General features: G+C 32.9%; 2 protein-coding genes across 2 annotated transcripts; both read left to right on the top strand.

The window, feature by feature from the left end:
• Positions 1 to 27,115: 27,115 nt before the first annotated feature.
• On the top strand, positions 27,116 to 31,776 carry LOC112773052 (ABC transporter G family member 9). The gene is made up of 4 exons (XM_025818093.3): positions 27,116 to 27,401; positions 28,439 to 29,231; positions 29,530 to 29,855; positions 30,852 to 31,776. The coding sequence occupies exons 1-4, from the start codon at positions 27,306 to 27,308 to the stop codon at positions 31,527 to 31,529; spliced, it is 1,893 nt and encodes a 630-aa protein (XP_025673878.1). The 5' UTR covers positions 27,116 to 27,305; the 3' UTR covers positions 31,530 to 31,776.
• A 6,329-nt stretch (positions 31,777 to 38,105) lies between these two features.
• On the top strand, positions 38,106 to 58,793 carry LOC140181302 (uncharacterized). The gene is made up of 8 exons (XM_072224838.1): positions 38,106 to 38,243; positions 48,424 to 48,680; positions 48,946 to 48,984; positions 49,413 to 49,684; positions 57,469 to 58,059; positions 58,139 to 58,237; positions 58,311 to 58,421; positions 58,551 to 58,793. Exons 1-8 carry the CDS (start codon positions 38,106 to 38,108, stop codon positions 58,631 to 58,633), a joined length of 1,590 nt encoding a protein of 529 aa, XP_072080939.1. The 3' UTR covers positions 58,634 to 58,793.
• Positions 58,794 to 64,290: the final 5,497 nt, after the last annotated feature.

Genomic DNA, 64,290 nt, shown 5'->3' with positions numbered 1-64,290 from the left:
TATTTAATTTATTTATAACAATTATATATTTATTATTATTATTATTATTATTATTATTATTATTATTATTATTATTATATATTTTTTATGGCTCTTAAAATTTTTTTTACTGTTAATTATATAGTTATTATTAAAATTTTTTAATGACAAAGCATAAGACGATAAAATTTATTATGAAAAATTAAAAAATAAAAATAAAAATGACAAAATTTTCTACCAATTGATAGGTAATTAACAATGATGATGTCGAGTTAAACAGAGATGTAAGGGAATCCAAACAATGTGATGATCGTGGAGGAGGATTGAGGTCTATGATAAGTTCCAAATGATTAGACATAACACACCAACATGCAAGAAAGGAGAAATGAACTTGACCATAATGGTAGTTGAATTTTTGGTCTCTTTAAGCCCGAGAAAATTCATTCCATCTTCAGCTAGTAAGGATAATTTGACAAAATATAGAGGTCGCATAATGTTATTATTAAAGTGTTGTTGTATTTGGTAAATAAACATAAATGATTTTGAGGTCTAAATGTAATATTAAAACATCTCACCACCATCAGCCAAAAAAGATGTGAGGATGTAGCTAGATTTAATTAAAGTAATCAAGATATAATTATTTAGTTATAGGATCCCCAAAAAAATCAATGCAGTAACAAATAGGAATTTGACTCAACCAGTTACAGAAAAGAAGATTAAAACGGCAGTCATTTCAATAAATTTATTTTCAGCCTCGGGAGACGATGATTTCATAGCAAAATTTTTTCAATTCTTTTGGGAGATAATTAAAGGAGATGTGATACGGGCAGTCAGAAGTTTCTTTCAGGGAGATAAATTATTAAAGGCTTTTAACCATACGCACATGTCTTATTTCTAAAATTCCTAATGTTAGCTCTATGAAACAAATTCGGCCTATTAGTCTTAGTAGTGTATTTTATAAAATCATCTCTAAGATTTTAGTACATATAATGCAATTTGTTATGAACAGACTAATCAGTAACAATCAAAGCGCTTTTGTAAAAAGGAGGTTAATAAGTGACAATGTTCTTATAGCTCATGAGTTCATGCATTCTCTGAAAAATAAGAGTATGAAGAGTGGAATTTAGCTCTGAAGCTGGACATGAGCAAAGCATATGACGGGGTAGAATGGTCTTCGTTTGGAATGTCATGAAGAAGCTGGGTTTCTGTAAAAAATGGTTAGATTGGATTCAGGAATGTGTGATGACAGTTTCTTATTCTGTCACTGTGGATGGTCAACCTCATGGCTATTTTAAGCCATGTAGAGGGCTGCGACAAGGTGACTCTCTCTCTCCCTATCTATTTCTATTTTGTGCAGAGGGACTCTCCCATCTGCTCCACAGAGGAGAATAGAGACAGGATATTTCTGGATTGAGACTCAACCACAGATGCCCTAGAATCAGTCATTTATTTTTTGCAGATGACTCTATCCTATTCAGTCGGGCCTCGGAAGGAGATTGTTAGAACTTACTGAGTATTCTACAAGTATATGAAGAAGTCAGTGAATAGGTGATTAACTTAGATAAATCTTCAGTCTTTTTCAGCAACAACACTCCAATTCGGACTCGTGACCGGTTAGCAGAGATATTACAAGTTTCTCATGTCGGTAATCAGAACAAATACCTTGGCTTGCCTTCGGTTGTTTAGAGATCGAAAAGAGCAGCATTTAATTACATTAGAGACAAGGTAAATAAAAAACTACAACACTGGAAGAGAGCTCTCTTGTCTCCGAGTGGCAGAGAGGTTTTGATCAAGGCATTAGCCACAATGGTTCTATTGTACACTTTGAGTTGTTTCAAACTAACAGACACTCTAATGGAAGATATACAGTGTTCCATGCTCAATTTTTTGTGGGGCCAGAAAAGGGACGAAAGAAGAATACATTGGATTGGTTGGAAAATTACATGCAGACCGCAGGCTCAAGGAGGACTAAATTTCAAAGATTTAAAGGCCTTCAACCTTGCAATGTTAGCAAAGCAAGGGTGGAGACTTTTAAAGCGTTCAAACTCCCTGATATCAAAGGTGTATAAAAGTAAATACTACAAATACACTGATTTTCTAAGAGCAGAAGCAGGGAACAACCCATCATGGGGTTAGAAAAGTGTATTAGAAGGAAGAAAAGTCTTAGAAATAGGCCTACTGTGAAAAATTAGAAGAGGTATCTCAGTAAGGATCAGAAAAGATTCTTGGGTCAAGGATTTCACTACAATTACTCTTAATTCTAATGTAAGACCAGAACCAATACCAATTTGGGTTTTAGACCTCATATTACCAAACAGACAATGGAATCAAAGTAAAATCAGAGAATGGTTCAGTCCAGAAATTTCTCAAGCAATTATACAGACCAATATACACAATGGAAAAGATATTGTTACCTGGATGAAGGAAAAGAATGGCTACTACTCTGTATCCTCAGGTTACCATATAGCTTTTCAATTCAATTATCCTCCAATTGATTTTCTACCTGAATAGTGTAAAACCAAGAAGCTATGGTCAGAAATCTGGAATTTAAAGAGTCAACCAAAGACAAAAAATTTTATGTGGAAAGCCTTCCATGAAGGATTACCTGTGAAAGTGAAGCTCTACTCAAAAATCCCTTCAATCAGTCCAATTTGTCTTCGGTACAATGAGCAAGAAGAAACGGTGGTACATTGTTTATGGATGTGCCCGGACTCGAAGGAAGCATGGAGACTAGCTAGACTTCCATCACCGACTCGCGAAGTAGAAAACTAGAAATGGTGGCTTGAATTTCATAACAGGATCGCAGGAGGCAGTAACACGGTGGAGAAGCAGGAATTAGCAGTGAATCTTACCTGGCAGAACTGGAAAGCTAGGAATGAGTTGATATTCGAGTAGCGAAGGAAGACTCCATGGATATGTCTCGAAGAAGCTCGAAGAACAACAAGTGAGAGACCAAGAAAATGTTAAATCCCTAAAATTGAGTAACCTGTAATAGCACAGGTTTGTCTTTTAGTGGAACTTTTCCTTTTCTCCTCTTTTGTGTGTAGTCCAATTGGACCTTTCTCTTTCTTAATGAAAATTAACTACCATTGAGGAAAAAAAACTTTCTCCCCCTTCTGTCCTAAAACTCTATCCTAAAAAAAGTAAGCCCGTCATAAACCTTAAACAATTCATTATATTAGAGAACATTCTCTAATATATCTGCGGAAACTACAAAAAAATGAACTAAAAATAAATCTTAAAAAAATCACAGTCTTGCTAAAAAGACAACTTATTAAAAGAGTAATTACCCAAATTAGTCCTTGAGGATTTTAAAAGCGGACACTTTAATCCCCAAAGAAAATTAATACCAAAAACACCCCCAAAGATTTTCTCCGGCGGACAATTCAGTCCCTGGCTTGATTTCTCCATTTGTGACCGACGGAAAATGATGAAGTAGCACGTCTAAAGGCCATGTGGACTGCTACGTGTCAGGTGACGCGGCTGGACAAATTAGTCCCTATCCTCGTCAGCAGAACAGTGTCGTTTTTCGCGTTTGAGAGGAATATAAAATGTCTCTCTTCACTTCATATGAAGAACCCCCACCTTTGTTTAGTTTTTTACAGAGAAAACCATACCTTGTTGGAGTGTTCATCTTCTACATCATCTCCCACCTCATCTCCCACATCATTCTCGTTAGCAGAACGGCGTTGTTTGTTGGTGCATAATTTCTAACCACAAACTAACCGGCAAGTACACCGGATCGTACCAAGTAATACCTCAGGTGAGTGAGGATCGATCCCACGAGGATTGAAGGACTAAGCAACAATGGTTAAGTGATTTACTTAGTTATACAAACAGAAAATAGTGTTTGAGAGTTCAAAAAGCATTAAACAGAAGATAGGCAAATAAATAAGTTGGGAATAAAATATGGAGAAGGCAGTTAAGGCTTCAGAGTTATCTATTTTTCGGATTGACTTTTCTTACTAACTATTTTAATCATGCGAGATTTAATTCATGGAAAACTATATGTGACTAGACCCTAATTCCTTAGACCTTTCTAGTCTCCTCTAAAATTCATCAACCGCCAATTCCTTGGTCAATTAATTCCAATTAGGGGGTGAAGTTTAATTCTAGTTTATATGCCACAAAAATCCAAATTATCCAAATATAAGAGGATTATATATCACGTATCCCGTTAAGTCCAGATAATTAGAATTTAGGAGAAATTATTTTCAAGCTGTTGTTCAAGTAAATAGCTTTTCCAAGTTATACAAGAACTCAATTAGAAAGAGGGTCATACTTCCGTTCCACCCAAATTCATAAAATAAAGAACGAAAAAAATTCTTGAAATATAAATCAGTACATGAATTAAAATAGAAAAATAATAGTATCAATCCATACAATAGACAGAACTCATAACCTTAACAATGGAGGTTTAGTTACTCATGGTTCAGAGAGAAAAACTAGGATTGTAAATTGGGCTGAGGTGAAATCAAAAGTTTACTCCCTGGAATCCCCTCAGGGAGGTTTTTTTTATATCTAATCCTAATAAATTTAAAATCTAATTTTTAAAACTAAAATAATATCTTTTCCTAAAATTAAGATTTAAATTTAAATCAGAATTAATTAAATAATCAGCAAGTCTTCAATTGATGGATGGAGACCACTTGTTTCGTCCATTCTGTAGCTTCTAATCTGTGTTTTCTGGGCTGAAAACTGGGTCAAAACAGCCCAGAAATCGCCCCCAGCATTTTCTGCACGTGGCGCATGTCATGCGTACGCGTCAGGTACGCGCACGCGTCGATGTGCAACTTCGCTTTTCACGCGTACCCGTCAGGTACGCGCTCGCGTCGCCATGGAAAACTCCAAATCACGCGCACGCATCAGGTACGCGCATGCGTCGCTCCTCGCTATCATCTCCTTTAATTCTTGTGCTACAGAAACTCCATCAAATCTAGCTGAATACTACCTAAAATAAACAGAATTGAACAAGACTCAAAGTAGCATCCATAGTGGCTAAAAGATAATTAATTCTTGATTAAACTCAATGAATTGAATGCAAATTCACTAGGAAAAGATAGGAAAGATGCTCACACATCATTTGTAACTGTGGTCCCCCTCATATTTCTTCTCTACAAATCAAAAACCTACCGTGGCACCCTCCTCGTATTTTAAAATTGAGCGTGTCTGAGTGGCAAGTAGTACAGGAGGCTCAGCCGCTTCTAGCTGTTGCGGAGGGAGGTTTGTCCATGAGGGCGGTGAGAATATGAGTTTAAGTAAGGGATAACACCTGAAATGCTTATGTGGTCTCTATGCAATTATCTCCAAACCCGGCACCGTCGAGAATCCAGGAAGGTTGTTCTTCGGGTGTCCAAGGTATAAGGTAATTACCAATTTTGTTGTTGGACTCAAATCATTTGGATTTAGAATCTTGTTAACACATTGAAGGTTTGGACGTTGTAGGAAAAACTACCCTACTACAAATTCTTTGTATGGATTGACATGGTTTTTGACCTCAATGGAAAGAATGTTGGGTTGAAAGAAGTTGCTATTGCTGATGACTTGGTGGGTGGTTTCCGAGAGACTTTGTTGGAGCTACAAGACAGGATGGGTGCGTTAGAGAACAATCAAAATACAGTAGTAAAGAAAGACTGGAAAAATATTTGCTTTAATCTATATTTATCGGCTGGGTTTATTGTGTTAATTTATGTATTTGTGTTTAATTGCTCTGCAAAAGCTTAAATTTGTATGTTTATTCTGAATTTATGAATTAAATCAACGTATTATGCATATTATGTATTTTTTTGGTGAATTTTGAGGGCATTTGTGTTGAATTTCATAGGAGTAGCTGCATTATTATGTTCAGAAATAAATATAAATCAAAAGAGTATTTTCAAATTAGCTATCACAATTAACTAATTAATGAACGAACACATGAATTAAGGAAAGACACCCTGGAGTACCATAATTAAAAACATACTTAGTCACATACATTCAACTGCACAAATCCATGAAAAATAACAACATAACAATAGAAAAGACATATACCAATTTCATGGAAGGCATTAGCATGACTATGACACTGAATATTCAATTTTTATCCTAAATTCGAAGTTCATCCAAGAAAAAAACAGCCATGGTGCTATTTCTTAGCACAAAAGACTAGAGTTTTATCCTAAATTTCGAAATTCATCCAAAAAGAGAACAAGCATAGAGTTGTTTCTCAGCACAAAAGACTATAATTTTCTCCTAAATGTTAAAGTTCATCCAAAAAGAAAACAAGCATGGAGCAATTTCTCATCACTTCTTTCCGGGAGCTTTGAATCCTGGATTTGGGATGAATTGAAACATCCTTGACGATGTACCCTTACTAGTAGCTGCCATTGTTTCTGTCGAGACCCCATCACTGCTTCTAGGAGGTGAGATAGGTGGTGGAGTGCATGACTGCACTGGCACTGGTGGAGGATGATGTGGTCTAATAATAGGCTGCTTAGGTCTTGCATGAGGTGGAACATTGGATCCCAATGCAGAATTCTATAAATTATAGAAATCAAAAAAATATAATTATTGTATACTCTACTAAAATAAAGACATAACAGTATAAATTATAGAAACAAAAAATATATCTATTGCAATAAATCACTACATTTGGAACTGAGTTGATATTATGTATAATATTATTTATGAATGACTATGTGCACCTTATTAGAGATTCAATTTTTAAACAAAATAATGGTAAAAAAATGATTTCAACATGAACAGGATAGTAATTCGATAAAATTAGCTTCAAGAAAAACTGTTCTTCAAATTCAAGTATTATGATTCTAACTCTATATAACTACAAGCATCATGACCCATTCTAGCAGTTTCTTATCATGTCTAATTCAAACAACGAAATGAATTAAAATAAACACGAATCAGTCCTCAAGAAAAATAAAAATAATCATATAAGTCCCTAGAGAAATTTAAATAATCCTATTCAGTCCCTTCAATCAGTTTGGTCCATGTTATACCTAAGGTTGCGATGCTGATTGTGAAACATGGATCTCATCTGCCCCAATATTGGAGGATACAGAACTAGTTCCAGCACCACGTCCTCTATTCCTCCTAGATGTAGTAGCAGGCCTTCTCTTTGGAGATGGAGGGCCTTTACAAGTTTTTTGATTATGGTCAGTCTCGCCACATTTGCTACAATGCAACTCGAAATCTCTTTTCAGAAGGGTCCTTATTGGAACATCCTTTTCAGAAGGGTCCTTTCTTCTTCTATTCACTGGCCTTCCAACAGGCCTCTTCAGCTTAGGTAGGACTGGGTTTAATATGTCTGTCTTGTCCCAATACTCTTCAGAATTGACTGACTGGATGCAGTACTGGTATGTTGCTCTAGCTGTCCCAATTTTTAAAAGTGGATGTACATATGGCTCAGCTCTATCACCTCTTCTTGCAATTGCAGCTAGTGCATGAACATAAAGAAGACCTAAAGATAATACATATTTAGTAACAACTCCAATTAAGTTCAATATACATATGTTGAAGTAAATAAAAATTGAAATAATGCACCTGTCAACTGCCAAGCATTACAAGTGCACTTGTTATTGCCTAAGTGAACAGAAAGTTTTTTTGACCCGTGTTGGACCTCAAAACCATCCTCTCATCATCCCCAACCCATACTGGATGCCAATACCTAACCCCTTTTATAATGTCGTCAAGTCTCTTTTGCTGTACAAGGGCTAATTCAGTGCCAACATATGTCTCCAAAACTTGTTTATACTTTGTCATTCTTCGCATAATGTAGCACCTCAACTCTTCACACATTGTAAGGATAGGTTTGCCTCTATAGTTAACTATTTTTGCATTCCACACCTCACACATATTGTTCGTCAAGTTATCACACTTTGGCCCGTGACTGAATTGTGATTTGGTCCAACATGCAGGCTCAAATCTAGATAAGTAGTTCTATGCATCTTCATTCACCCTCCGAAGCTTCTGCATACTTTTCTCAAATTCTGTGAAAGTAGTACACTTGGCACACTCCTAGACAATGTTCTTCACCTGCTTATCTTTGAATTGGTTGGTAAAATTTTTTCATATGTGTCTAACACAATTTCTGTGATGCGCATGTAGCATCACTTCCTTTAATGCAAGTAGAAGACCCTAATTACAATAAGAAATGAAACTATATAACAAATTATAAAGTACAAAGGATGGTTATATAATAGTGATTGGTTCTCATCAAGATTATACTATTGAAAAAAATCAACTAATCATAACACTTGCCAAAGCATGTTAAGGTAATATAAATCAAACATTATTTTAGCAAGTCAACTGTGTATACAAGAAATTAAAAGATGAGTTACAAACTTTAACTTAATCAAAAGAATAATGTGGAACCTTAAAGAAAAGTAAAATTGAATAAGAATTGACAATAAACAATCTTGTAAACTGTGTATATTTGTTATAAGTTGCTTTAGATATTTAGGAATCTAAACCACTAATTATAGCTATAAATTGATGGTACTTCTATGCTTGTTAATACAAGTTCTATGAATGAAAAATTCTGAATTAGTATACTAAATATGACTAGATCCATTCACCTTATTCTATTTTTGCTTATAATTATATGAGTCTTGAACATGATTACAATTATTCCGCTGAAAATTAAGAAAACATTTTTCCAGAGTTCTGTAAAGAAAATAAGCTTTAAAGTAGTGTATTCTCTTTGTTTAATAAAAATCATGACAATAAATGTTAATCACAATGCATAACATGTAGTTCTCTAAATAAAGTATTTGGTGATCATCACTTCATTTATCAGCAAACAATGAACTTCTATAACATTCTGTAATGAGGAGAAAAGCCACCTTATCTTGGACTTGATAAAAGAAAAAGACTTACAAAAAATTCTTATATATATGTTGAAATTTAAATTTATATTAGCAATCCTCCAATAACAACAACGTAAATACAAATATATCTTCTATCTATTTGACTAACTTTCTTATGCTAACATTTAAATATTAGATTGAATGGTACCTTTTGTTGATCGAAAATGAAATTCCAACCATGGATATAATGGTCTACAAGATCTTCTTGAAGCAAAGTGAGAAACCACTTCCAACTCTCTTTTGTCTCACTACTAACCACAACAAACGCAATAACGTAAAAGTGATTGTTTGCGTCCTGGCCCACTGCTGAAAAGAGTTGCCTCCCGAAATAGCCCTTCAAAAAGCAACCATCTAATCCAATCAATTTCCTACAACCCAATTTAAACCCCCTTTTACATGCATCTAAACAAATACATAACTTGTCAAATAATGAAGGTGACTGGGGGATGGGAGTAAGATCCATCAATGCAGTGCTCCTGGGTTACTGCTTAACAACTTGATGATTGGATTCTTGACGGTTTAGAAATTCACTAATGAAATCTCGTTGTAAAGTATAGTTTCTAAACCAAGCAATAATCCTTTCATACAAAAAGTTGTTTGTCACTAGTACAAACCCCTAAAATTTACAAACCGAAGTATTGGACCTCGGGTCGTTCTCCCTAGGAATTACAATAAAGTGTCTTGTTATTGGTTATGAGTTATTTTGGGATTTTGGATAAGAAGCATGAAAAGTAAATGGCAATGAAAATAAACTAACAACTATAAAAGGCTCTTGGCAAGGTATGAAAATTAGAAGTCCTATCCTAGTTATCCTTCTCAATTGTGATGAGAATTATTCATTGCTACCACTTAGTTAACCCTTACTAATTAAAGGAAAGTCAAGTGGATGAATTGACTTGAGCCACAAGTCCTAGCCAACTCCCAAGGAAAGACTAGCTTTAGTGCACTCCAAACCAATTAGCAATCTCTCCAATTATCAATCAACAAAGGAATTAGATAACTCAAGTGTCACTAATTACTCTACCTAGGCTAAGAGGAACAAAATCTACACTATATCTAGAAGAGGCATTTCAACAAACACATAGAGTGCAATAGAAGTAAACATTATTAATTGCAAGAATTAAAGGAATCTACAACTACAAAGACAAGAGATCAACAATAGAAAAGCAAAGAAGAACAATTATTATGAATTACCTCTTATTGAATTGGAAGAATGTAGAAGGAACAATACTAGATCTACAACAAAGTATAAGAACAACATAAAGGAAATTACAACAAAGGAATAGAAGAAGATGAATGTAGCAACAAAGAATTGAAAAGTAGAAGTAGAAGAAAGCAAAGATTAAAATCTAGATCTAAGATTATTGAGCTAAACCTAATCCTAATTCTAGAGAGAAGTGAGAGCTTCTCTCTCTAGAAACTAATTCTCACTACTAAACTAAGCTAAAACTAAACTAATGATAACTAACTTCTAAAGTATGAAAATTATGTTAATTCTCCTTCAATCCTTGGCTTAAATAGCATCAGAAATGAGTTGGATTGGGCCCACAAGGCTTCTAAAATCGCTGGCCACGTTTGCATTAAGTGGGTCATGTGCCACCATCGGCGCGTCCGCGTACCATGCGCGTGCGCGCCCCTATGCGCGATGAAACTATGGCAAATCTTATATCGTTTCGAAGCCCCGGATGTTAGCTTTCCAACCCAACTGAAACCGCATCAATTGGACCTCTGTAGCTCAAGTTATGGTCGTTTAAGTGCGAAGAGGTCGGCTTGACAGCTTTTGCGATTCCCTCATTTCTTCATGAGTTCTCCATTTTTACATGCTTTTTCTTCATTCCCTTGATCCAATCTTTGCCTCCTAAATCTGAAATCACTTGGCAAACGCATCAAGGCATCTAATGGAATCAAAGGTAAATCAAGATTAAACAATTAAGGACCTAAAAAGCATGTTTTCACTCTTAAGCACAATTACGGGAGAGATAACAAAATCATGCTAATTCCTAGGCTAAATGTGACAAAAGGTTATCAAGATGCTCTAAATTCAATACAAAACAAACCGTCAAATTGGGGTTTGTCAACCTCCCCACACTTAAGCCTTAGCATGTCCTCATGCTAAAACCAAGAATGAAGTAAGGGTATGGCATTTATTCAATGGAAACTAACTAAATGCAATCTACCTATATGCAACTATCTAAATGAATGCAAGTGCTTGGTCAAAATAAATCAATTCCCAAGAAACATATATGCACAAGGGCTAAGGACTAGCAAGTCTAATCCACAATTGAATTGAGTTATTAAATATTTTTACAAACTTGCATGAAAATTATGATTGTAGGTGGAAACATGTAATTGAGCATCAAACCCTCACCGGTAGTGTTTGCACTCTATTTGCTCATGTGTTTAGGGTTGATTCTCTCAATTCTCTCATAATCATGCTTTCCAAAATTTGTTTTTCATCTAACAATCAACATATATCTTATGCATGCATACAATTATCATGAGGTCTATTCTTTAGGTTGTAATGGGGTTAGGGTCAAGGTAGGATACATATTTGGTCAAGTGAGCTTAAAATTTGATTCTTTGATAAGCTTAAACTTCCCACCTAGCCTATGACATCCTATACAATTAAGCTCTAACCTAACTACCCATTTTTTCCTTTTCCACATACTCATGCATTTCTTTTTCATTTCACAACATTTATGCATTGATCTTTATTGAGCTCCACTTTGCTTTGGGGCATTTTGTCCCCTTTTTATTTCTTTCTTTTTCTTCTTTTTCTTTCTTTTTCATATTATTTTTTTTCTTTTCTTTTTCTTTTATTTTTCTCATTTTTTTTATATATACAAGAGCATCAATGCATAAGGTCTATACATTTGATCAATACACGAACACATACCCAATTCCCAATATTTACAACAAAAATACAAAACTACTCTTTTATTCCCCCAATGTCCCAAGAGTTCCCACACTTGAATGGTACTCACGCACACTAGCCCAAGCTAATCAAAGATCCAAATTAAGGACATTTATTGTTTTTCACTTTAAGGCTTGTACTGTGCTAAATTAAAGAATAAGTGGGTTAAGCGTAGGCTCAAATTTGGCTAACAAAGGAAGATAAAAGGTAAGGCCATTTGGGTAAGTGAGCTAATGAAATGATGGCCTCAATCATATACATGTATGTATACACAAAATAATGGACATAAAGAATCAAACAAATCAAAGATTACAATCATAGAAAGAGACTAATGCACACAAGAAGGAAAATAAGTGGTTATAAGATGTAACCACACCATTAGGCTCAAATCTCACTTGCTTGTGTTCTTAGCTCAAAAACATGATCCATAATATATATAATTCAAGCAAGTTCTATGAAAAGTTTTCCACTCAAATCAATTGAGATGCCCTATAGATAGAAATCTTGAAAAATTTTCATTATTTTGACTAAGCTTATTGTGTATATATATGCAAAAATAAGAAAATGAAAGTAAAAATCCTAAAAACCTAAAATAAAATGCAAAAGTGTTGGGATTAGAAATTTGTCACCCAAAATCGCCGACCGGTCGGACGACCTCCCCACACTTAAAAGTTTGCACCGTCCTCGGTGCACTCAAAGATGAGCAAGGGGGTACGGCGAGTCTCTGGATTGTTGCGTGTTCTTAGTCTTGCTTCCATGTTTGCTTGTGGTGCATTTATCATGAAAAACAAAAATACAACACCGTAAGATGAGAAGATATAAAAGCAAGGAAGCATACATTGTTGGAATGAGGTAAATCACTAGAATTGAGTGAGTGAATTAGTGTGACATTAAGAAATATTAGGTGTGTGAATTCTAAATTGCGCGGTTTAGAATACACATTAGCGTAAAAGCTATGTCACAAAAGAAGCATGAACTTCACTTATCCTAGTGTGCTTGAGATGCTTTAAGTAAGCTTGTAAGGTAAGACAAGCATTAGAGAAGCATGAAAGCATTCAAGTCAAACATATGGATGGATATAATCATGAACACAATGCATTAAGGTAAATGCACAACATCATCCATCAAGAGGTTGCCTAATCGAGGGAAAAGGATCCAAATCACATGATGGCTAGCTACAACATGCAATTCAAAAGAGTTATAAGCTCGAAGATAATTCTCATCACTTGGTATTTTTCAAAAGGTAAGCATGAAAAACCCAAAACCAAGTAACAAAATATAACCTCAATCATAGAATCCAACAAAGATTATCTACAAACATTCATGCTAAAATAGCATTTAGGCAATAAGGGATATAGCAATGTATAGTAAACAAAGTCAATAATCCAACACTTATGATGAAAAGAGAGAAAATAAAATGAAAACTAAACTAAAACTAACTAATCAACTAACTAACTAACTAATTAACTAACTAACTAACTAACAACCAACTAAAATAAATGGTTATCGATGGTGTTTGAAAGTGTTGGATGAGGGGTAGTAGGAGGGAAGAAGAAAGGAGAAGGAAAGAAATAAAAAGAGGAAAAGAAAAGAAGTGGATGGAAGAAAGGGCATCCACGCGTACGCACGCATGGCGCGCGCGCGTCGTTGGCTTATTTCAAGAGTGGCGCGTACGCGTCATGTGCGCGTGTGCGCAAGTGCGGTTTGTGCCAGAGGCACAACGTTGGCGCGGCGCAGGCACAACTCTCTGGAAAATGTATGGAGGTTGGAACTTCTCAATCCACGCGTACGCACGCATGGCGCGCGCGCGTGGATGGTCGAAAATGCTGGAAGTGCGCGTACGCGCCATGTACGCGTACGCGTGGATGGTGCTCTGTTTTTTTTTTAAATAAATTTTCTATGTTTTTGCACCAATCCAAGCATTCCAAACCTCCAAACAGCTACCAAAACACCATAAAACCTTATTTAACATACTTAAACTACCAAACATACTCAACTAACTAAACAAAACATGAAATTAAACTAATTCTATCAATATATACAAAAGAGAAAATGAAAGAATTTTACCATGGTGGGGTGTCTCCCACCTAGCACTTTTGTTTATTGTCCTTAAGTTGGACTTATGGGGAGCTCCTCATCAAGGTGGCTTGTGCTTGTATTCATCTTGGAACTTCCACCAATGCTTGGTTCTCCATTGTGCCTCAAGATTCTTCATGGATTGAGCCAAGTCTTGATGGAGTTCTTCACAAGCTTGGGGCTCCCAAAGTTGATCCTCTTCTTGTAATCCGGGATCCCACACTTTGTTTTCACACACGTCTTGAGGTTGATAATCATTATTAGTCCATCCGGGTGGTGAACAAGATGAATTCTCTATGAAATACCCAACAATTCTCCTAGACCCATCTATTTGAGCACTATTCCCACCTTTGTATTCAACTCTTGAAGTATCAACCAAAATGAGCCTTGATTTGCAACGCCAACCACGAAACATCTTTCGCTTACGCTTCATCCCACAAAGCATCCTAAGTTGACCATCCGTTTCAAGCAAGCCATACTCAAGTGGGACAGTAAAGCTAATAGAAATGAATTTTACCCACTCAAGTGAAGGGGTAGATGACAACCTAGGCAAAGATGCTTCCAACGATCTTGACAGAGCGTATTCCACTCCCATCCTTCTATTTCTAAGGACTTCCACCTCTTCACAAGATCTCTCTAATTCAATCCTTTGATCATTAATACTATCTAAGCCTTTTCCCTTAATCAAACTATAATTGGGAGGGTGAAAGAAGTTTACCTCCGCAACATTTTCAAACGCACCGGGAGAAAGTTCTTCAAGTTCAAAGGATTCTCCACCACTAGGACTTGATGCTTGCTCTTCATTGCCATGGGAACTCAATTCTTGCTCTATCCCATCCAAGTCTTCATATGGAATATGCCTTGGAAGGTGTGCACTTTCCTCCCTAGCATCAATTTCAATCATCTTGGAGGGATTTTCTTCAACTCTATGTTCCCATGGAAGCTCCGCATCTCCTAAGTCTTCTACCACTTCTTCCTTGTCTTCAACAATTAAAGCTTCCTCCAATTGTTCCAATACAAAGCAACTTCCCTCATTTCCCACCGGAGTTCCCAATCTCTCCTTCATGCTATGTCCTTCATTTGATTCTCCACATGTAGCCATGGGAGTTCCTTGAGTGTTCAAGCATTGGGAGGCTAATTGATTTGTTACCGCATCCAAGGTGGCCATGAAATTTTGCACATCCCTTTTCATCTCTTCTTGCCCTTCAACAAGAACACCAAAGGTTTCATCCATTAGAGATTGGGGTGGGTGGAAGGGTTCATTAAATTGGGGGGAGGGTTCATAGTAGGAAGGTGGTTCTTCTTGGTAGGTTGATTCCTCTTGGTAGAGTTGTGGTGGTTCTATGTTTCCCACTCTTTCCACTTGTTGCACAACACACTCCATGGTTGCTTGAAATTGATCCAATGCTTCCTTGAGATGATCCCTTGACTCTTGTTCCTCTTGGATAATATGATTAGGATCATGTGGTTCTTGGATCAATGGATATGAGTATTCTTCCATGGAAGGTTGTGGTGGAAAGTAGTATTCATCTTGTGGTTGAAAGTTTTCATATATTGGAGGTGGTTCATCTTGGTAATAATGTGGAGGAGGTGGCTCTTGAAAATATTGATGTTGGAATGGTGGTGGCTCTATATGTGGTTCATATTGCTCATATGGTTGTTGGTAGGATGGATATGGATTAGGGTCATATGAAGGTGGTTGGTAAGAAAGGGCTTGTGAGTATGGTTGGAAGTTATGTTGAGGGTATGGATCATAGGCATATGGTGGTGGTTCTTGAAAGTCACAAGGTGATTCACCATAACCATTGGATTGATATGCATCATAGAATGGCTCTTCTTCATAGTGCATTGGTGGGGGTTGTTTCCATGAGGATTGATCATATGCATATGGCTCCTCCCACCTTTGGTCATCCCATTCTTGATACACATCTTCATTATAGTCCTCATTTCCTACAACATGTTGATAACCAAACTCATAGCCAAGGTGAGAATTCATGATAGCAAGAAGAAAATGAAAACAAAATCAAATAAGAAGCAAGAAAATTAAATCCTAAAACTAGCAAGAGCTAACAAAAGCAAACATATTCACACTATTCACATATATACAATAACCAATAACATAACACCATTGCAATCCCCGGCAACGGCGCCATTTTGATGATTGGATTCTTGACGGTTTAGAAATTCACTAATGAAATCTCGTTGTAAAGTATAGTTTCTAAACCAAGCAATAATCCTTTCATACAAAAAGTTGTTTGTCACTAGTACAAACCCCTAAAATTTATAAACCGAAGTATTGGACCTCGGGTCGTTCTCCCTAGGAATTACAATAAAGTGTCTTGTTATTGGTTATGAGTTATTTTGGGGTTTTGGATAAGAAGCATGAAAAGTAAATGGCAATGAAAATAAACTAACAACTATAAAAGGCTCTTGGCAAGGTATGAAAATTAGAAGTCCTATCCTAGTTATCCTTCTCAATTGTGATGAGAATTATTCATTGCTACCACTTAGTTAACCCTTACTAATTAAAGGAAAGTCAAGTGGATGAATTGACTTGAGCCACAAGTCCTAGCCAACTCCCAAGGAAAGACTAGCTTTAGTGCACTCCAAACCAATTAGCAATCTCTCCAATTATCAATCAACAAAGGAATTAGATAACTCAAGTGTCACTAATTACTCTACCTAGGCTAAGAGGAACAAAATCTACACTATATCTAGAAGAGGCATTTCAACAAACACATAGAGTGCAATAGAAGTAAACATTATTAATTGCAAGAATTAAAGGAATCTACAACTACAAAGGCAAGAGATCAACAATAGAAAAGCAAAGAAGAACAATTATTATGAATTACCTCTTATTGAATTGGAAGAATGTAGAAGGAACAATACTAGATCTACAACAAAGTATAAGAACAACATAAAGGAAATTACAACAAAGGAATAGAAGAAGATGAATGTAGCAACAAAGAATTGAAAAGTAGAAGTAGAAGAAAGCAAAGATTAAAATCTAGATCTAAGATTATTGAACTAAACCTAATCCTAATTCTAGAGAGAAGTGAGAGCTTCTCTCTCTAGAAACTAATTCTCACTACTAAACTAAGCTAAAACTAAACTAATGATAACTAACTTCTAAAGTATGAAAAGTATGTTGATTCCCCTTCAATCCTTGGCTTAAATAGCATCAGAAATGAGTTGGATTGGGCCCACAAGGCTTCTAAAATCGCTGGCCACGTTTGCATTAAGTGGGTCATGTGCCACCATCGGCGCGTCCGCGTACCGTGCGCGTGCGCGCCCCTATGCGCGATGCAACTATGGCAAATCTTATATCGTTTCGAAGCCCCGGATGTTAGCTTTCCAACCCAACTGAAACCGCATCAATTGGACCTCTGTAGCTCAAGTTATGGTCGTTTAAGTGCGAAGAGGTCGGCTTGACAGCTTTTGCGATTCCCTCATTTCTTCATGAGTTCTCCATTTTTACATGCTTTTCCTTCATTCCCTTGATCCAATCTTTGCCTCCTAAATCTGAAATCACTTGGCAAACTCATCAAGGCATCTAATGGAATCAAAGATAAATCAAGATTAAACAATTAAGGACCTAAAAAGCATGTTTTCACTCTTAAGCACAATTACGGGAGAGATAACAAAATCATGCTAATTCCTAGGCTAAATGTGACAAAAGGTTATCAAGATGCTCTAAATTCAATACAAAACAAACCGTCAAATTGGGGTTTGTCACAACTCCAAGAGATAATGCCTCAATTTGCTGTACTATTGTCTCTCATTTCCAATAACACGTTCTCTTGCTTCTTTAAATGCTCTATAGACCATTTTTCCATTGATAACGACATTGTAATCTATCTTGATGTGGTCATAAGCCTCACTTAAGGTTATGTGAGGTTGAGTGAGCAACCTCTTTTCTAGCTTGTTGGCCACCCACTTTTGATCTGCCATATTGCTTCCAAATTCCCTTCCGCAAGTGTGAGTGGGCACATATGTCTTAATTTTGTAACTCTTCAGTTGATTATTCGAGGCATAGTAAATTAGCCATGGACAAGGGTTAGTTCTACCACTCATAGCACATGCAGTCACAGCCCACCAAGCACAGTCCCACTAGTCCTAGACTCAGTATTCACAGCTTCTTCTCCCATGGTTCCAACATTGACACCTGCATCCTTTGTATTAATAGGATTCACATTCACACTTTGCACATTGTTTGCTTCATTACCTTGCACAGCTACCTCATCATTACTTTGGCACATTTTCACTTTCACTAGTAGATGCCTCCTTAGCCCCTTTTGGTTTTTTTTTTTATTTTTTTTTATCCTCTCCAACCCATGCTCACAATCACATCTCACTCTCATTTGATCATTCTTGATGTACCTAATCTTTCTCCCCTCATAGATGACATGATCCTTTAGAGCAGTCTTAAAGCTTTCAATTGTTGCAAATTCCATTCCCAATTCAAAGTACACTTCTCCAAAGCCAGCATTTTTATTAAACTGTGAAAACTCATACCTCTCTCTCTCATCTTCATAACTCTCTGGAGTTAGCAGTGTCTCTGACTCATACTCAAAAGTAGGTTCTTCCTCCTCCTCATTTTGTATACTTTTTTCATTATTTTCAGCACCATTGTTGCCAGTACCACCAAAATTTGGCACTAGAGCCTATGATGAAGTTGGACTAGTTTTCATGTGTCTAACATTTTCTGGGGACATAAAATTGGACCCAACACCAGCTGGCCTACTACCCTTTGGGCCACCAAATTTTGATCCAGAACCACTTGGTCTTTCAGTTTTTGTCCTTGCAGATTTTGGGCTCCTAACACTTGGACTAATTGAGCTAGGCCCACTTGTTTGTTTCTTTTCAACCTTTGACTTCTTCTTCTCCATACCACTCTCTGGTTTTTTCCCAATTTTACTACTCTTTTTCTTGACAATCACACAGTCGGAGTCACTACTTTCATCTTCAAATCCTGGAAGGGGTGGTTTATATGGTTCGTCCTCAGTGGTTTCATACCCATCATCATCACTAGATTCCTCCTCCACATCTGCATCACCCTCAAAGTCCAAGTCGGTATCCTCAAGTGGAGTAACTCATCAGTCCCCTTATTCTTTTGTATGTTCTCACGCAACTGATTAATCTCCAAATCTCTTTTTATTGGGTACAATCCATTCTCTAAGTCAGCAGCCGTAACATCATACCAATACATAGTAGTGTAGTTCAAATAGCCTAACTCTTTGAACAGGGTTTGTAAGTCAAAGAAACAGATAAGATCAACATCCATCTTAGAAAATTTCTCAACTTTTTCATCCAGATAAAGAAAAACTCCTTTGTTATTCCTAACAAAATGCCCACCATGGTGAAAAACAAAAACTACAAATTCTTCTATTTATCTGCAAGAACAACACGTTTAATGATTAACAAACATAATCATATAACCCTAAATTCTGACAAATGCCATAACAGAAAAATAAAAACAAAAACAAAAAATCTACCTTCAACACTGTAAAAACTAACAACATTGTATACTAATGAGCAATTGTGAAGGAACATACATGCAAAAACAAAATTAGAACTAGCAAACAATGCCATAGCACGTTTTGTGCTCTGTACCCCAACCCAAAAAATGAATCAGTAAATCTAAACTAGTTTTTCAGACAGAGAATAAGAATATAATACATTCTTACCTTCTTCAACGCAAGTCTTGAGTGGTCATTGTCACTCTTATACACGATTCCGTGCTTCTGGATTTGAGCATGAGGCGTTACGAATGGTAACAGAATGCAAAATTTTATCAACGTCATCACGATGGTGATGTGGGAGATGATGTGGGAGATGAGGTGGGAGATGATGTAGAAGATGAACGTTCCAACAAGGTATGGTTTTCTCTGTAAAAATCTAAACAAAGGTGGGGGTTAAGGTCTTTTACCTTCATATGAAGTGAAGAGAGACTTTTTATATTCCTCTCAAACGCGAAAAACGACACCGTTTTGCTGACGAGGATAGGGACTAATTTGTCCAGCCGCGTCACCTGACACGTAGCAGTCCACGTGGCCTTCAGACATGCCACTTCATCATTTTCCATCGGTCACAAACAGAGAAATCAAGCCAGGTACTGAATTGTCCGCCGGAGAAAATCTTTGGGAGTCTTTTTGTGTATTAATTTTTTTTGAGGACTAAAGTGTCCGCTTTTAAAATCTTCAGGGACTAATTTGGGTAATTACTCCTTATTAAAATTATTAGGTAAAACTAATTCAAAAACTCATTTAACTTAACTAACCTAACGAACATAGTTGATAAAAAAATATATTAATTTAAACTACAAAATCTAATTCACCTAAAATAATCTAATTACAGACAAAGTTAATACTAACAACCTAAATTGATTGAATTAACCTAATAAAACAGAAACTTTCAAAAAAAAATGCAACTTTCAAACAAACTTACATTTTAAAATAAAAAAACAAATACAAAATTAATAAAATAAATAAAAAATAAAAAATAAAAAATTAAACCTGATTGTTGAGTTGTGGTGGAGGTGCCGGTGTGGTGACACCATCAAATTTTTTCTACCTCTGTTATTAATGAGTAGTGTTAGAGTTTTTTTAACAAAAAATTAACAAATTGAAGTATGAGGAGGATTTACCTTAACCTGGATGAGAAACGACAGTGGACAATGACGATGGCAACGGATTTTGGCAGCGATGTTTGGGCCTTTGGTGGCTCAGCTAGAACAATGCAAGAGAGAGACTTGTTTGCTGCGAGGAGGAGGCACTGATGAAGAACGACGACGGCGATGAAAACGGCGAGAGAAAGAGAGAGGAGAGGGAGAGAAGTTGTAGAAGTGAGGGAGAGGATTTCTAATTTTAAATTTAGGGCAATTGTACTGTCGGATTTATCTGTCAGTAAACAGGTAAATCCGATGGTAAGATGTTGGTTGTTGCCTGAATACCGCATTTTACTAATTCATGCTACTGTCAGAAATTGTCGACGAAAAATCCGACACTAAATTTGACGCTAATATAATTAATTTTTGCGCCTCTATTTACCGTCGGATTTACTTGTGGAATTTTGAATCCGAAGATAAGTTATTCTAAGGATGAATTTTCACTAGTGACTGTTGAAAAATTTGTCGCCAAATCCGCCAGTAGCTTCTATCCTAATGGTATTAAGCGCATTTTTTGTAGTGGATCTTATAGGATCGGGTCTGAGCCTAATTAAATTTAGTCTAGTCTGTCCTATGAACATCTCTATTTCTTCTTATCAACTTAAATTTTTAGAAAAAAAAGTATCATGATCAAAATTCTACTTCTAAAAGGCCTAAATTTGATTCTTGGTAAATATTAAAAGAGGAAAAAAATAACATAAGATAAATAAAAAAATAAAAAGAAAAGTTATATAAAAAAATCAAATAAATTTAAAAGAACTTCTTAGTTAAAAGAAAGGGTAAAAAACTCAAATAAGCTAAAGAGAGCAAAATTTTACACAAATTCGCCAAACCAAAATCTGCTTCATGAATCCACCAATGCACATTTATATGTAGTTCGAACCAGCCTGATTCGAACTCCATTTCTACATAATTCGAACCAGCTTAGTTCGAATTATAGACAAACACACGCACACACTAATTCGAACCAGCTTGGTTCGAATTATACACTTATTAAAAAAATTAATAATTTAAAAATTAAATAAATATATATTTTATTTTATACATTAAAAAAAAGCTAACAAAATATTTAATTACGAGACTTCTTTAAAATATTAATGAGCTATCGATTCAAATTCCATACAATACTCTTTTGTCCATTTTTAATAACTCATGAATATTTTTTAATAAATTTTTTAATAAATTTATTTAAATTATACTACAAAAAATATTTGATCCTATGCAAAACAATTTTTAAAAAATGGCTTAAAAAATATTAGGAGTACTATAAAAATTTGTAACGTTCTAATAACTTAGGTAAATACATGCATGTACTCAAATTTTAAATAAAATACTCTACATAGTCAATAATAATTTAGAAATAAAAGAAAATATTTTATTCCATATAAAACAATTAAAAAAATATTTTATTCTATACAAAATAATTTTAAAAAAATGGCTTAAAATATGTTATGAGTATTATAAAAGTTTGTAATATTCTAGTGATTTAGGTAAATATATGATAAAAATATTTTTTTTAAATTTCTAAATTAGTATTGACTATGTAGAGTATTTCTTTAATGTCCTAAGTCATTAGAACGTTACAAATTTTTATAGTACTCTTAACATTTTTTAAGCCATTTTTTTAAATTGTTTTGCATAGGATCAAATATTTTTTGTAGTATAATTTAAATAAATTTATTAAAAAAATTTATTAAAAAATATTCATGAGCTATTAAAAATAGACAAAAGAGTATTGTATGGAATTCGAATTGATAGCTCATTAATATTTCAAAGAAGTCTCGTAATTAAATATTTTGTTAGTTTTTTTTAATGTATAAAATAAAATATATATTTTTTAATTTTTAAATTATTAATTTTTAAATTATTAATTTTTTTTAATAAGTGTATAATTCAAACCAAGCTGGTTCGAATTAGTGTGTGCGTGTGTTTGTATATAATTCGAACCAAGCTGATTCGAATTATGTAGAAATGAAGTTCGAATCAGGCTGGTTCGAACTACATATAAATGTGCATTAGTGGATTCATGAAGCAGATTTTAATTTGACGGATTTGTGTAAAATTTTGCTTCTCTTGATTTATTACTGTGATTTGCCTTAAAAGAAATGTTATCTAGAAATATAACCATTAATTTTTGGAAAAGTGATAATAAAAGTTGTTCTAGAATCCTATTTTTAGGAGAGACAATCCCAGACAAGAGTCAAAACCATTAATACTTAGTCTTAATACCCCGACCAAATTAAATAGCGAGTCTTGTGAGTTTGATGATTTTTGCTTTCAGTGCACCTTTCATTAAGGCATTGTTGAAATTCTTTTATGGTCATTGAATCTATCTGACCACGGTGTACTAGCAGTTAGGTGCCTTCAATGGAGATCTTTTTAGAAACATTTAGTTAGCCTAACTTTGGTTCATTTTAACACAATGCAAATGCAAATGCAAAGTTTGACATCATTTCATTTCTTGTGTAGAGTACCTTAATTAATTTGGTGCAGTCAGATAATGTAATATCGATTCCCATTGATTTCTAATAAACTGTAACATATTAAACAAACAAACAATATATATATAAAAGACCGTGTTTGATTTTGAAAATAGGATAAAATAAAATATTAAAAATAAAATATTAAATAAAAATATAAAAATTAATATTTTTATATTTTATTTAATAATAAATTAAAATATATTATAAAAATTTAATTTAATTTTATTTTTTTATACAAAAATTTTAAAAATAAAAATATAATTATAAAAATTTGATAAAAATAATAAAAAATAAAAAATAAATTATGTCTTTTATTAATATTTTAATATTTTTTCTGTTAAAAAATTATAAAATATATTAATTTTAGAGTCTGTAAATATAATCACATAATATTTTATTTATATTTTATCTGTTAAATATAATTTTGTATTTTTTTTATTTCAATATTTTATATCTATAAACAAACATAACTTAATAAAATATATAAATATGAGTATTCTGTAATTATTAGTTAAATTATTTATATAATTATCTTATGAAAAAAGTTTAATATTACATCACTCCATATATAAAATATGATGAGTCAATACGAAGGATCAAAAAAATGTATTTACATTTAATGCTAGTCAATTCTTATACTAAGCAAGTAAGCAAGACTTCGTTATCATGCATGTGTATGCGTGGTTAGACCATAGAGTTTTTTATTTATTTAAATTATTTAAATATTTTATTTACTAAAATGTGTAATATATAAAATATTTATGTTTTTATACTATCATTACATATTTCGAATATATACTATATAGTATAAAAGATAAATAAACATAAAAACTGAGTATTAAAACATATACCAAATGAATTCGGGATATGTTATCTAAGGTGCTGTAAATTTGGAATAAAGCAAAAAAAAAAAAATTAATCAAGTGTATTTAAAATACGTTACGATCTGATTTGTAATTTAAAATTAATTATATTCATTTGTATTGGATTAAATTGAGTCATTATTTTAAATTATATTCATCTAAAGTTCAGATTAAAAATTTTAAATTATTTAAATAAAATTAAAAATAAAAATCAAACCAACACAATACTATTCAAATCATTATCAAAGTATCAAATTCTGAGTTAGTTTTGCATATATTTTAGATGCATTTAACATTTTAAATTGTTAATTTTTAATTTAAAAAAATTAAGTCATTTTTTTAAATCAAATATATAAACATAACTAACCATACGAGTATAATAGTACAAATACATTTAGGTTTATTGAATTAAACTAAATTATTAATTTAAATTATATTAATTTAAATTTCAAACTTTTGAATAAAATTAGATGAAATAAAAAATAAAATCAAATCAAATCAAAATATATTTCGAATATACTAGGATGAATTTTTTTTTGTAACTTTATTTGAGTGCACAACGCCCTAAATATACGCAGATATAGCATATTACAGGTGCATCCAAAATATATATTTTTTTGGTGACTGATGAGCATCCAAAATATATATATTTTAAATTGTACAATACCTAGTGTTTAGTTGTTTTATCTTATTTACAGAAACTCAAAAAATTTTAAAAATAGGGATAAAAATATATATACTAAATAAATTTTATTGAATATTATCAATTATACTAAAAATATAATAGAAATATAACAATTAAAAAGAGTTAGTGAATATTTTTATTTGATCTTAAAATATTATTTATTATATCTAATTTATATAAAAAAATTATTTCTAAAACTTGAATTTAAAATATTTTAATTAAATTATAAATAATTTATTATTCTAACTAATTTAACTTTCATTTATTTTTATACACATTTAATAATAAATTAAAAGACTGAATCATTTGACACGTTAACGCCTAATAATTTACTAATATTTATAATTTAAAATTAAAACTATATATAAATACCAAAAAAATTAAACCTTTATATGAAAAGTATGTTTACATAAAATAATAGAAATTTAATTTATAATTTTTTTCTTTCTTTCTAAATAATTAAATATTTTATATATATTTTTAAATAATTTTGATATAATGTCAAATTAAAGATTTTATGTATCTATTTAATTATATATTATAATTAAAATTTTTTCTATTATTATCTTAAAAATACAAAAATATATTCTAAATTAATAAATTGATCAATTCACTTTAAAAATTTATATGCAACAACATAATTATATATGATAGAACGAAAGATAAAAAAATAATAAATATCCATAAGTTGAGAATAAAATATATAAAATCATAAAAAAAAATAAAAAATTAGATCAATACTTAAACTATAATTGATTAAATTAAAATTTATAATTAAAAATATTAAAAAAAGAAATAAAAAAATTAAAAGATACATAGACTCATGGAGAACTATATAATAAAAAAAAATATAGAGAATTTATAATTTACCTTTTGATGTAGAGAAGATAACCACTAGACAAGGAATAAAAAAAAGATTGAAAATATAAAACTAATAAATAATAAAAATTTGGTGTCTTACTATTTTATTTTCTTTTTACTTCAATATTGATAATAACTTAAAAGAAAACTAAGAAAATTTAAAGGAATATATAAAGAACGATTATGACTTAAAAATGAGAGAAGACTAAATTTAAATAAATTAACCAATAATCAAAATGCTGGAGAGATAAAAATTGAGTTTGAAACTTTAAATAATTGAGTTTAATTTATTTATAGTAAGATCATTTAAAATTTAGAATGAAGGCATATTATATATAAATATAATTAAAAAATTAAAATTTTAGTAGGAACAAGTGCCCCCATTTGTTATATAGATTCGTGCCTATCTGAGATGTATAATGACAGTATAAAAACATAAATATACTCAATAATATTTATTAAATAAAATATTTATTTTATTTATAAATAAAAAATCATTATTTTTAAGTAGAAACTTTTATTTGTAACAATTTTAATTATAAAAAATGTAAATTGATTTGAACTTATATAATATTAAAATAATTTGATAAAATTACACAAATCGTTCAATAAACTATTTTGGGTTTTAGTGAAATAATTTAAGTTCTTATAAATATTAAATTAATTTATATTTTATAGTTAAATTTATGATGTTTGAAACTTTTCGGTTAAAAATAATATAATTTACTCTTCGTTTAACTATAAGGACTAGTTTGGCTAAATTTTTTAAATAAGTTCTTTTGAAAAATGAATTTAAAATATAAGAATTTTTATTAATAAGAACTTTTAAATAAGTTATTTTGTATTTGAAAAATTATTATAAAAGTCCTTGTTTTAAAGTTGTGTATTGGAGTGATAAAATAGCTTTTGAAAATAGGAGAAGTCACATTTTTTAACTTCTTTAAAAGCTCTTAAATAACTTTTTGAAAAATTAAAAATTTACCTAAAAAATTGTACCAAATATTATTAATATAACTTTTTATAAGTCAAAAATTAAAAAAAATAATGTTTGGAGTTCCAAAACGGACCCTAAATATCCTACTATAGGATGAGTCAAATAGTAGAGTATAAGACTAAGATATATTCCTGGATGTTGGCATAAAATGTGGCTTTCTAGCCACCAGTATGATATAAACAAAGTAAAACAAGACAAAGTTAATTAAATCCCAATAATCTTAACCAAAAAAAGAAAATGTGTTTAGTTTTGTCTTTCTTCAAATTCAAAGCATCTCTTCCTTTTTAGATTCATGCATCCAATGTACGCAAAACCCTCGTTCTTTTATTTTGTTCACATTTTTTCAGCTGACCTTTTTTCATTTTGTTCATATTAAAATTTATTTAAGAAAAATATCTAAATAATTCTCAAATTGATTTTATATTTATTTATTAATTATAATGACTAAATTAATTTAACATTAAACTAAACAAATATAAAATTAATCTAAAATATATCTAAATACTATATTAATATATAATATCTTAAATATATTCTAATAATCCATATTAATACGATTGAGAAAAAAAATGGAAAGTCGTTTCGTTTTTTTTTTTTTTTTGGTAAATTGAAAATTTTTGGTAAATGGAAAGTTGTTTTGTTTGGAAATATATATTAGTTTTAGTATTATATTACAAATAAAGAATTATGCACCGCTTCTTTCCTTCATGATTATATATATAGCAAAACAGTAGCATTTAAGGGATATTCACATTCACAGTTGTAAACCACAAACACAAGAGCAAAAGAGAGAATACATCTTTCTCTTCTAATTTCTTGTGTTGTTGTTTGCACAAGCTAATAAGCATTTATTTATTTTAATTTTCTCTCAAAATTCACAGAAAAAGGAGTTTCTTCATCAAAGGCTTATTAGGTTGTAATGGAACGAGAGATGGTGGACATTGAATCTCAAACAAATCATCAAGAAGTGCCTAACAATGTCTTCCACAAGAGAAAAACTCCGGTGACTCTCAAGGTATGGTTGGTTGTTAGAAAAAGAAGACTTTAGGTTGTTATTCTTTCCATGCATTTCAAAAATGGACCTTTCCTTTTTCCTTTTCTCATTGCGAATTTTAAGTAAAGTATATCTGGAAGGAGCTTTTTTCTGTTTTGATTACTAGTCTTTAAACCACACACATCGAAAATCCATTGATAACTTATTTTAATAACTGATTTCTGTTTTGATTACAATGCTCAAATTAGTAATTGATTTTAATTTTAACTGAATTCACGTGATTTATAAGTTAATTTTTGAGTCTAATTAGACTTTTTTTTAATTGATTTTTTAATAGTAAACCTTATTTTCTTTTTAAATCATAGTGTATTTATATTTCTAACCAAATAAATATCTTTTTGTCAGTTAGGACGACTTAAGCTGATGTGTTTAGTAGTTATTTTATTTTTTTATAAGATAAAAAATTTGATCTAGAAATCAAAATTAGTTTTATTTTACTGAAAACCTTTTCAATATTATTATATCATGGCTAATTTTATTTGATCCAAATTTGGATATTAATTTTTTAATTACAATAATATTCACAAAAATTAATAACTATCACTATAAAATTATATTCCCAATGCAGTCAAATTTTGGTTTTCCACCAAATGTTTAAATTGATTTTCAAAAAATTTGAAGTTAAATACTTTAATGCTTAATAAATTTTTATTATTCAAATAATTTTGAAAACGGACTCGTCCTTCTAGAAGGAGACTATTTTTTTCTTATAATTACATTTATGGAATATATATAATTATGTTCTAATAAAAATTGTTAGACTAACTTTTTTTTATAAATTTTCTTTTTTCGGTTATTTAAAAACTATGTATGCCAATAAGGATCAACCAGTAATTATAACTTTTTTTTTAATTTTTTTTAAAGTTAAAACTCGGTAACTAAAAGTAGTTAAATAATTTGATTGATTTAATTAAATTTTTATCTGATGACTCTTAGTTTTTATGTGAAATTTACTGCATATGAGTTTTTATTTTTTTTTTAATATTGTTATTTTACAGTTTGAAGATGTCGTGTACAAAATCAAGATTGAGAATGTTGGAATATTGGAGAAGAAGAAAAAGGCATCAGAACGCAAAGTGATATTGAATGGAGTGTCAGGAATTGTTCAACCGGGTGAGATCCTTGCAATGTTAGGTCCGTCAGGAAGTGGCAAGACAACACTGCTGACTGCATTGGGCGGCCGGCTCGGCGGCCGCCTCAAAGGAAAGATAACATACAATGGAGACCCCTTCAGCAATGCCATGAAGAGGAACACCGGCTTCGTCACGCAAGACGATGTCCTACACCCTCATTTGACAGTAACTGAAACCCTTGTTTTCACCGCTCTCCTCCGGCTACCTAACACGGTAGCCAAAGAGGAGAAGGTGGCATTGGCAAAAGCCGTCATGAACCAACTTGGATTGGTCAAGTGTAAGGACAGTATTGTTGGAGGCCCCGGCCTTCGAGGGGTTTCCGGTGGAGAAAGAAAAAGGGTTAGTGTTGGTCAAGAATTGCTCATAAACCCTAGTTTGTTGTTCCTTGATGAACCAACCTCGGGTTTGGATTCAACTACCGCCTTAAGACTTGTATCAACTTTGTTTGATCTTGCAAGAGGAGGAAGAACTATTGTGATGACAATACACCAACCTTCTAGTAGGTTGTACTATATGTTCACTAAGGTGTTGCTCCTTTCAGAAGGGAACACTGTTTATTTTGGAAAGGGTTCGGAGGCATTGGATTATTTCTCTGGTGTTGGATTTTCTCCAGCATTAGCCATGAACCCTGCTGATTTCCTTTTGGATCTTGCTAATGGTACGTTTTTAATTCCTTAATTAATTCTTCATGTAATTGGATGCATTTCTTGTGATATTTTGTTAAATTAACCTTGGAAATACATGCTTTAGATGAATTCCTAATAAGGTAACTATGTTTTTAAATTTTAAAAAATATGACTTTAATTTTAATAATAATTATATAATTACAGTATCGAAAGGCACTAACCATAGAAGTCACCTCCAAATTAATATGAATTGTGTTAATCTTTGGCATGCTTTGAAATTCTCAAGTGTCAAAATTGACCAATTTAATGTTGTTGACAATGCAAATTCAGGGATATACACCAACGAATTGAACGAGGATGTTGTGGTGGACAAAAAACAATTGATTCAGGCATACAAGAGCTGTAACGCTGATTCCCAATTGAGGCAAATGGTTCAAGTAACGAATAGCAACTCATCAAGTAGAGTTGAGAACACAGCAGGGTTTGGAAAATGGCCTACAAATTGGTGGCAACAATTCACAGTGTTGTTGAGAAGAGACCTTAAAGAGAGAAAGCACGAGGCATTCGCTTCCTTCAATATTATTCAGGTCGTCTTGACTTCTTTCATTGTAGGACTATTGTGGTACAAGTCTGATACCGCACACATGCAAGATCAGGTAATATAATTAATAATTTAATTTTGATGCATTTTTTAGTATAAAATAATTTTTCATATACATTCAATTATGTAATATGAGATTAACAAAAATAATTATTTTTTATTTTAACTGTGTGAATAATCATAAAAAAAATATAATTATACAATTGTGTAAAATACTTTATACTGTCACTGCATTAAAATTAAACTCTACAATCAATTAAACTTTTCAAATATTTTACATAAATAATGATATATCTAACACGTCTTTTTCATGTACAAAAATAAATTCTAGAAATAACAATAAGCATTTTGAAATTTTTTGGTTTTATTTGTTCTTTTATACTTTATAATGGAATTTTACGTGTCATACAAAATTTATAAATTTAATTATTTTGTTGGTTTTTATAACTTTATTAAATTTATAATTAGGTTTTTATATTTTTTTAATTGAATCTTTACTTATTTTTAATTTTATAATTAGATTATTTTCGTGTCAAAAATGTTAAAATTAATGAAATATTTTTCTCAAAAAAATATGATCAAAGATCTAATTATATTTTTAATTGTGAATACTTTCAATTTTTAGATAATATTCTGTTAACTCTAATATTTTTTATACTGATAAGAACCTAATTACAATACAAAATTAAAAATAATGTAAAAATTAATCAAAAAAATATAAAAATTTAATTATAAATTTAATAAAATTAAATAAACCAACCAATGATTAAACCAAATTTATATTACTAAATAAAGTTATATAAGTTATTCTCAAATTAATGTATTTAGTCACAAAAGTGCTATACATACAAAAAATTAATTATTAAATTATTTATGATATATTTGTGCAATTTTTTTTATATATTTTTAATATATATTTTATACGAATAGTTAATTTTTGTATACATATTAATCATTTCTAAAGTATTGTATATGAATCATAAGATGTAGTCTTTAACGGGAACTAATTATTAATTAACGAGATTTGAAATGTTATATGATGTATTTGCAGCTTGGACTTCTATTCTTCTTATCAAGTTTCTGGGCATTTTATCCGCTGTACAGAGCAATCTTCGTGTTCCCAGATGAAAGAGTGATGTTGGAGAAAGAAAGATCTTCCGGAATGTACAGACTATCCTCATACTTCATGGCCAAGATGACGGTAGACCTTCCAATGGAACTCGTCCTCCCAACCGTTTCTATTCTCATAACCTACTGGATGGCAGGTCTGAAAGCTACCGCCGCCGCCTTCATCTTCATGCTCCTCACTATCCTCACCCTTGTGTTGGTCTCACAAGGCATAGGACTCGCTCTCGGCGCCTGTGTCCAGAACACCAAAGTGGCCACCACCTTCGCCTCCGTCATAGGGCTAACCTTCATGATAACAAGTGGATTCTTTGTCCAGAATGTTCCCAAATTCATAGCATGGTTGAAGTACATTTCTTTCATATATTACGCCAACGAACTCGTTATATTTTCTCAGTATCGTGAAGGTGAGACTTACAAATGTGGTACGGGTAAGTGCTTGATTTATGAGTACCCTGGAATCAAGGGTTTAGGGTTCGTTAATAATAGAGAGAGTCAATTAAGGGCTTCATTGATTTTGCTAGCAATGCTGTTTTTCTATAGGTTTATAGCTTATGTTGCTCTTATGAGAATTGGAGTCACAAAGAAATCAAAGTCTAGCTAGGTCAACATGATTATGAGAGATTATTAGCCATTCTATCTATATATAATATATAGAAATCAGTGAAAGGGGTGCATGTAGACAAAACTTTTAATTTATTATTGTGGTCATTAGATGAAATGATAGGGAAAAGTATGTGTCGTAGTAGTTAGGAAGTGGAGAGCGTTATCAATAAAATATATACTTGTACCCCATGACTTTAAAAATAAAAATGCATGAATAATATGCAGTGAAATTTCTTACTATGCTATTTCATTATTCTTTTCCCCCATATTGATAACTTATTTAAATTTTTGTAACATTTCATACAACTGAAAGTTTATTAATAGGACGATGAGTTGTGTTAGATTCCTGAATTCAGAGTTTGAAGTGGAGAGGAAAGAAAAAATAAATATTAAATATTAAATACCAAATGGAATTTGTATTTTGAACGAAGCTTCGATTCTTAGTAGTGAGCAAAAAATGATAAAATCATAAATCAAAGTGTTGTTTAAAGATGCTTTTGATCCAATTCCAAAATCATATTCTATACACACAAAAATTTTGTCAAGTTAAGTGAGCAGTGGATTGAGTGGACAATCTAAATTGTTTTCTATTATGCTAATAAAGGAGTTCGTTAGTTACTATATTCTAATTAGGGGTGACAAAACAGGTTGAATCTATCATATCCATATGCCAAATTCTCTAAAAAAGTGGGTCCGGTTAAAATTTGGAACCTGCTAAATTTGTGAGTTTTGGCAGGGCGGGTGGGTCAACTCAATCAGGATAAAGGCTTTTATTTTTTATTAATTTTATTTTTTTTTAAAAAGAATCAAGCGGGCTCGCCCGCCAATCCGCCATAAAGCAAGACGGGCTAGCATTTTGAACCCACCTTAATTGGTAGGGCGGGCCAGTTCGCCCCATTTATGGCGCGGGCCTAGGCGAGCAGGATGGGTTGGGACGGGCCAACCCGCTTTACCACCCCTAATTCTAGTATTGGATTATTTTTTTTAGTGTATTTAAAAATTTGAATGGTACACATCAAACATTATTAAATGTAATAATCAAACATTACTAAAGATAATAATTAAACATGTCCTAAATCATATTTTAAAATTCAATCATAATAACTAGCTATAAGAAAAATATTTAATACGGTTGAATTTATTGTCGAATTTGTCGTCGAACATTAACGGTAGGTTTATCAACAGATTTACCGACGAATTTGTCGGGTAAAAAAATTACCGTCGGATTTGAATTTCCGACTGTAAATTTGTCAGTAATAATTGGAAGGAAAAAAAAATTGGCGCAATCATTACCATCAGATTTATCCGCGGTAATCTGAATTAGTAGAACGCTGCGTTTTGGTCATTTGCAAAGCGTTACCATTAGATTTATCCGCCGATAAATACGACAGTAATCTTGTCCTAAATTCGAATTACGAACCTTCTTCCCTTTATTTCTGAACTACTCTTCTAACCTTCTCCTTTCTCTCTCCCCTCTCTCTCTCCCCCACAAACCAACTCTGACAGCCCCTCCACCAGCGTCGATCATTACCAACAACGTTTAAAGATGGCGACATAAAGTCAACGTCGATAAACGGCATGAAGATGTACACAATAGCTTCCTAGCAACCCTCACTCCTGACTCCCCACTAAGAAGCAAAAATCACATCACAAGGTCAAAAGTACTTCCCCTTTTTTATTTTCTCTATTCCTATTTTCCACTGTTGGGTTTGCATTGTTCTTTTTGTTCATCACTTTATTTATTCACTTGTTTGCTAGGTTACATGCAGAATGTGCAATTGATTGAGAATTTGAGGTTCACAACTACAACTACCAAAATTAAGGCAACTCCTGATGCGCGTATATCATAGTTTCAGGTACTTCAAATTCATGCTTATGTGTGTGCACGTTAATAATTAGTAATGATGATTAAGTAACAAGGAGAAAAATTTTGTGAAGTGTGATAAGAAAAAATTAGTCATTGATTATTCATGGATTATTGCACCAAGTACTATAAATAACAGTTTGAGCAAGTAAAACATGTCTAAAGACCATGGTTAGTTTTCTTTAGAGAGGATGTTGCGAAAAAGCACTTACAAATTCAGAACTAGCAACTTGGGGCTTGAGAAAAATTGGACAGCAGTTGCAACTTGCAATTGTTATCAATCGCGGGGGGAGGGGGGGGGGGAGATGATAGGATATTAGCATTTTAGTGAGATCTCTTGAGATTTTATAAATGACATGATGGTGTAGGAAAAGTGGCATGAAAAGATAGGTAATTAGATATTAATTTCAAAGTTTGGCACTCATGGTGATTCAATATTAGAGGTATATATCTACCACAAGTAAAAGTATGTGAGGTACCGGAGCTAGAGGCGTTTGGATTCAGAGATTATTAATTTTCAGGTACCGAAACCATCTTTAGTTTAAAGAAAAAAGTGGTTAGCAACTTTATTGTTTTTGTCTTAGTTTTTTATTATGTGTTTTAAACTGTCCTCTTTTGCATATTCATTTGTTGCTTGAGTTTACCTACATATTTTCTCAATTTGTTATTTTAGTAATTGAACAATTTTGTTTATGCATGTTCTAACAGATGACTATTTCAAACTAGCATTTTTATGTGCTGACTGCTCTGATTGTCTACATGCAAAATATGAAAATATTACAGTTTGCGAATACCAAAGTTTTATTCCCCTCCATACTAAAATATAATGATGAATTCTTTAGGTGCTTAGCATTTTGGATTATAAAAATGTAAACTTTTGGTGACTGAATGGTAATTTATCCTTCAATAAAGAAATGTGTATTGACAATTAAACTTGAATGTTAGTATTAGTTGATCAAAATTCATGAATCTGATTACATGCCTTGATGTTCTTGTTTGACAAAATGGGAAGGGATATTACATATGACAATTGATCTTGTGATTTGTTTGTGCTGCCTTTTTCTCAGAATTGTATAGAATTAACTTAAAGTAAGTATACAAGCTTTAATTTTTTGTTCAAAGGAATCACTAGTGTCATGAATATTGATTTTTTCTATTGGTTGAATTTTGTGAAAGAAATCTGAAGATTCAAATTTTAAATTATATTCTCATGACACTATGAAATTTGGAGTGGAATTCTTATATTTGGTATAAACATTATGTTTTGTTCTGTATTTTGTTTGGTGTATTTCTTGCAAAAAATAGGGACGACAATTGTTTTTACTTGTCTTACTTATAGATCTACCTATCTTTACATGTAGGGGAGATTTCTTTACTCCCTTGTTACACAATCCCCTGCATTAAATGTGATTTCAAGAAGGTATTTCAATACACAATCCCTTACATTGAATGTGGTTTCAAGAAGGTATTTAGTGGAACTCAAATATTGAGTGACTTTATTTTCTTTTGTTTATAAGAGTACTGTATCATATACTTTGTATGAATAAGTGTAACTATAATTGTATCTGAAATTCTGAATTTGTAAATTTAGCAAGCTTTATGGACTAGTTGTCTGTGGTGGTGAAGATAGTGCTGTCGAATGCTTTGACATGCGTGTGAGATCTTCAGTTGGCAGAATTGATGCAGTCGAACCTAGTGGCAATGTTGATCAGGTAGTAGAACATGTGGAGGCATTCAAATTTTCTGTGTATCTGAAAAGATGATATTTATTATTTACTATTTTGGATGTGCTAAAACCTTTGGTGCAAGGCAAATATCATTGACCAATTTTTTAAGTTTATTATTGTCAATTTTCTAAATTTATTATTATCTGAGTTAGTTTTTTGAGTTAATTATTGACTTATTATTTATTGTTGTTAATTTTTTAAATTTTTATTATTATCTGAGTTAATTATTTTCTGAGTTAATTAATATTGTATTTTCTGATTTATTAGTTTAGAAATGATTGAACTTAAATATTTAAAATTATATATTAAATTTTAAATAAATTTTTTAAAAAATTTAAAATTTAAGTTTACCGTTGGATTTATTGTCGGTTAAATCAGCTGGTAGTTATTAATTTAATTATTAATTAATAATATATTACCATCGGATTCATCAGGATAAAATCCGATGGTAAAATTTACCAGTAAAAATTTTTCGACGGTAATTAACAGCAGACGAAAAAATTCGATGGTAAATAGTTACCGGCGAAGTTTATACCGTCGAATTTATTCCGCAACTAAATCCGATGATAAATCCGACAATATTCAACATTTTTCTTGTAGTGAATTTGACATGCTCAAAGTTATAATTAATTTAAGAATCCAAATCAAAATTAAAATCATATTATAATCAAACATTATTAAAGACAATAATCAAATATGCTCAAAATTATACTTCAAAATCTAGTTACAATCACACGCATTCAAAATTATAAGCAAACTCAAAGTTCAAAAATCATATTATATGAAATACGCACTAAATCGTACTTTAAAATTCGGTTATAATCAGGATAATAATCAAACACAGAAACCTATAAAGATGAATTCAAGAAGCAAAAATTGATAAGAGCATAGTAATAGCAACTAGAACTGTCAAAATTGTCAAGTTCATTGGGCTAACCCGTTTAAGTTTGTTTAAATCTTAGGTTACACAGGCTAAGCCCGATTAACCCGAAAAAATGATAGGTTAAATGAGTTAACATGGGGACTAAACGGACGATCTATTCAAATTTTTTTTGCATTAAAAAATATTTTTAGCCAACATCTTTTTTGATCCATCCCAAAAATCCGACTCATCAACTAACAAAAACTGTCTATTTAAAATTTTTAACTAAAAGTGATTTTTTTGTCAAAATACTTTTCAAAAACTAAATTAAAAAGTTAAAAAGGCTAATCCGTTTAACTCATTGGACTCGTTATAAACAGTCCTAGCTGAAAAATTATGATTCATGAATAAAACGAACTTAAACGGGTTAGCCTACTTAACACACGGGGACAAACAGGTCCTAAACGAGTCAGGCTAACTTGTTTGACAGCTTTTGTAGCAATAAAAATTCAATTATAATCAAACACCAAAATCCAAATCAAAATTTAAATGTATTAATTAGCATATTTATAGTGATAAATAAATATATTTTAAAATATTGTTATAATCCAACATGCATATACTTAAGATAATAATCAACCATAAAAAACCTATTTATTTCTTTTTATAGGGAACAAATCCATATTAATAAGAAGATTTCACTAACGTAAATAAAACATAATTTTGTTCATCTGAAAACAAGTTCTATCTAAATTAACACAGAAAAAGCAAAAAATGCTACATTTTGGATCAAACAGCCTAAGGCACACATATAGGTGCTTGTGACTACACATAAATCCTCTTCAAAAAGCCAACTATTAGAGTATAATTAGAATTAATTTAGATCAATTAGTACCATTCATATTTATATAACATATCTATATATTAATTATAAGATTGTGTGTTTTTATTACTTTAATTCTTTTAGCACCTATATATACCTTTGTACATTGTATCTTTCGATACATATTTAATAATGCATTCTTCTTATTACTCTCTTGTTTCTAACATGGTATCAAGAGCATAGGTTCTTTTTTTCATGAAAATTCGTTCATAGCCCCTTTATTTTTTTCTTTCGGCAGTGTTCTTTGGCCTCTTTTTTTATCCTTTTTCCGATGCTTTGGTTTGTCAGCAGCCGCCGAACGCGCCCTCATGTGCCGCCTGAAGATCGGTGTCTGCTTCAAGTTCTCCTCCCTCCAGACGCTCCAGCACTGTTGGATCCACGTCCAAGATCAACGGCATCACAGAGTGCCACGTGTAAGCCAGAAACGACCCAGGACCCGCTTTCCACCTGCGTTCTTTCCGACCTGGCCCTGCTCCCAACCCGTGTGTCACCTCCCTCTCCACGTCAGCGCTAATGCGTTTTTCTTCTTCTATCACATGTTGCCATGTGGCCTTCCCTGCTGATGTGGCAGACAATGGAACCTTCCCTAAAATTTTTTGGTGAGCTCTTTCCGATTCTGCTCTCTGTTTCCTCATTTTCTATCTCGAATTTACAGTTTTTTCTCTTTTTCATCTTTGTTTCTGCTATTGTGAAAAAACCAGATATTTTTTAGCCTATTCCTGTTATCCTTAATGGCTCCAACAATACTCATTGGGTTGAAGCTATGCGAGGATTTCTTATAGGGTGAAAATTATGGCGCTATGTGACAGTTGATATTGTTTGTCATATTAAGCCAACTGTGACGGAAAAATCAAAAGATGGGACTTCCAAATCCAAGGAGGATGTTGAGAAGGACTTTGCAGAGAAATTGAAAGATTGGGATAATCAGATTATCACTTGGTTTCGCAACACTTCTAATCTCAGACATTCACTTACATTTTGGGCGTTTTGAAACTACTAAAGAGGTATAGGATTATTTGACAAAACATTACATTATTTCTGATCTCTCCCATCAATACCAACTACTACAGGAGCTTCATAGCCTTAAGCAAGAACGTGGCCAAGCGATCTTTTATTTTCTTGCTCAGATAGAAATTATTTGGGATCAACTGACCTTTTGTAAGCCTATTCTTAAAGATTCCACTAATGCTAAGGCATAAGAGGATTATCGGAACCGAACTAATCTCATATAGTTTCTTATGGCACTTACTAATGACTATGAGCCGGTTAGAGCTTCTCTTCTTCATCAGAATTCCTTGCCTAGTTTTGAAGATGCTCTTCCTTGTCTTAAGTCTGAAGAATCACGTTTGTGGTTGACTCGCTTTAAGAGTGAAACTGTATTTTCTGCCACAGAGAGTGATGAGCGGATAATTTATACGCTTTTTGGCATTGTTTTTAGTATGTTTTTAGTATATTTTAGTTAGTTTTTATTATATTTTTATTAGTTTTTAAATAAAAATCACATTTCTGGACTTTACTATGAGTTTGTGTATTTTTCTGTGATTTCAGGTATTTTCTGGCTGAAATTGAGGGACCTGAGCAAAAATCTGATTCAGAGGCTGAAAAAGGACTGCAGATGCTGTTGGATTCTGACCTCCCTGCACTCGAAGTGGATTTTATGGAGCTACAGAAGCCCAATTGGTGCGCTCTCAATTGCGTTGGAAAGTGGACATCCTGAGCTTTCCAGCAATATATAATAGTCTATACTTTACTCGAGATTTGATGGCCCAAACAGGCATTCCAAGTCAGCTTAAGAATTCTGGCGTCAAAACGCCAGAACTGGCACAAAAGCTGGCGTTTAACTCCAAGAAAAGTCTCTACATATGGAAGCTTCAATGCTCAGCCCAAGCACACACCAAGTGGGCCCGGAAGATGATTTCTGCATTAATTACCTATTTCTGTAACCCTAGGCTACTAGTTTTCTATAAATAGGACCTTTTGCTATTGTATTTTCATCGGTTGACCATACTTTCATAGACCTTTTCACGTTTGGGGGCTGGCCTCACGGCCATGCCTAGACCCTTTTGTTCTTATGTATTCTCAACGGTGGAGTTTCTACACACCATAGATTAAGGTGTGGAGCTCTGCTGTTCTTCATGAATTAATACAATTACTATTGTTCTTCTATTCAATTCACGCCTGCTTCTTCTCTAAGATATTCATTCGTTCTTCAACTTGATGAATGTGATGATCCGTGACACTCATCATCATTCTCACCTATGAACATGTGCCTGACAACCACCTCTGTTCTACTAGCAATGGCTTGAATGCGTATCTCTTGGGTTTCTAATCTAAGATTGGAACCTTCGTGGTATAGGCTAGAATCAATTGGCAGTCATTCTTGAGATCCGGAAAGTCTAAACCTTGTCTGTGGTATTCCGAGTAGGATCTGGGAAGGGATGACTGTGACGAGCTTCAAACTCGCGAGTGTTGGGCGTGTGACAGACGCAAAAAGATCAATGGATCCTATTCCAACATGATCGAGAACCGACAGATGATTAGTCGTGCGGTGACAGCGCATTTGGAACATTTTCACTGAGAGGACGGGAAGTAGCCATTGACAACGGTGATGCCCAACATAAAGCTTGCCATGGAAGGGAGTATGAATGATTGGATGAAGGCAATAGGAAAGCAGAGGTTCAAGAGGAACAAAGCATCTTCATACGCTTATCTGAGATTCCTACCAATGAATTACATAAGTATCTCTATCTTTATTCTATTTTATGTTTTATTCATCTTTTAATTATCAATCCTCCATAACCATTTGAATCCGCCTGATTGAGATTTACAAGATGACCATAGCTTGCTTCAAGCCGAAAGTCTCCGTGGGATTGACCCTTACTCACGTAAGGCATTACTTGGACGACCCAGTGCACTTGCTGGTTAGTTGTGCGGAATTGTGACAAAATGTGATTCACGTTTGAGAGCTCCAAGTCTTTGGTGCCATTGTTGATGATCACAATTTCGTGCACCAAGTTTTTGGCGCCGTTTCCGGGGATTGTTCGAGTATGGACAACTGACGGTTCATCTTGTTGCTTAGATTAGGTAATTTTATTTTATATTTAAGCTTTTTACTTTTTATTTTCGAAAAAAAAATTTCAAAAATACAAAAAAAATTTCTATTTTGTTCTTCAAAGTTTTTAAGAATGAATTCTAGAGTTTCATGATGATTTGTTGAAGTCTGGCTGGCTGTGAAGCCATGTCTAATCTTTTGGACCGAGGTTTCAACTTATCATCACAAGAGCTTGTTGATTTCTATCAATTTTGCTGTTGTGAGCAATGATCTGCTGAAGCTTGGCTGGCCATTGGCCATGTCTAGTGTTTTGGACCGGAGCTTTCATTGAAAGCTTGGCTGGCTAGTAAGCCATGTCTAATTCCTGGACCGGAGTCTTAGACTAGCATTGCAATGATTCCTGGAATTATCATTAAAAATTTTGAATCCCTTTATTTTCTTTTCCACTCAATTTTCGAAAAATCACAAAAAAATTTTTAAAACCATAAAAATAAAAAATATTTTATGTTTCTTGTCTAATATCAATTTTTAAGTTTGGTGTCAATTGCATGTCTTTATTCTTCTTGCATTTCTTGAATATATGCATTATGTTCTTCATTGATCTTCAAGTTGTTCTTGATGATTTCAGTGCTCTGATCTTTAATTTTTCTTATTCTGTGTCTTTTGTTGTTTCTTACATGCATTTTCAAATTGTTATAGTCCTTAGTATACAAACTTCTAAGTTTGGTGTCTTGCATGCATTGTTTATTTGATCTTAGTTGCATTTTTATTATTTCTCATCATTAAAAATTCAAAAATTTTCAAAATTGTGTCTTTTCAAGTCAATAACACAGAGAATTGAAGATTCAGAACATTCAGCAGAGGAATTACACAGAAAAAGCTGGGCATTCAAAATGCCCAGTGAAGAAGAAAAACTGGCATTTAAACGCCAGCCAGGTACCCTGGCTGGGCGTTAAACGCCCAAAAGGGTAGCATTTTGGGCGTTAAACGCCAGAATGGATACCATTCTGGGCATTTAATGCCAGGATGACATAAGAGGGAAGATTTTGTTTTTAATTCAAATTTTTTTCAAGTTTTCATAAGTTTTCAAAATCAAATCTTTTCAATCATATCTTTTCAAAATAAATTTCTTTCCATTCTTTTACTATTCTCGAAAATACTTGCTAACAATTAATGATTTGATTAAAAAATTTCAAGTATGTTGCTTTCTTGTTAAGAAAGGTTTAATATCTGAATCATATCTTTTAAATTTCTTGTTAGCCAAGTCATTAATTTTAAAATCAAATCTTTTTAAATTGTTTTTCAATTATATCCTTTCAATCATATCTTTTTAAAACCATATCTTTTCAATCATATCTTCTTAATCACATCTTTTTTAAAATAATTTTCAATCATATCTTTTTTATTTCTAATTTTAAAAATTTTTTTCAAAAATCACTTAATTTCTTTCCCAACTTTAATTCTCGAAAATCATCAATCAAATTTTCAAAAAATTTTTTAATTATTTCAAAATCTTTTACTTTAATTTTGAAAATTCTTCCCCTCTTCTCACATCCTTCTATTTAAAGGACTAACACTCCTCCACTATCAACAATTCGAACTCTATCCCTCTTGATAAGTTCGAATTCTTCTCTTTCTACCTTCTCCTTCTATTCTTCTTTTCTTCTGACACTTCAAGGAATCTCTATACTGTGACATAGAGGATTCCATACTTTCTTCTTCTCTTTTTATATGAGCAGAAGCAAGGACAAAGGCATTCTTGTTGAAGCTGATCCTGAACCTGAAAGGACCTTGAAGAGAAAGCTAAGAGAAGCTAAAGTACAACTCTCTATAGAGGACCTAACAGAACTTTTCAAACAAGAAGAAGCCATGGCAGCCGAAAACAACAACAATGCCAACAATGCAAGGAAGGTGCTTGGTGACTTTACTGCACCTACTCCCGACTTCTATGGGAGAAGCATCTCAATCCCTGCCATTGGAGCAAACAACTTTGAGCTTAAGCCACAATTAGTTTCTCTAATGCAACAGAATTGCAAGTTTTATGGACTTCCATTGGAAGATCCTCATCAGTTCTTGGCTGAATTCTTGCAAATCTGTGACACTGTTAAGACAAATGGGGTTGATCCTGAGGTCTACAGACTTATGCTTTTTCCTTTTGCTGTAAGAGACAGAGCTAGAACATGGTTGGATTCACAACCTAAGAAAAGCCTGAACTCTTGGGAAAAGCTAGTCAATGCATTCTTGGCAAAGTTCTTTCCACCTCAAAAATTGAGTAAGCTTTGAGTGGAAGTCCAAACCTTCAGACAGAAGGAAGGTGAATCCCTCTACGAAGCTTGGGAAAGATACAAGCAATTGATCAGAAGGTGTCCTTCTGACATGCTTTCAGAATGGAGCATCATAGGAATCTTCTATGATGGTCTATCTGAACTGTCCAAGATGTCATTGGACAACTTTGCTGGAGGATCTCTTCATTTGAAGAAGACGCCTGCAGAAGCTCAGGAACTCATTGAAATAGTTGCAAATAACCAATTCATGTACACTTCTGAAAGAAATCCTGTGAATAATGGGACAAATCAAAAGAAAGGAGTTCTTGAGATTGATACTCTGAATGCCATATTGGCTCAAAATAAAATATTGACCCAACAAGTCAATATGATTTTTCAGAGTCTGTCTGGAATACAAGCTGCATCAGTCAATACTAAGGAAGCTTCCTTTGAAGAAGAAGCTTATGATCCTGAGAACCCAGCAATGGAAGAGGTGCATTACATGGGAGAACCCTATGGAAACACCTATAGTCCTTCATGGAGAAATCATCCAAATCTCTCATAGAAGGATCAACAGAGACCTTAACAAGGTTTCAACAACAGTAATGTGGAAGAAACAGGTTTAGCAATAGCAAGCCTTTCCCATCATCTTCTCATCAACAGACAGAGAATTCTAAGCAGAGCCACTCTGACTTAGCAACCATTGTCTCTGATCTAACCAAAACCACTCAAAATTTTATGACTGAAACAAGGTCCTCCATTAGAGATTTAGTGGTATAAGTGGGTCAGCTGAGTAAGAAAATTACTGAACTCCCTCCTAGCACTCTCTTAAGCAATACAGAAGAGAACCCAAGGAGAGAGTGCAAGGCCATTACCACATCTCACATGGCCGAACTTGGAGAGGAGGAAGAGACAGTGATTTCCGCTGAGGAAGACCTCAATGGACGTCCACTGGCCTCCATGGAGTTCCCTGATGAGGAACCATGGGAATTTGAGGCTCACACTGAGACCATAGAGATTCCATTAAATTTACTTTTGCCATTCATGAGCTCTGATGAGTACTCTTCCTCTGAAGAGGATGAAGATGTTACTGAAGAGCAAGTTGCTAAGTATCTTAGAGCAATCATGAAGCTAAATGCCAAGTTATTTGGTAATGAGACTTGGGAGAATGAACCTCCATTGCTCATCAAAGAACTGGATGACTTGACTAGGCAGAGATTACCTCTGAAGAGACAAGATCCTGGAAAGTTCTCAATACCTTGTACCATAGGCACCATGACCTTTGAGAAGGCTCTGTGTGACCTAGGGTCATGTATAAACCTTATGCCTCTCTCTGTAATGGAGAAGCTAGGGTTCATTGAGGTACAAGCTGCTAGAATCTCACTAGAGATGGCAGACAATTTAAAAAAACAGGCTTATGGACTTGTAGAGAATGTCTTGGTAAAGGTTGAAGGCCACTACATCCCTGTTGATTTTATAATCCTAGAGACTGAGAAGTGTATGGATGAATCCATCATCCTTGGCAGACCCTTCCTAGCCACAGCAAAAGCTGTGGTTGATGTTGACAGAGGAGAATTGATCATTCAAGTGAATGAAGACTCCCTTGTGTTTAAAGCTCAAGGATATCCCTCTGTAACCATAGAGAGGAAGCATGAAGAGCTTATCTCAATACAGAGTCAAACAGAGCCCCCACAGTCAAACTCTAAGTTTGGTGTTGGGAGGCCATAACCAAACTTTAAGTTTGGTGTTGAACCCCCACATTCAAACTCTAAGTTTGGTGTTGGGAGGTTCCAACATTGCTCTGAACATCTGTGAGACTCCATGAGAGCCCACTGTCAAGCTACTGACATTAAAGAAGCGCTTGTTGGGAGGCAACCCAATTTTACTTATCTATGTTAAATTTCTATTTTCCATTGTTATTTTATGTTTTCTATAGGTTGATGATCATGAGAAGTCACAAAAACAACTGAAAAAGCAAAAACAGAATGAAAAATAGTATTAAAAACAGAACACCCTGGAGGAGAAACTTACTAGCGTTTAAACGCCAGTAAAGGCAGCAGAATGGGCGTTAAACGCCCAGTCTTGCACCATTCTGGGCGTTTAACGCCAGAAATGGGCACCAGACTGGCGTTTAATGCCAGAAAAGAGCAAGAAGCTGGCATTAAATGCCAGAAATGGGCAGCAACCTGGCGTTTAATGTCAGGATTGGCAGAAAAGGGCATTTTGTACGCCACTTGGTGCAGGGATGAAAAATCCTTGACACCTCAGGATCTGTGGACCCCACAGGATCCCCACCTACCCCACCTCTCTCTCTCTTCCTCACCCATTCACCAATCACCTCAATACCTCTTCCCAAAAAAAAAAAACCCCTCACCTATCAAATCCTACCCTCTTCTCCATAAACCCTTCACCAATCCACATCAATCCATCATAAACCCCACCTACCTCACCATTCAAATTCAAAACACTTTCCCTCCCAAACCCACCCTATATGGCCGAACCCTAACCCTCTCTCCACCCCTATATAAACCCATCTTCACCCCTTCATTTTCACACAACATCAACACTACTTCTCCCCCTTGGCCGAAACACCAACCCACCTCCATCTCCTCCATTTCTTCTTCTTCTACTCCTTTCTTTCTTCTTTTGCTCGAGGACGAGCAAACCTTCTAAGTTTGGTGTGATAAAAGCATTGTTTTTTATTTTTCCATAACCATTTATGGCACCTAAGGCCGGAGAAACCTCTAGAAAGAGGAAAGGGAAGGCAAAAGCTTCCACCTCCGAGTCATGGTAGATGGAGAGATTCATTTCAAAGGTGCATCAAGACCACTTCTATGAAGTTGTGGCCAATAAGAAGGTGATCCCCGAGGTCCCTTTCAAACTCAAAAAGGGTGAATATCTAGAGATCCGACATGAGATTCGAAGAAGAGGTTGGGAAGTTCTCACCAACCCCATTCAACAAGTCGAAATCTTAATGGTTCAAGAGTTCTATGCCAATGCATGGATCACTAAGAACCATGATCAAAGTGTGAACCCGGACCCTAAGAATTGGCTTACAATGGTTCGAGGGAAATACTTAGATTTCAGTCCAAAAAATGTAAGGTTGGCATTCAACTTGCCAATGATGCAAGGAGATGCACACCCCTACACTAGAAGGGTCAACTTTAATCAAAGGTTGGACCAAGTCCACATAGACATTTGTGAAGAGGGCGCTCAATGGAAGAGAGATTCAAGAGGAAAGCCGGTTCAATTAGAGAAGACCAAAGAACCATGAGAAAGGAACAACAAAGGCAAGGAAGAGACATTGAGGAGCTCAAGCACTCCATAAGATCTTCAAGAGGGAGAACAAGCCGCCATCACTAAGGTGGACCCGTTCTTTGATTTTCTTGTTCTTTATTTTCTGTTTTTCAAATTTTTATGCTTGATGTTTATCTATGTTTGTGTCTTTATTACATGATCACTAGTGTCTAAGTGTCTATGCCTTAAAGCTCTGAAAATGAATCCATCACCTTTCTTAAATAAAAAATGTTTTTAATTGAAAAAGAAAAAGAAATGCATGAATTTCAAATTTTAAAACAGTTTAATTATTCTGATGTGGTGGCAATATTTTTGTTCTTCTGAATGAATGCTTGAACAGTGCATATTTTTGAATTTGTTGTCCATGAATGTTAAAATTGTTGGCTCTTGAAAGAATGATGGAAAAGGAGAAATGTTATTTGATAATCTGAAAAATCATAAAAATGATTCTTGAAGCAAGAAAAAGCAGTGAAAAGCTTGCGGAAAGAAAATGGCGAAAAAAAAGGGAGAAAAAAAAAGAAGAGAAAGAAAGAAAAAAAAAAAGCAAGCAGAAAAAGCCAATAACCCTTTAAACCAAAAGTCAAGGGTAAAATAAAAAGGATCCAAGGCTTTGAGCATCAGTGGATAGGAGGGCCCACAGGAATAAAATCCTGGCCTAAGCGGCTAAACCAAGCTGTCCCTAACCATGTGCTTGTGGCGTGAAGGTGTCAAGTGAAAACTTGAGACTGAGCGGTTAAAGTCGTGGTCCAAAGGCAAAAAGAGTGTGCTTAAGAGCTTTGGACACCTCTAATTGGGGACTCTAGCAAAGCTGAGTCACAATCTGAAAAGGTTCACCCAGTTATGTGTCTGTGGCATTTATGTATCCGGTGGTAATACTGGAAAACAAAATGCTTTGGGTCACGGCCAAGACTCATAAAGTAGCTGTGTTCAAGAATCAACATACTTAACTAGGAGAATCAAAAACACTATCTGAATTCTGAGTTCCTATAGATGCCAATCATTTTGAACTTCAAGGGATAAAGTGAGATGCCAAAACTGTTCAAAAGCAAAAAGCTAAAAGCCCCGCTCATCTAATTAATACTGATCTTCATAGATGTTTTTTGGAATTCATTGTACATTCTATTCTTTTTATCCTATTTGATTTTTAGTTGCTTGGGGATAAGCAACAATTTAAGTTTGGTGTTGTGATGAGCGGATAATTTATACGTTTTTTGGCATTATTTTTAGTATGTTTTTAGTATGTTTTAGTTAGTTTTTATTATATTTTTATTAGTTTTTAAATAAAAATCACATTTCTGGACTTTACTATGAGTTTGTGTGTTTTTCTGTGATTTCAGGTATTTTCTGGCTGAAATTGAGGGACCTGAGCAAAAATCTGATTCAGAGGCTGAAAAAGGACTGCAGATGCTGTTGGATTCTGATCTCCCTGCACTCGAAGTAGATTTTCTGGAGCTACAGAAGCCCAATTGGCGCGCTCTCAATTGCGTTGGAAAGTGGACATCCTGAGCTTTCCAGCAATATATAATAGTCTATACTTTATCCGAGATTTGATGGTCCAAACAGGCGTTCCAAGTCAGCTTAAGAATTCTGGCGTCAAAACGCCAGAACTGGCACAAAAGCTGGCGTTTAACTCCAAGAAATGTCTCTACACATGGAAGCTTCAATGCTCAGTCCAAGCACACACCAAGTGGGCCCGGAAGATGATTTCTGCATTAATTACCTATTTCTGTAACCCTAGGCTACTAGTTTTCTATAAATAGGACCTTTTGCTATTGTATTTTCATCGGTTGACCATACTTTCATAGACCTTTTCACGTTTGGGGGCTGGCCTCACGGCCATGCCTAGACCTTTTTGTTCTTATGTATTCTCAACGGTGGAGTTTCTACACACCATAGATTAAGGTGTGGAGCTCTGCTGTTCTTCATGAATTAATACAATTACTATTGTTCTTCTATTCAATTCACGCCTGCTTCTTCTCTAAGATATTTATTCGTTCTTCAACTTGATGAATGTGATGATCCGTGACACTCATCATCATTCTCACCTATGAACATGTGCCTGAAAACCACCTCTGTTCTACTAGTAATGGCTTGAATGCGTATCTCTTGGGTTTCTAATCTAAGATTAGAACCTTCGTGGTATAGGCTAGAATCAATTGGCAGTCATTCTTGAGATCCGGAAAGTCTAAACCTTGTTTGTGGTATTCCGAGTAGGATCTGGGAAGGGATGACTGTGACGAGCTTCAAACTCGCGAGTGTTGGGCGTGTGACAGACGCAAAAAGATCAATGGATCCTATTCTAACATGATCGAGAACCGACAGATGATTAGTCGTGCGGTGACAGCGCATTTGGAACATTTTCACTGAGAGGACGGGAAGTAGCCATTGACAACGGTGATGCCCAACATAAAGCTTTCCATGGAAGGGAGTATGAATGATTGGATGAAGGCAATAGGAAAGCAGAGGTTTAAGAGGAACAAAGCATCTTCATACGCTTATCTGAGATTCTTACCAATGAATTACATAAGTATCTCTATCTTTATTCTATTTTATGTTTTATTCATCTTTTAATTATCAATCCTCCATAACCATTTGAATCCACCTGACTGAGATTTACAAGATGACCATAGCTTGCTTCAAGCCGACAGTCTCCGTGGGATCGACCCTTACTCACGTAAGGTATTACTTGGACGACCTAGTGCACTTGCTGGTTAGTTGTGCGGAATTGTGACAAAGTGTGATTCACGTTTGAGAGCTCCAAGTCTTTGGCGCCATTGTTGATGATCACAATTTCGTGCACCAGAGAGAAAGGGTAAATTTTATCGAAACTGTAACCGTTCTGGGCACTCTTTCTCAGGCTGTCCCTCTATTAAGTGTTGCAAATGTAAACAAAAAGGTCACGTTGGCTTTAATTGCCTGAAACTGTTCTGCCATTATTGCAAGCTCTCAGATCACTTGATTATTATCTGTCCTACTCGACCACCACGTTCAGATCAGAATAAGTATCACTCTCGTCCCATCAACTCTCTGAATGTGTCTGCTTCTACTGCTACTGCTGCTGGTACTAATCCCACTAATTCTACCTCTGTCAACCCACCTTCTATCTCTCCATCCGACATTAAATCTCTACTTAAGAAACTTCTCTCTTTTTCTGGTAATACCTCTGCTGCTCTTTCCATCCCTCCAGGTAATTCTAAATGGTATTTTGATTCTGATTATTTTAATCACATGTCTCTTTTGTGTCACTTTTTCTCGTCATTGTCTACAACTACAAATGCACCTTTTGTCAACACTGCTAATGGTTCCCTCTTGCATGCGACACATTAGGGTTTTATTTCACAGTTAAATATTAATCTTCCTGATACTTATTTTATTCCAAAATTAAACTTTGATCTTATCTCTATTGGTCAACTTGTTGAGCTCGGTTTTAATGTCAGTTTCTCTATTTCTGGTTGTCGTGTGCAGGATCATTGGACGGAAAAGATCATCGGGACTAGGTGTAAGGTCAGAAGATTGTTTGAACTCGAGAACCTTCATGTTCCTTCTACGTCAAATCTATGTGTTATTTTTTCTCCATCTACTCTTCACTTGTGACACCGTCGTCTTGTCCACAGCTCCTTAGGAAAATTGCGTCCTCTTATGTCATGGGTGTTTTGGGTAAAGTTCAAAACGAGTTTTTTGACTGCATTTCTTGTCAAACTACAGAACAACCTGCTTTACCTTTTTATAATAATTACTCTCTTGCTTGCTCTCCTTTTGATCTTATTAATTCTGATGTTTGGGTACCCGCTGCCACCGCTTCTACAGGAGGGGCTCGATACTTTGTCGTCTTTATTGATGATTATTCACGTTTTACTTGAGTTTATTTGATGACTAATCATCATGAGCAGCCTCAGATTTATATTAACTTTGCCACTATGATTTGAACTCAGTTTTCCAAAGGTCATTAAAATCTTCAGGCACGATGATGCTATGGAATATCGTGACTCCAAACTTTTAAATTTTCTCGCTGAACGGGGTACTTTGTCTGATTTCTCTTGTCCTAGTACGTCTCAACAAAATGGTAGAGCTGAGCGCAAAGACTGTCAAATTCTTGACTCTGTTCGTGCAATACTTATTTCTTCTTCCTGTCCCAAGCATACTTGCGGTGAAGCCGTTCTCACTGCTGTTCATGTTATCGATAGACTCCCTTCTTCTATCCTTGGTAACACTACTCCTTTTGAGTATCTTTATCATACTTCTCCCAATTACATCTCTCTTCGTATTTTTGGTTGTGTCTATTTTGTCCTTCTTCAACCTCATGAACATAATAAGCTTAAACCTCGGGCTTGTATGTGTTATTTTCTTGGTTATGGCACTGAACACAAGGGTTATCGTTGTTAGGATCCTATCTCTCGACGTATTCGTATATCTCGTCATGTTGTCTTCTGGGAGCATCACATGTTCTCTAGTTTTTCCTCTTTTGAGTCCATTCCTTCTACTCAGTTACCATTTTTTACAAACCCCAATATTGACCTTTTTTCCTAGAAATAATGTTACATGATCTATCTCAAGTCAATCCCTTGAGCCCCTCCTTTTTCATCTTCTCCATCTCCTGATGATTTCGGATCGGACGATGCTCCTGCTCCTGCTGTCATACCTCCTTCCTCCGCTCGTTCTTTTAGGGTAAGAAATTTACCTCCGCACTACAAGAAAATAGAATATTTGTAACAAAAATTTTGTAACAAATTTAAAATTATTACAAAAAAATTTTTTAACAAAAAATTAGTAATTGTTACATAATAATACTATTTTGTCACAACAATACAATTTGTTACAAAACGTTTTGATATTTTGTAACGACTTGATTTTTGTTACAAATTATATTGGCTTTTATAACAAACCAGTATTTTGTTGCAAAATTTTAAAATATTTTGTAACGAAAGATGAAGTTATTGCAAAAGTTTAAAATATTTTGTAACAAAATATCCATTTGTTTCAAAAACTTAAATTATTTTGTAACAAAAAATTAATTTGTCACAAAATTTAATATTATTTGTAACAAGTTATTTGTTTGTCACAAAATACAAGATTCTTAAGTAATTTTATTATAATTGAAATATTTTGTATAATTTTAGTAATTGAAAAATAAAATAGTATTGTACAATTTAATTTAAGTAACTTTTATTATGAAAAGTTATGAGTTATTATTAATTTGAATTTCTTATTTTATAAACTAATATATTAAGAGTAATTAAATTACTTTTATGAATATTTGGAGTTAAGTTAGTTAATGTTCTTGTGTAAATTTTATAATTGGTTATTTTATATAATTCCAAATTAGAATTCAGTAATAGGAGTACTATATAATTGAATTTAAGAAATTTCTATTATGAATAAATTATGGTTTATTTTATTAATTTGAGCTCTTAAAGATTAATTTGTTAGGAATGATTAAATTGATTTTTTTTAAATACTTTAAGTTTAAGACAATTAATAGTTATGTATAATTTTTGTTATATGAGCTATTTTATAAAAATTGAAATTTAAGTTTTGGTAACAGAAAAATAATGAAAATTTATATCATATCATATAATATGAATAATTAGTATTTTCGGGTTTAAACTATATTTTATAAAATGTAATACATCCAATTTATAATTTAAATTAAAAAATAATTATTTTGAGCTCATTGATAAATTGATAGATAAAATTATGTGTTCCAAAATTAATTTTTATAGTATTATATTTGAATCCTAAATTATTATTCTATCTCAAATACTTTATAAAATTGTTATATTACTCATATATATTTTACTTTAATCCTAAATCCACAAATAAAATCCTAATTCTCAATTCGATTTCAATTAAAAACACAGTGCGCACACATACGTTCAGAAAGAAAGGGAAGGGGGGTTTGAAGGGGAAACGGAGAACAGAGAGGGCTCGAGGGAGAAGAAGAAGGAAGAGAGGAGAAGGGATGTCACTGACAGAAGAGGAAACTACTGCCGTCGCCGTTGCTATCGCATGGAAGGGGAGAGAGGGGGCCGAAGCTGTCACGCGAGAGAGGGTGGAGATACTGCCCGCGTCGCTCTGTTTCCACCACTGTCAATCCATTGCCGCTGTTGCTAAGGCTAGGAGAGAACGTCGCGTTCTATTCTGTCGCCATTGAGGGAGTCGCCACCGCTGTGCTCTGGTCATTGCTGCTGCTATCCCACGCAAGAGGAAAGAAGCGATGAGACGCACGAGAAGCACCGGAGGCAGAGAAGCAGAAACGCGACAAGGAGGGGAAGGATGAGATCCGTTCTCGCGCTGTCCTGCTCCGCCGTCACCGCTGCCGTTGATTAGGGTAAAAACCATTGTGGTTGCGTCCTGTTCCCATCAATAGAGCCGCCGTGGGAATCGCTGCTTCGATTCCAATTCCTCCATTCACGAATCCGTAAGCTTTAATCCTTGCTCTGCTTCCATCTTGTTCCTTAGTCTTTTTTTGTTCTGAGTAAGGAAAACCTATGTCCCTGTTTAATACTACTATTATGCCTCCCTGTCTGCTGATGAAACTATCATAGGTGATATTATTGATAATAATAAAGAACTGTTAGAGTTGTTGCTGCTGCTGCTAGTTCAGTTCGAGTCTGTTGCTACTACGAATTAAAACAAAAGAGGGGTTTGCTCCGTTTAATTATCGAATTTTGGCTAATCGAGGTAGGGGTTTAATTTAAACGGTTTTAATTTAAAAATGCTCACAAAGTTTATTGAGTAATTGTAAATAGGTTTAATTGTTGTGAATAATTGATTGGCTATATGGATATTGAATATGATTGAGCTTGTTGATTTTATGAGATTGATTGATTATGTGTGAATTATGAATTGTTGATAAATGATTGCTGAGAGTGCTGAATCTTGATGTTATTGGTTGACTGCTGTTGAGCTGGTTATTAGATATATTATAATAGTGGTGGGCTTGGTTGGTGTTTGTTTGAAATTAATTTTGAGAGGAATTGAAGGTTGAATTTTGAAATATTAAATTTTTGTAGGATGCCTGATTTTTTGAGATAAACGGAAATTTTGAAAAGCAAAGCAGTAATTCAATCATGATTGAAATAATGAGATTAAAAGTTAAAGTGAATTACAATGAGTTTAGTTGCTAATATTTAAATTTTAAAGGTTTCGTATTAACTGGAGAATTAGTTATGATTTTTCAAAGTTGAATTGTGAAATCTGATTTTTTGCATTACTTTTAAACGAAGCCAGAAACTTTGAAAAGCTATAACTAATTCTGTGATGATATAAATTGTATGGGACTAAGTCTGGATTAAACTTGGAAATGTATAGAGCTGGACTGGAAAATTTGAAGCATTTTTATTAAATACACAATTTATGGCGAATTTTTAAAATTAGGTCGATAAATCTGTCCTGCAGCAGAAAAGTTCAAACAGAGCAGCAACTTGTTTGTCTTGCTGCGATTCCTACAAGCTGAGTTTTGGGACTAAATCAATTTTGTTTTAAAATTTGATTTACTTGATTCATTCCTCTGAAACTTCAAAATTTTAGGAGTTAAGGATTGGGAGTTGTGAATTTTTGAAAGTTAATGATTAAAGCTGGAGAGAATCAGTTTTCAGTAAGTTATGCATCAATTTCAAATGCTTGTAACTCTTAGAATTGAAATGAAATTGGGTTGCAACCAAGACACACTTGTTGCTAGATAAGTTAGGAGTCTATAAACTAAACTTTAACCTATTTGAAGTTTTGTAGTAAAAGTTATACAAGTTGAAAGATACTAACCTTGTTGGTTTCTAAAATAGATTTTGACTTATTTTTACCTAACTTTCAAATTATGTAACTTCTTTATTAAAAATGATATTGACTTGGAACCAATTGAGAAAGAAATTTGGATAAGTTAAGTTTAATCATATTAACTCTAAAGGTAGTTGGATTTAATTTGGATTTTATACAGAATTTTGAATGTTGTACGCTGCTGCTGTTTTCTGGTTTTTAAGATACTGCAGAGCAGTCACGGTTTTGCTTATATTTCTGAGGTTAGAGTAAGTAAAAATTTGTGAGTTTTGGTTTAATGGAAAGCCTAATCCGAGACGGTCGCATGGATATAAAGTTTGTACAATTTCGAATTCATTTGGTATTTTAAAAACAGATTTGAAATTAGACTGCCGTAGTTATTTTTGGTAATAACCTTGGCTATGGTCTATGGGACTTAAGAATAGGTTTTTATGCTATTATCAGATATTTTTGAGAGTGTATTATTTTGATAATTGTAGAGAAAAGGTTGATGAGTTGTTGAGGTTGAGAAAACCCGTAAGGGTGGTTTAAATCCATTTTTAGTAGAAGTTATATCCAAATTTTTATAAAAATATAATGATTTAGTTAAACCTTTTGGTTATGTTGGCTGTGTGATTTTCTCACATATTTATGCAAACTAAACAATTCGAAACTATAGGTACTAGAGAAAGTAAAGCTCAAATTTTTTAGACAATTTTTTAGAATTGCATTAATTGACATCATATTGTTATTGATCTTGTCCTAGATATTAATTGCTAATTTTATTTTATAACTATCTTTTGATCTTATAGGTACTTTACATCAACAAAGTGTTGGTGCTGAAAGTTTGAAAACTGTTTTAAATCTTAGGAGGAATGGCTCTACTGCATCTAATATAAGTAGTGTTGCTTCTTATTGTGTTGCAATATTATGCTTACTATTTCAGATTTTGTTTGTAGCTCCTTTAAAGTGCATGAGTAGCTTGTGTTTCGATGAAAACCTATTTGTTCTATCACTTTACAAGGTGAATTAATTTTCTTAAACTTCTATTATCTCATATTTGATAACAACCTACTCTGTTACATAGATTTCGAAAAAAAAAGTTCTAAGAACATTTTCTTTGTGCAGGTCTTGGTTTTTATCTCAGAAACTGCTCCCATCATTTTATACATTAGAGATGTTGAGAGCCTTGTTCTACAATCACCAAGGTTATACAACTTGATACATAATACTTCACTGTTTTTGAAAAAAGATGTATGAACATGATATGGAGTTTGTAATTTGTAGTTTATATTTTGTAGATCTATAATTCCTTATTTTTCTTGTCCTGTGTATCTATCTAGTTCATTAGGGTTTTTTAATGTGTCTTGTTAGTTTGTACTTTAAAGTTTATATGTTAAAGATTTATAAAACAATCTTAGTTAAATGAAAGATATTTGAACTATCTATGTTATTATATATTATAGAGAAAATTCCACTCCCCTCCCTTGCGAGATGCTAAAATGACACTCCCCTTCCCTCTATTTATAAAATGTACATTTCCCTCCCTATAACTTTTAAAAAACCTTCTCTTTAATCCATTTTAATTTTTTTGTGTTAACTAATTTTAATTTTATCCATTTTTCAAGAAAAAATAAATTATTTTTTTACAAAAATACTGTTTAACAAAAATTTTATTTTTTGTTATTAATTTTACTTATCAAAATATTATTTAATAAATTATTTTTTTATTGATTAAATTTTATTTTTACCAAAATATTTTTTAAAAAATTAATAATTAAATTATTTTTTCTAAGATACCCTTCATTAATTTTTTAATTATTAATTATAATTTTACCGAAATTTTTGTTAACAATTTTTTTATATTTTACTATTAATTTTTCAATATTAATATATATTAATTGTTATACATATTAACAATGGTAAGAATTTTTTATTTGATGTTAAAATAATATACATTGATATCGAAAAATTAGTAGTAAAATATAAAAAATTATTAACAAAAATTTTGGTAAAATTATAATTTAATAATTAAAAAATTATTGAAGGGTATCTTAGAAAAGAATAATTTAATTATTAAATTTTTTAAAAAATATTTTGGTAAAAATACAATTTAATAAATAAAAGATAATTTATTAAATGGTATTTTAGTAAACAAAATTTAATGATAAAAAAATAAAATTTTTGCTGTATTTTTGTAAAAAATAATTTTTTTTTGAAAAATAGTTAAAGTTAACAGTAGTTAACACAAAAAATTTAAAATAGATTAAAAATGATGTTTTTTAAAGTTATAAGGGAGGAGAATGTACATTTTATAAATAGAAGGGAGGGGAGTGTCATTTTAGTATCTCGTAGGAGAGGGGAGTGAAATTTTCTCTATATTATATAAATGTTGATTTGCTGAGTAAATTAGTTAATATATTAATTAATTAAAAAATAATATAATTTGGCAAATTGTGCGTGTAATTTATATTAAAAAAATTATTATAAAATAAATAGTATTTTGTAACTAAAGAAAAAAATATTACAAAATCAAGTTACATTTTGTAACAAAATTTTATGATAGAAAAAAAATATATTGTCACCAAAAATATTTTGAAGATCAAAATTTGTTATCACTTTTGTAACGACTTTTGGTTTTTTCTATTAGAAAAATTTGTTACAAAATATTACTTTGAATTGTAACAGTTCCATTTTTTGTAATGGAACATACTGTAACGGTCCCTTTTTTTGTTATAAAATCTTTTTGTTTCAAAATTTCGATTTTTTGTAACAATTTTTTTATTACAAATATTGTTTTTTCTTGTAGTGATCCACATTATTATTATTATTATTATTATTATTATTATTATTATTATTATTATTATTATTATTATTATTATTATTATTATTATTATTATTATTATTATTATTCATGAACCTAAGTTATTTTGAGAAGACTCCACAAATTCAAGTTAGCAGCAAGCAATGCAGGAAGAAATCTAAGCACTTGAAAAAGCATACACTTAGGACTTGGTTGATCCTCAAGAAGTTGTGGATAGTAAATTTGTATATAAGATAAAAACTCTCTCGAATGGTTCTATTGACCGTTATAAGGCACAATTGGTTACTAAAGGTTGTACGCAAGAGTATGGTATTGATTATAAAAAAATTTTTGCTCATGTTGCTCGTCTCACATCTGTTCGAGCTCTCCTTGCTATTATTGCAGTCAAAATATAATCTCTTAATCAGATGAATGTGAAGAATACATTTATTAATGGGAATCTAAAAAAAAAGTCTATATAAAACTTTTTTCGAAATATCCTTATTTCTTTAGCAAAATTTATTTGTTTCGCAAAATATTTTATGGTCTTAAGCAAATTCTTCATGATGAAGAGAGATTGAAGTTGGTTTTGTAGTTTTTGAATATTGTAAAGTATATTTATATTTTTATACTAGTGATTGATTAGTACATATCTAGATTTTAACATAACTGTATTATAATTTGTATTGATGAAAAACAGATCCAATACATAGCAAGGGAAATAAAATAGAAAATAACAATTTTGTCCTAAGAGGATATGTAAGGCCCAAAACTTTTGAAAAGTCTTATTATGATCAAGTCTCAAATCATATAGTTATTTATAGCCTTAATTTCGGAAATCATTTTATTAAAGATAATTAAGGCAAGTTGTGATTTATTGAATTTGAGACAAGTTATGATTTATTATCCAATTTTACAACTATTGGATTATTTTCTATATTCAAATTATAAAGTTGGTAGTTGCGAAATAATAAGGATTTCTATATGATTTGGATTAAATAATTAATATTTTAAATATTAATACTACTATTTTGGAAAATGAAGAAATTGAGTATATTATTTCTAATTATTTGGTTGGGACATTTTATTGAAAATAATTTATGAAATTGATGAGCAAATAGTATTTTTATACATTATTATTAATGGATTAGAATTTATTTCTAATTACTATAATATCCCTATTTTTATTTGAAATTACCAAAATGCCCCTAACCCTAATTTTTGAAAGAGAAACCCTAACCCTAAAACCCTAACCCGGTAACCCATTTCTTCCCCCCACAACCCAGCACACACAAACACTCCCTAATACTACAGCAGCAGCGGCTGCAACGTGAAAGGGGGAAATAGGGGAAGGGTTTACGGAAGCAGCTTGAGAGAGGAGGAAAGGCGGCGCGGTGGACGCCACTGCCACCGTCGCCGCCGCTGCTAACAAGGAGGGGAGAGAGCTGTGAGGGCCGAGGAAGGAGAAGGAGAGAAAGACCCGCGCCGGCATGCGGGCTTCACCGTCGCCATCGCGCCGTCGCCTGGCCGAGGGAGAAGACCGTCGCGCCTCACTGCCTCGCCACCGCCGAACTCGCGCGCAGAGAGAGAAGATGCACGAGAGGGAGCCACCGCGGGGAAGCCATCACCGCCTGTCACCGTCGCCGAGCGTGGGGCCTTCGCCGTTCTCCTCGTTGCCGACCAGCTTGTCGTATCACTGCTGACGCGCCGTCACCGCGCCGTCATCCTCGTCACAGAGCCAGCCGCCGCCGAGCTTCCACAGCCGTCGCATTTCACCGCGGTTGAGGGCGTCTCCACCACCGCACCTTGGCCGACGGTGCTGCCAAACTGCTGCTCTGCGGTGCTTAGCTGGAGCTTCTGTTACTATTGTGGGAAACCTGTGGTGGCCGAAAAGCACCACTGTTATTGCTGCCGAAGGAGGAAGAAACCGTGTTACAGTTCTGGCCGCCAGGAGCAGTCTTGTGGCCACCGGAAACACCGCTTGGGATGCCGCTACATGGCTCAGTCACTTCTCCTTAGTTGCGGTAAGAGTTACATTTTCGGAACCCTTGAAAATCTGCACTGTTATAATTGGGTAGAAATCCTAAGGTTTTGATAACATAGGGCTGAGTTCGAGTCATTGCCTATCGCGGTTAGAGCTGTTGTTGCTGTTACGAGTAGCTGGAGCTGAGGCTGCCTCCGCCGCTGGAGAACGCTCTGCCGGTAAGGGTTTTAATTGTAGTTTCTGTCCTTTTTGAATTCCAAGAATACTATAGTCGCTGCGTGTTGGTTTCAGATGTCATAATCGGAATTTGTCGCCGTTGCCGCTTGAGGTGGCTGCCGGGCTGTTGCCGAGTGGGCCCGGAGACCGCCGCTATTTCGGTTCAGCCGTCCTTTCTTAGTTTTGGTAAGTAATTATGTTTCGAAAGCCTTACGTTAGTGTCCCGTACGTGTATTAAAGCCTTTACGGTATTAATGTCCTTAGAATTTGGTAACTGAGGTTGCTTGTGGTAATTTAGAGCTGTTTACACTGCAGCGAAACGTGTGGGGCTGTGCTTTGAAGCTGCCTTTGATCTCGGGTTGAAACGGAAAGGACTCTGTGACGCGTTTGAGTTATAGAATTTGCGTTTGAGGTAGGGGCGCTTTCCAAAAACTGTGTTTCATGTATTGGAATTATTACATATGGATACTGGTGCGAGATATTGTGTATTTGGTGATTGTATCTGCCTTATGTATTATTTGATTGACTCGAATGACTATGGATGTTGGTTTGGCTGAATTGTGGTGCGGCTTTGTGAAATGTAATGTCTGAAATTGATTCTTTAAAGATTTGGAATATGAGTTTAATCCGTTGAGGATTAGTTTGAATTGAGTCAATTATTTTGATGATGTGAAAGATAGAATATTCTTGAAAGTCAGCCTGGGTCGCTTTAATTGATTTGGTTTTGATAAATGATTTAATGCTGCACCGATTCTTTAAAGCTTTGAAAATGAGTTAAATCGGTTGATATTGAGTTGATTTTGAAATGGTTTTCTTGAGATATGCCACTGAGGCAACTATTGGATTTAGTTTGCTTTTGAATTGATTTCTGGTTTTGAGCTGTTGAAAAGGAAGGAGAAACGGTTTAGTTGGGACCCGAACCGGGTGGCAAAAGTCCAAGTTTTAGGGGAGGTGCTGCCGAAATTTCTGCAAAATCCTAGTCGTGTTTGAAAAGTTATTTAAAAAAATGGCTGGATTTGGGAAATTGTATTATGTGATTTATTAAGAGAATAATTATGTTTTCAAGCTTAATTTATTTAATGAACTTTATGCGTTGAGTTCGGCCCATTTAGAAATGAACTATTTTTACCGTTTGAATCACTGAAGGAAAGAATGATGCTCTACTATTGATTTCAATATAAAAAGGGTCTTTTAGTGATTTCAAAGGAATCTGGACTTTTGATTGAGTAATTAAGCTTGAGGCATTTTGGAAGAGTTATAAAAATGGGTTCCAAAAAGAAACCTGAAAGTGGTTTGATTCAAATGAACCGGTTCTGTTTCAAATGAGTTGATTTTTGGACCGGGTTGGAACTTGTGATTTTGTATGGTCGGTTTCATAATAAATTCAGTTTTATTTACTTGGACCGAGAATCTATGATTTTAAGGAATTGATATAAGCTGACCTTCCCTAAAGACTTGGGACTCTGCCGAGAAACTTTGTTATAAAATCCCATTGTTGAATGGATGATTTTGAGTGTCTCCAAAAAGAATCTTTAACTTGCCATGGTTATGGAAGTTTGGAAAGAGGATGCCGAGAGTGGCATTGTTTTCAAAGGGAAATTTACCTTGAGTAAAAGTGGCTTATGAGCCTAAAATGATTTGAGAAATGAGATCTTTAAAGCCAAGGCTGAAAAGAGTTGAAACTCGATTTCAAAGTGAAATGAATTTGAGGAAATGATTTATGGCTTAAATGCCGACTTTATGAATTTAATGATGTTGAATGGTGGAAGTGCTGTTTTGTTGTGAGCCGGAATGGCTGTGTATGATTATACATATTGGTTGGTTTTGGATTGAACCGTGAGCCGGAATGGCTGTGTATGATATGAATATTGGCTGGTTCTGGACTGAACCGTGAGCCGGATGGCTGAGATGGATGTTGATCCATGGATGAGATTGAATGCATGTTTATGCTGAATCATTGATAAATGTGAATGTTGCACTTCCACTATCTGAGATACGAGTTTCCCTGGGTAGTAGCAGTGGCTAGCCACCACGTGCTCCAGGTCGAGACTTGATACTCTGTTGACCCTATGTCGTAAGTGTGGTCGGGCACTGTGAAAGGCCCGGATGAGCTCGCCCCCATAAATATTCACCAGTGATGGTGATGGATAAATATTCACCAGTAAGGGTGATGGATATGGATCATGATTATGATCAAGTTTATGATGAGTATAACTCGAGTTGGGGATGCACGACAGAGGGACAGTCCAATGGTTAGCTACCAGGACTTGTCGGGTTGGCTCTATAACCGACAGATGATATCATCAGCCACTAGGGACAGGCATGCATCATATGCATTTGTGTGACATTGGTTGGGTGTGCATATTATACTTGGTTTGCCTATGTGATTAATTGCTAACTGTTCTACTTGTAATAACTGTTTGTTTGTGCTTGAACTTCCTTCTTGTGTTTGCATCTGGGACTCTGTTGGATTGTGATGATTGGTTGATGGTTGGATTGTTTGGGCCTAGGGCCGTGGTTGGAATGAGCTGAACCGATGGTTGATTCCGGTTTGTGTTTCTGGTTTGGAATAAAATATGAAAGGCTATTTTGGTTCAGTATAGATAAACCGTTTTGAAAGACTTTTGAGTTTTTTGAGAATTGAACTGTTCCTCTTTCAAAAAAGATTTTCGATTTCTCTTTTACTGTAAATCGTTGTTTTTGAAAAGAGGCATAAGACGGTTATTAATCACTGGTACGGTTTATCTTTATGTATCCTATTACAGTAATTCCCAAAAACCCTCTACTGAGAACCCTTTCGAGGATGATGTTCTCACCCCCCTTACATTTTTCCCCTTTCAGGATATGGGCGCAGAAGTTACGAAGAGCTTATTTAATTGTTGTTGTGATGCTCTGTATTGTTTTGGTTATGGTTTACTGCACCCTCGCCTTTATCTTGATATAATCTGTAAGAGGGATAGGAATTGTATTGAATTATGTTTGTAATATTATTTATATATATTTATGTATATATATATGGATGTACTCTGTATGAGTTGTTGTAAGTTGAATGGTATTTATGGATGTACGTCATCGAACGAAAGTATCTTTGGGAGCGGTATTGCGGTTTAAAGTTTTAAACAGGCTCATATTTTTAGTATTAAATAATATAAAGTCGTCGTAATGTCCGAACTATCAGAGTCGCGCAGCCGGAAGTGTGAGCTTTGGTAGTTAGGGTATTACAGGATAAATTCTAGAAACTACTCCACTAAGACTACGTTTTGGTTATTGTGAATGGTAAGATTATAATTGCCGCAAATAGTAAAGAGTGCAGTAGATAGTTAGATTAATTAGAGGTATTTTACTTGACTCTTTTTATATATGTGTGTACTATTTAGTATTGGAGTACCTCAATTTTTTATTTTAATTTGTTTTATAATTAAGAACACTTAGTTCTAATTCATTCTTAATTCTTCTTTTCTTTCCCAAATGCTTTAGTTTGCTACCTTTTGTTATTCTCATAATTAGTTTTTTTATGGTTGAATCATATATTCAGGAATAGATTCAATTATGATGATAAGATATAAAAATTATTATTTTTATATTTTATTTAGTGATAAGCTAAATATAAAAATAAATAAATTAAAAAATTTTAATTTATTATTACTTTTTCATACAAAAATTTTTAAAAATATATAATTATAAAAATTATATAAAAAGTAAAAAAAAAAAACAAATAAAATATATTAATTTAATGTACTTAGATATAATAATATTTATATCTTAATTGTTAAATATAATTTTATATTTTTATATGAGAAATACTAATATAATAATTATCAGAATTTAATATTTTTTATTATTATTTAATAATTTTATATGAGAAATACTAATATAATAATTATCAGAATTTATTATTTTTTATTATTATTTAATAATTTTATGTATTATTACTTAATTATTAACTCAGTTTATTTAGTTTAATTTTTTTAATCGATTAATTTAATAATATATTTTATTCTATATTTTAAATATTAATAAATAATTAATAACAAAAAATAATAAATTTTAATGACTTTCTAAGTTTTTTTTCTTCTTCTTAGATTCCTATTTATTATGCTAAATAAGTCTAGCAGAATAAGAGAGATCATATACAAGTTTGATGTGCATGTGGACGAGCGACAACTAACTTTGAGTCAAACTGTTATTCATTAGTCAACGTGTAATTAATAGTATATATTTAAAGCAATCATTTATTTTATTTTGAAAATGAGAAATAGAATAAAGTGTATGTGTATGTCTAAAATAAATACAATAACGTTTATAAAATATAGACATAAATTAAATATATGTCAATATTATATAAATATCTCAAAAAAAATAATATTACGTAGTATATTAAATTTAAATATAAATCTTTTTTTATTTATTAAGATTAATTATCCTATAATAAAATTTTTTAATATTAAAAAATATATTAAAATAATTTTTTAAATTACAATATAAAAATATAAAATAATTAAATTTTATTTTATATTATTTGATAAATAATTAAATTATTATATTAAAATATTTATAAAATATAATTTATTTAAAATATTATATGTAATACATCAAAATGTTGACATTTTTATTTTTCTATTAAAAAAATATATTAAAAAATAAATACATAAATAAATAAATGATAAAGCACAATGCTGCAACAAATTAAACGACGTAATTTACATTAATAAATTGATTGGAGACTAATATTACACAAATATTCTAAATAAAAATTAATTATATATTTGTTTTAAATAAGTCTATATAAATTAATTTAGCAAATTCAATTTAAGCATATATATATAAATCTAATCAATCCAATTTAATTTATAAACAAATGTTCAAATTCAAATAAAAATCGAACTAACATGATTCTATTTACTAACAGAGAGAAATAAAAAGTTTGTATTATATTAGTAAATTAGTAAATTGAATTATATTATTTTTATTTACTTGAATTTGAACGTTTGTGCATAAATTAAATTGGGTTTTGGGTTCATTCGATATATGTGTATATGCTTAAATCGAGTTTATCTGATTCAATTTATATAAATTCGTTTAAAATAGATGTGTAATCAATTTCTATTTAGAACATTTATATAATATTAGTATCTAATTAATTTATTAATATAAATTACTCTTCATGCGACTTCTAAACGATTTTTTTATTTTCTTTTTTTTTTTCATAAAAGATGTGTATCCTCTTTTTCTTATAAAAATTAAAAAAATAAAAAGGTCAATATTTCTATGTATTATATATAATATTTTAAATAAATAATATTTTAATAAAAATGTATATTATATAACAATATTTTAAAAAAATTTTAATATAAAAATATAATTATTTTTTAAAAATATAAAATAAAATTTAATTATTTTATATTTTTATGTTATAGTTTAAAATATTATTTTAATATAATTTTTTAATATTATAAAAATTTTATTACATGATAATTGATCTAATAAATAAAAAAAGATTTATACTTTTGTATTTATATATTTTATATTTATTACTTAAAAATAATGTTTATTATTTAAAATATTGTATATTAAAAATACTTATTTATTTATGTACTGTGATGTCTAGTATATTCTATATTTATTATAGTTTATCAATACTTTTTTTTATAATAGTTTTTAATTTATATTTTTTTTAGTTGCTCACGGTATCTTTCAATCTGAGAGGTTAAGAACTAATACGTCGCAGATCTGAGTTTCATTTAAAGATCTGTCGGTAGCCAATAGATTATTGTATGCACAAAGTAGAATTTGAACCCCAATACTTACTTAAACAGACAGATGAGCTGATCACTTGATCAACTCAAATTAATTAGTTTTTAATTTATACACTACTAGAAAACTAGTTATTACAGACGGATATTTTCGACGAATTTTATCTCACGGAAATACAGATGGAATTTCAGAGAGATTTTTTGTCGAAAAACAAAAAAAAATGAATTAGCATAAATTACAGACGGAAAAGAAAATTCGTCTATAATTCTGTCGGAAAAATTAATTTTTTCGTGGGAAATAG

This window comes from Arachis hypogaea, chromosome 18 (genome assembly GCF_003086295.3).
Source record: "Arachis hypogaea cultivar Tifrunner chromosome 18, arahy.Tifrunner.gnm2.J5K5, whole genome shotgun sequence".
Taxonomy (NCBI): domain Eukaryota; kingdom Viridiplantae; phylum Streptophyta; class Magnoliopsida; order Fabales; family Fabaceae; genus Arachis; species Arachis hypogaea.
The sequence above is the reverse complement of the archived record's forward strand: the minus strand, read 5'-3'. Positions and strand labels throughout refer to the sequence as shown.

Bases quoted from the DNA above. Each gene is read 5' to 3' on its own strand.
- LOC112773052 (XM_025818093.3), top strand. From the start codon at position 27,306: ATGGAACGAGAGATGGTGGACATTGAATCTCAAACAAATCATCAAGAA. The intron at 27,402-28,438 runs GTATGGTTGGTT...GTTATTTTACAG, and splicing joins AAACTCCGGTGACTCTCAAG to TTTGAAGATGTCGTGTACAA. The intron at 29,232-29,529 runs GTACGTTTTTAA...ATGCAAATTCAG, and splicing joins CCTTTTGGATCTTGCTAATG to GGATATACACCAACGAATTG.
- LOC140181302 (XM_072224838.1), top strand. From the start codon at position 38,106: ATGGCACTTACTAATGACTATGAGCCGGTTAGAGCTTCTCTTCTTCAT. The intron at 48,681-48,945 runs GTATTTTGATTC...TGTCGTGTGCAG, and splicing joins CCTCCAGGTAATTCTAAATG to GATCATTGGACGGAAAAGAT. The intron at 58,238-58,310 runs GTAAGGGTTTTA...TGTTGGTTTCAG, and splicing joins CGCTGGAGAACGCTCTGCCG to ATGTCATAATCGGAATTTGT.